Source organism: Lycium ferocissimum, chromosome 12, assembly GCF_029784015.1.
Source record: "Lycium ferocissimum isolate CSIRO_LF1 chromosome 12, AGI_CSIRO_Lferr_CH_V1, whole genome shotgun sequence".
Taxonomy (NCBI): domain Eukaryota; kingdom Viridiplantae; phylum Streptophyta; class Magnoliopsida; order Solanales; family Solanaceae; genus Lycium; species Lycium ferocissimum.
In genome coordinates, this window is record NC_081353.1 from 61,322,070 (window position 1) to 61,391,333 (window position 69,264).

At 34.6% G+C, this 69,264-nt stretch overlaps 3 protein-coding genes across 3 annotated transcripts; 1 reads left to right on the forward strand and 2 right to left on the reverse strand.

Moving 5' to 3' along the window:
- Positions 1-27,363: 27,363 nt before the first annotated feature.
- On the reverse strand, positions 27,364-30,130 carry LOC132040763 (uncharacterized). The gene is made up of 3 exons (XM_059431434.1): positions 30,014-30,130; positions 29,807-29,908; positions 27,364-27,874 (listed from the first exon to the last, which is right to left on the reverse strand). Exons 1-3 carry the CDS (start codon positions 30,014-30,016, stop codon positions 27,443-27,445), a joined length of 537 nt encoding a protein of 178 aa, XP_059287417.1. The 5' UTR covers positions 30,017-30,130; the 3' UTR covers positions 27,364-27,442.
- Positions 30,131-48,820: 18,690 nt separating this feature from the next.
- LOC132040555 (uncharacterized) lies at positions 48,821-51,130 on the forward strand. The gene is made up of 4 exons (XM_059431205.1): positions 48,821-48,860; positions 48,954-49,105; positions 49,448-49,514; positions 50,302-51,130. The coding sequence occupies exons 2-4, from the start codon at positions 48,975-48,977 to the stop codon at positions 50,587-50,589; spliced, it is 486 nt and encodes a 161-aa protein (XP_059287188.1). The 5' UTR covers positions 48,821-48,860; positions 48,954-48,974; the 3' UTR covers positions 50,590-51,130.
- Positions 51,131-58,047: 6,917 nt separating this feature from the next.
- Positions 58,048-66,304, reverse strand: LOC132040874 (kinesin-like protein KIN-14M). The gene is made up of 20 exons (XM_059431563.1): positions 66,163-66,304; positions 65,928-66,085; positions 65,734-65,844; positions 65,375-65,519; positions 64,901-65,028; positions 64,729-64,812; positions 64,558-64,635; positions 64,388-64,480; positions 63,005-63,880; positions 62,835-62,916; positions 62,612-62,707; positions 62,346-62,525; positions 62,121-62,227; positions 61,860-62,038; positions 61,489-61,653; positions 60,533-60,786; positions 59,976-60,139; positions 59,407-59,527; positions 58,848-58,910; positions 58,048-58,399 (listed from the first exon to the last, which is right to left on the reverse strand). Exons 1-18 carry the CDS (start codon positions 66,263-66,265, stop codon positions 59,408-59,410), a joined length of 3,123 nt encoding a protein of 1,040 aa, XP_059287546.1. The 5' UTR covers positions 66,266-66,304; the 3' UTR covers positions 58,048-58,399; positions 58,848-58,910; position 59,407.
- Between the last annotated feature and the right edge of the window lie 2,960 nt (positions 66,305-69,264).

The following is a 69,264-nucleotide window of genomic DNA, read 5'->3' on the forward strand; positions in this document are numbered from 1 at the left end:
GACGTTGTTCAAAGATGCTCATGAATTCGTGAGAGCATGTGATAGCTGCCAAAGAACTGGAAACATTTCAAAGCGACATGAAATGCCATTGAATGGCATATTGGAGATCGAAGTATTTGATTGTTGGGGTATAGATTTCATGGGGCCCTTCATACCATCCAAGGGGAACAAATAAATTCTTGTGGCAGTTAATTACGTGTCGAAGTGGGTGGAAGCCATTGCACTCCCCACCAATGATGCTAGTATGGTAGCAAGATTTCTGAAGAAGAATATTTTCACGAGGTTTGGGACCCCGAGCGCTATCATCATCAATCAAGGTACACATTTTGTAACCAGCTCTTTGATAATTTGTTGTTTAAGTATGGGGTGAAACATAAGGTAGCGACTGCTTACCATCCTCAGACGAGTGGGCAAGTAGAGGTGTCCAATCGAGAAATCAAAAGGATCCTGGTGAAGACGATGAGCGTGAGTAGGAAAGATTGGTCGCTGAAGCTTGATGATGCTTTGTGGGCATATAGAACAGCCTACAAGACTCCCATTAGCACATCTCCATATAAACTGATTTTTGGAAAGGTGTGCCATCTACCGGTTGAACTTAATCATAGAGCTTATTGGGAAATAAAGAAGTTGAACTTAGAACATGATACAAGCTGGTGAAAAGCGGTTGTTGCAGTTGCATGAGGTTGATGAGTTTCGCCATCATGCTTATGAGAATGCGAAAATGTACAAGGAACGAACTAAGAGAGTACACGATAAGTGAATCCAACCTCGTGAGTTTGAGCCTGGCCAGTTAGCGTTGCTGTATAATTCTCGTCTGAAGATCTTTAGGGGAAAGTTAAAGAGTAAGTGGTCTGGGCCATTTGAGATAGTGCGTGTGACAGCACATGGAGCGGTTGAGTTGAAGCCGCTAGATTCTGTCGAGTCGTTTTTGGTGAATGGGCAACGAGTGAAGCACTACTTTGGAGAGGTCATTGATCGCGAGAGGACCTCGGTGGAACTGGAAGAGGCTTAAGAGAGCCAGCGTTGTGCCGCAATGTTAAATCAAGCATTTCTCGGGAGGCAACCCGAGTTTGTAATAGTAGCGTAGTAAAATAAAACGAAAAGAACAAAAAAAAAATTAGAAAAATACAAAAGGTGTCGTGCCATGTCCTTAACTAAGGCGCTTGTTGGGAAGCAACCCAATGTAACATTTGTTCATGTTGTAGGAATTAGGAAGGAACGAAAAATCAGGACGAAGAGCAGTGATTCACGCAGTGGGCCCACGATGCGGACCCATCGCGCGAATGGTAAAGATCAGAGAGGTGAAAATTAGGCTTTCCTTCTGCGATGCGGATGGATCGCCTGGTTTTATTGGGTGACAGATAATGGGTTCACGCGCAATGGACCCGCGATGCGGATCCATCATGCGGGTCGACCCGGTTTGAAATTATTTTTAAGTTTTAATCACGGACAGAGGTTGCCTTTTCTCATAAAAACTCTTAACACTCACAAACAACATCCATTAGGCGAAAATCCCTATCCTACTCCCTCTCTAACAAAATCAAACTCTCAAGTAACTCTAATCCACCCTCCATTAACTTAACAAGGTAAGTAATTTTTTCTTCAACACATGATTCCCCTTTCCCTTTCTCCATTGTTCTTAAGTTGTGAAAAGTTGTAAAGTTAGGGTTGATGGGGTTGGGTGAATTTAGGGCGGGGATTGGTTTTGCTATGATTGTTTGTGTTGTTTATGGCTAGAACATGACTCCCATTGCACAAGAGAGGGTTTCACAACCCACCATTGTTGTCAAAACTAAGGGAAGATTCTATGCCCACAAGGTGTTCGATAAAAGTCCTAGACCAAGTTTTTTTGTGAAATTGTGAAGTCTTGAGTAGCAATGGAACATTAAACAAACATAGGAACCCTTGTGCATCACCTTTCACCATAAAAATCAAAATTTTGATGGAGACTAGGAATTTGTGATCCTCCGACCCAAATCCTACAATATGAATTTGTTTTTTTTTTATTTTGTTTTTTAGGTTTGTTTGCTTTATAGTATAAGAGTAGTTAGCTTCTTTTATTTTTATTTTTGTAATTTAGTTTGAAGTAAGTATGGGGTCGGTTTACCCCAAGTGTGCATAAAATAAGGAATAACCAAGATTGGGGCCCGAGAATTGAAAGGGGCCACGCATTCTAGCCTTGAGTACATGTAATAGAATTAAGTGTGGGGTCGTTCCATAACCCCCTTTAGTTATTGAATTATACTTATGGTTTGATAATGTGTTGTTTTGCAGGACAAATGGTTAACCTAAAAAGTAAGGGAAAATTTTTTGCCTGCTCCTCCCAAGGCATAAAATAGGACGAGCACGAAACCTATCCAAGGTAAAGAAGGGACCACAATCTGGAAAGGGAAAGCATCCAGCAGTTGCCATTCCTCGAGCTCCAACCAAGAGGCCTCATCCCGAGTTTTTCAGTGACAGAGAGGAGTGGTACATGGGATTCAACACCTCAACCGGATACAATTATGAGCGAGCTATCAGTCGAGTCCCTCTAAAAAAGAAATTTTCTAGACATATACAACCGCATAGTGGCCATGGGATGGAGTTCAGTGTTTGAGCAACCGGGACCGGTAAATATTGATTTGGTTATGAAGATGTACGTCGGTATAAATATTTCAGTGACTAAACCTCTATGCTCATTCGGAGAAATTGGGTGCCATTGACGGCTGCTACTTTGTGCGGGGCAATCGGAGTCCCGGACGTGCCAACTGAGCCCTTGCTAAACTTTATTAAACGCCCCAATTACAAGGCTATACGGGAAACTCTTTGTGGGGCTAACTCTAAAGCTTAATGGGCTAGATATGCGGGACCTCGCAAGGCACACAGGAGCATGAGTATGAGCAATTTTAGTAGAGAAGCCCAGGTTTGGTTGCGCCTTCTGAATGCAAGAATCATTCCACTTGATCATTTCTCGGAGGTACAAAAGGAAAGGTTGTGCATAGTCTATTTCTTGATGACAGGGCAGCCAGAGAACATCGGCTATTGGATGATGAAGGAGATTCTCAGACTGCGAGAGGGTAAGTCTAAAAGGCTGAGCTTCGGCAACACATTTACCGCCTACTTGATGAGGCTTGACAAAGAATTGGCGGACTCTCATGATAGAGTGCTTGAGGCACCCACTGACATGCTCGACATCTCGAACGTCATAGCCCCAAAGAACTCTTCCGGAAACAACTTGACTCCAGCAGAGGAGAGGTCAACCTAATCCACAGTGTTGTCCCAGCTTTACAAAGGAATGATGGTGCCGGGTAATCATTTGAACATAGGTCTTTTCAGGGTATTTATTCAGACCCCACACACACCACACTATCGAGCACTTGTGGGTGAGGAATCTCAGTTACCTGATGATGAAGATAAAAATCCGGTTGATCGTACATTGGCTGCACCTGAAGAAGGGGAGAAGGCAGAGTTGCAAATGCTACACGACGATGATGAAGGAGAAGAGAACGCTGAGCCGGATGATGGCGAGGCTAATGATGAGGACTATATTGAGGAAGACGACTAGGCCCTAAAGGGCCTCGGGGAGTATCTCTCACCTTACTCTGTTCTTAGTTTCTTTTTTTATACATTGAGGGCATTGTACGAAATTAAGTGTGGGGTGGGAGGTGCGTCTCGAGATAGAGGATGCTTATGCCTTAGGATTTTTATTTTTTTAGGACTTAACTTTAGATTATTATTTCTTTTTAACTTTAGATTATTCTTTTATTCTTCCTTTTAGTTTAGGAGTATTGCTAGAAAAAAAAATGGAAAATACAGAAAAAGTCAAAAGATTTTGTTTTCTAGTTTATCAGGCCCTCGGTAGTGGTATAAGTCATCCGTTCGGATTTGTTTCTTTTTCTTAGTCATAGAAAGGGCTTTTCCTGATGAAGGGTGGATGACAACCTGCTTGAGGTAAAATTAGTCCATAAGAAAGACCATTCAAATGCTAGGTACTCGAGTTAGGTGAAATACTATCATATGAGCGATTTTTGTGGTTTCTTTTGAAGCATGCCGTGAAAATACATAACCTTTCTCGAAACACTTAAATTGAATGTTGTTTGACTCATGTATGACCCACTTGGCATTGTTGATACGTTGTTGCTTGATCCGAGGGACACCATGGACCCTTTCTTGCGTTAAGTATGTGACGTGTGTGTAAGGAGTTGTTATGTGATCCATGCTTTGTATTGATGTCTAGAACTTGCCCCGTGTGTTCATGAAACGAAATGAAGTATGTTGTAACTTAGGAAGTGATAGAGGCATTTCTTTGTTAGCCTAAATCTAACCTTTCCTACCAACTTGTGCATGAGTATACCCTAGTTAGCCCCGTTGAGCCTTTTATCCTGTTCTTTGATAGCAGTCATGATGGTTGTACCCTTTCGTTCTAAATAGCTTATTTTTTATCCAATATATTCCTTGAGCACTTTAATGATGAAATATGGTAATTTGAGTTAGGATGTGAAAAAAGGGAGGGGTTGTTGGTTGCATTTTGAGGAGGTCTATAAGGGCACCAAAGGAAAGTAAGTTTAGCTTGTTAGTTGGGGATCGACAAAAAAAAAAAGGAAAATCTGAGAGAAAAAAATATATGTATATATGTAGTTGGTTTTGTTGAATAAAAAGTTCCCTTCTAACTTGTGTCTCTAAAAGAGTGGTGCTTCAATGAAAAGAAATAAATGGGTGTAACTTGTGCAAATTTTGGTGTTGGTTGGTATTGTTAGTGGGTGGTGAAGAAATTGAATTGAAGAGTGTTGTTATGTATTAAAGTGCCTACGGAGGTTAGTCACTATTATCCAAATAATTCATACCTGTCCCCTAGCCTACATTACAACCCTTTTAAGTCCTACTTGATCCTAGGTTCGATATGCTTATATTAGTGAAGCGGTTACACTACGGGCAAGTCTATGGTATGTCGTGTTGAGCATGTGATATTCCTTGTGAGAGTGAGCGTACTTGTTGAATTCATGTCCATTGAAAGCAGAATATATATATATATATATATATATATATATATATATATATATATATATATATATATATATAGATAAAATAAATGATTCTTGTGAGATATATGGACACCTCTCTTCCGGTGAGGGTACTTAGTTGGCGATAGATTGGTGAAATGTTGGATTCCTGGGTAAGTAGCATGATTGCTTTGTTTAAGTGGTGTCGTTGAGTCATGTTGTTTTTGAAAGAAAATTTTTCTTGAGAAGGTTTCTTGTTGATGTTTTAAAATAAAAAATTTTGATATTTGGCATGGCTTGATGTTTGGTTTTTGAAATACTCGTATTAGCCGAAGCCTGAGCAGACCTGTTTGAATGGCAATGTAGTGAAATTGTGGTAGGTTGGTATTGGTAAGTGGTTGCTCGAGGGAGAGCAAGGTCTAAGTGCGGGGTGGTGATATTTGGCACAAATATCTAGGTTTCGTGTCGCTTTCCCTCTGAATCTTAGTACTTTACTTGCTTTCTTGATGATGAAATCGTTATATCTAGACTTATGTTGTTATATTTGGGTGATTAGGTGCGACGAGGCCATTTGGAGGAAAATGGAGCAGCTTTGATAGACTTTGGGAAGCTGTTGCATCTAAACGTGGCGACGTGAGAAGTGCGAAAAAGTAGAGAAAGAAATGAATAACTGAAGACCCCACTTTTCATCCGCATCGGGGGACGAAAGTGTGAGGAATTAATCTCTGACTAATGTGTGCAATCAGGCTTTTCAGCGGCATCGTGTAGAAAAAGCGAGCAAAACAAGTTTCTAGCCAAGTTGCACAATCAAGCTATCCTTCCGTATCGCGGAAAAAAAGGGCAAGGTTGATCAGGCGATCCTTCCGCATCGCGGAAGGAAAGCGGAGTTACGAGCAGTTTTTCCGTTTCGATCAGGATTAGGTCAACTTATTTTGGCTTTTAACCTAGACTATAAATAGACGCTTTTATTAATTGTAAACGGTGTGCTGGGATATTTCTAAGACTTGTAAGCCGCCGTTCTACTTTCTCTTTCTAGGTTTATTTTATTTTCTTCTTTTCAACCCTAGATTATTCATGAATTCTTGTTTTTCATCTAGAATCATGAGTAGCCAAACTTCTTAATTCTAGGGTTGTGGCAAATGACATGATAGTTGGTTTGACAACAATTTCTATCAATTAAATTTTCATATTTTGGGTTGCTTATTTATTCTTGTACTTAATTGTTTAATTACTTGACCACTAATTAGACACTATCTGTGGTGCATGAGTTGGACTTGAAAGAGGGAATTCACGTACGTAATAAGAATAAATAGAGTTTGTTCGATTTAATTGTTTCGCTACTGAGGATAGAGATATACCCTTTAGCCCTACTTAGTTGGTTACAAAGAACTAAATGCGTTCTTGTTACTTTTGGCGAACATAGAGAAATAGGTGTTATAGTAGAATCTACAGGCTTGTGAGTAGTTCGAAAGAATATCATAAAGTTACAATTAACCCGTCAACTAGTAACCCAGTAAAGAAGATAGGTCCAATTGTCAAAAGATCAACTGGATTGTCGAAAGCCATGACCCTGGAACTTTCTCTCATCTGATAAACCTTACAGTCTTCGTCACAAGTTTCTTAGTCACAAAAACACTCATACTTAATTGTTTACTTTCAGTTTTAATTTAGTCACAACAAACACTTTGAGTGTCACCTTCTTGAATAGTTACAACGAAATTTGAATTAGTTGAACAATATAAAATCTAAGTCTCTGTGGGTACGATATCTAAACTTAAAAATCCTATATTACTTGTACGACCGTGTATTCTTGCCTGTGCGTTTGGGAGCAACAGTCCTACTAAAAAATATCTCCTCAGAAAATGAAATCAAGGAAAATGTAAATGACACTTGGCTCTGAATACTTCTCAACAGAAAGAGATCTGAAAGAGCATCCTGCAACTCCGGAGCAGCATCATAAGCCTCTAGAGGAGTATCCCACTCCTCTAGGCAACAATGATACATGCGAAGACAACAACAAAGATAGAAAAAACATTATAACTACACCGAGAAGTTTCATGGAAACCTTTTTGGCGCTGATCAGAATATATGGTCGTTTGGTGCATGGCCAAAATTATCCCGGGATTATAATCCCGGGACTAATTTATCCCATATCCTGGGACTATTTTATACCATCTCCTAGATGGTATAAAATAGTCCCAGGATAAGTGGGATATGCTGGGATATCCATGGGATGCATCTTATACTTTGTTTGGTACAAGGTATAAATTTATCCTGGGATAAATTTATACCTTCTACCAAAACATGATACAAAAAATTAGTGCTGGGATATCCCAGCTTATGCCATGCACCAAACGACTAAGTGTATAACAACTCTACCTCAACGTCATATGCAAAAATCAGAGTATGTCATACCTAAATATAATAAAAATCATACCATTGAAGTATATGAATTTTATTGGTTCAGGTAAAATGAAATTATGAGTCATCATGTAATTTGCATTTGAATAGTATTTTTTAAAATGCAATTTTACATGCAGTTTATTCCAGATTGCTATTTTTTCCTCACTTGATTTAATCTTTTTCACAATAAGGCATCTGCATATCATTTGCATTTTTTCTATTGGTTCATGTATTATGACGGAAAGGTTAAACGTGTAATTTGTATTTGAATAGTAGTTTTTAAAAAATAATCCCGCACCCAATTTCTTCCTAATTATTGTTTTTTTTTTTTTAACATTTTCCTTGATTTCATTTTATGAGGATAGATAGATGTGCAAACTTTGACAAGTTTGTTATATATGTACGACCTAGCCTGACGGAGGATAACTCCTACCCGTTCTTCTTTTTGCTGTCACATATATCAACATAGTTGCATCCCTAGTTGAAGCTTGCGATAATATCATAGTAGAATCTACAGGTGTGCATGAATCGGGTTGGTTCGATTTTTTTAAACACCAAACCAAATTAATTGCAACGGGTTTTTTAATTTATACACCAAATCAAACCAATAAAATTAGGGTTTTTCAACCTTGGATTTTTTCGGGTTATTCGGTTTTCTCGGATTTTTCGGTTTTTTTTTTTAATAGTCTTGATACAAATTATATAACTTTTACTTCAAATATTTCTTTAGTTCTAGTAAGATACAACAATATAATTAAGGTGTTTCATAAGAAAATAACACAAAATGCGAGAAGAGTGATGACACTGTAATAAAATATTCAACAAAAGATAATAAAATCGGTTAAAATAAATATTGCTAATTAATAAGCCATAAAGAAAATGACCATAATCTAAAAATACTAAGTCATGCTAAAATAAGTACGCTAATAAGTATTAATTACATGACAAGAAAAAAAAACTTAAGTTATGTATTTTCACTCTCTAAACTAATTATACAAAACTAAAGAATAGATATCCAACATTATTTTCATTCCTAGTGGTAAATTCAATTTCTTTTGTTAGTATTAGTGTTGAGTTGGTTTTGGTGGACTTTATATGAGTTACTAACATCCATAAGATATAAAACTTATTGACATTCAAAATTCTAAGTTAAAGCTTGAATAATATGATAATAGATAAAAAACTACGAAAAAATTAAGAAATATTTATAAATTACATTACAAATAAATATTTTTATGTATAAAATATTTTAAAAATTGAATACATGTAATGACGGGTTGGTTTGGTTATGTTTGACTTTTTTTAGCTAAAACCAAACCAAATCAATTATGATCGGGTTTTTTTTTTCAACACCAAATCAAATCAAACCAAACCACTAATTGGGTTTTTTTTTCGGTTTGACTCAGTTTATCGGTTTGGTGCGATTTATCGGTTTACTTTGTACACCCCTAGTAAAATCTTCTTCTGTCTCTTAACCTTTTCCCATATGAGTCGTCCCGATATAGGCAAACAAAAAATGTTATCGAAAATATTCAATAATGCTCAAAGGATTTAAGCAGCCAATCCTATGCAGATCAAACAACATGGTCAGAATTACTTCAAAAATAGAAAAATAATGGAGAATCAAATTGAAGAAAATAACCCGAACAGTTTTCGTGTATGAGAAAAATACTCGAATTCTAATCTGAACCGTCTCCACGTATGAGAAAAGACTCGAATTCGTCCTTACTGTTGTTCATAAAATCAGCAATAATTATAATAGAAAAGAGCAATGAAAGAGCCAAGAGATAAATTACTTGAGCTAGAAGGAAATAAATTAAAAAGTCCATTGTGCCCTCAGTCTGAATTTTTAAAGACCAAAACTGGCATGCTACTCGCTCTTCTATATGTATTACTCTCTCTCAATTTATGTGAACTCTTTACTATTTGGGGAGTCTACGAGGTGGTTCTTTGACCACACTTTCCTTGCATTTTTTCTAAATTATTATCATAACTTATAGTACTTTTAATGTAGTTTCTAAATATATAAATTTTATTTTTACAAACTTAAAAATCTATGTTAAAATTTAAGGTCAAAGTTATAAAGTTTGACCCTCGTATTCCGAAAAGGTTCACATAAATTGAAACGGAGGGAGTATTGGGAGGAGAGGTGAGTCTAATTAATCCCTCCAAGCGAAAAGTACTTTTTCATTTGCTTTTAATGTTCACTTTTCTGAAGGCATAATACATAAACTGGCCCTCAAATGTGGTCTCCCCTGGCAAGAATGCCTTTTAATTTTGGGTGTGCATAAATAGGCACCTCAACTTGTCTCTACGTTATCAGTTGGACACACCAATTTACAAAATGATCATCTAGATACCTCCAAAATTTATGTGTCACGTCAGCATTTGTGTTTACGTGTTCAACTTTATACAAGTTAAGGTGTCTATTTGTGCACACCCAAAGTTGAAGGGCGTACTTGTCAGCTGAGGCTAGGTTTGAAGGCCTGTTTATGTACTATGCCTTTTTCTGAACTAATTCAAACTTGTTCAAATGGACGAATTAAACATTTATAGGTTAAAATTGACACTAATACTATATATAGACACTCAAATGGGTCATTTGCACGATTGCCCTTCAAAGGCTCTGGTCTTTAATTTTTGTCCCTCAAAATTGAGTTCTTTAATTTGTGCCCTTCGCCTAATACCCCGAGATTCTGGGTTCAAACCCTGGCTCAATAAAAAAATAAAAAAAAGAATTTTGCAAGGCAGAGTTTCATAGCAAAATTAGGCCTAGTCGGGCAAAAGTTAGGCCTTAAAGCAGAGTTTTGCAAAATTTCAAAGAATAAAAAAAAAAAAAATTGCCTTAATGCAAAACTAGGTAGAGTTTTGCCTTGAGGTATAAGGCATGGTAGAGTTTAGCCATGCCCGAAGGCAAAACTCTACCTAAGCAGTAGTTGCCTCAAACTCTACACTCCGATCGGCGGAGTTGCAACTCGTGCCTTAAGGCAGAGTTTGCCTCAAACTCTGCCTGAAGGTAGCAAAACTCTGTCTGATCAGGTAGAGTTTGAGGCAAAACTCTACCTTGCGAGTTTTTTTTTAATTTTGGACTAAGCGGGGTTCGAACCCGAATTCAATAAATTTTTAGCGAAGAACAAAAATTAAAGACCACAAATTTGAGGGCCAAAAATTAAAGACCAGTGCCTTTGAAGGGACTCCGCACAAAAAAATGCACTGAAAACCTACTAATAGGTGACATTTGTTTCAAACGCTGGTGAAATTTCAGCTTTTGCAAAAACTAAATTGTTTTAGACCACTCCATAACAGAAAAGTTTTTAAAATCTGAAAAACTTCTCCAAATGTTTTTTTCAATTTTCAGTTTTTGCAAACAACTAAAAGAACTAATTTGTTTGGTTAATAAAATAATTGGAATTTTAAAAGTTTTTTCGACCTTCTTTTTTAACAATTTTCAAAACTAGACACCAACTTAAAGGGGTCGTTTGGTTGCTGGTTAGAGTTATCCGGATATTGTTAATATGGGGATTAGTTATGCAGGGTTTAGTTATTCATGTATTAGTTTCTTCTATCCTGCATAAAATAATACATAAATTTGTTCATAACTTATTCATGTATCAGTTATGTGGGATTTTAAGTTGCTAACCAAACACCATTTTTGGTGTATTGAATTACATTGCAAAAAGATGCTATTAAACATGGTACAAGTTATGCAAGATTTAATACATGAGCAAATCACCTTCTAACCAGCAACCAAACGATCCTTAATGTTTTCCCCCAAAAAGAAAAGGGAAAATTACTGCTAAATACCATCGGGTCATCTTGTTTACATATTATGTACACAGTGTATAGGTAGCGTATAGTTTATACTAATGTATATACGCTATGCATATCTATACATATAATATACATACCTATAAATATATTATACATACTTATACAAATAATATACATACATATGCACTACCTATACATTCGAAGTGTATAGGAAGTATATGCTTCCGCCCAGTAAACTAGATGGCCGAAGGTACATTTATGTTAGTTTTCCGAAATAAAAATTGTGAAACTTACATAAATAGCTACCTTTTATTGGCTTCTAACTAGATATAACTATAAAATGCAAAATTACCAAGCGTAGCTACTTTTCTTTAAAACGCGTGTATTTCTGTTTTTTTGAAATATAGAGAAATATAGTGAACAGTAAACACGCTCCAGTGAAATCAGGAGCTATTATGAAACAGATTTTTTGAAATACAGTGAAATACACGGAAATACAAAATTGGGTTGAGTAAAAATAGGCTATATTTTTGGAACATATTCTTCTTTTTCTTTTTAAATGGTAAGTTAAATTAAATCAACCATATTTCACGCATTCCATAACAACTCATGAATCTCTCTCAACTTTTATCACAATCAAAACTTTTTGAATTAAAAAACCACTAAAGATCTGAAAACTTCAAAATATAAAAAAATATACGCTGGAATACAGTGAAATATGGTTGATTGTTTAATAAATATAAAGTTGTAGTATGTGTATATACAATGGAATACAATGAAATATATCAGAAACTATTTCATAAATTAGAAATACATTGAAATACAAAAATCGTGAAAACAAAGTGGAGTAAAAATAGACTCTACACCAAAAAAAAAAAGATAAATACATTTAAATACAGCGAAATAATACACTGAAATATATCAGAAACTACTTCATAAATTAGAAATACAAAATGTAGAAATACATTGAAATACAGCGAAATACAAAAATCGTGAAAATAAAGTGGAGTAAAAATAGGCTCTACACCAAAAAAAAAAAAAAAAAAAAAAAAAAAGATAAATACATTTAAATACAGCGAAAAAATACACTGAAATATACTGAAAAATTAGATATATTGTTTGTTGATACACTGAAATACACTGAAATATACTGAAATATACTGAAACATTTTATCAAACACTTGGTGGGCATGAAGCTCCACAACTCTCATCAATGGTGTTTCTACAACAACAACCTATTCTCTTGCTCCTAGATGATGCTACAAGATCATATTGCTATAATCAATACTATTCTTCATCACTCATAAGATAAACAACACCACATGATTAGCAAATATAAGAAGGATTTTCCTCGTATTTCGGCCTATCCATGGATATTTAGCAAACGAATTGTTATGGCTGAGCTTCGGCCATTGGCTGGAGATCCTCCACTGCTTTTCTTGTTGCCACTGGTGTATTTTTGCTTGGAGTATCAATATCCGCCATTAAAATGGAGAGTTAGAACTTGTTGAAGATACTCTAACAATAGCTGAAAATATTTTTTTTTAAAAATGAATGAAAAGTGAAGGTAAAGACGATGAAATTTATGAACAATTGAAGAGAAATACAACAAATAACATAACGAAAATTAGTTACCTGTAGAGATTGAGTAACTAATAAGGAAGAAGAAGAAATCGTGCTAATTATGGTGAAGAATAATGGGAGTAAAATACGGTTGTGAATTGAAGATGTGAGAGAAAAATATTTGGAAAAAAAAAAATTGTGGGTAAGTGGGAGAGAGGTACCTTATTTTTAGGGAAATACACTGCAGTTACAAAAACAAGTTATAGATGGTAATTTGATAAATAATTAAGCTACCAAAAATAATTTTTAAAAAAAGGTAGCTATTACTAATAAATAAGTCTTAGAGATAGTTATGGGCCGTAAATTTTCCATAAAAATTACCTTTTGTCTCAACTCTCAAAGGGGTTGGGTTAGGAATCCTTAGTTGGGCTTCTTCAGTTAGAGAGCTAATATGTCTTGGGTTTCTCTCTCTGTCCTTGGATGACCAAGCAATCCAGTGAAGCACTAGTCAGGAAATGGACTTCCCAGTGGCCATTAGCCAGTATTTAGCTTTGCTTTTAAGTTGTGTACAGGGCTCAATTTTTTTTTTTTTTTTTTTTTAGATACTGACATTTATATTACCAGTCATAACAATTACTAACACTGAATTAGCCAAGTACTAAACTTAGAAATTGAAGACCAAAATAAATGGTCAGCACATGAGTCAAATCTTCCAAAATTTGAATATTCTCACCCTGAATTCACTTAATAACCCGTAAAATTTTGAAGGTAGTCATCTATAGGCGAAAGAAAAAAAGGCAGGTTGATGAAAAGTCCTTTTCCGACACATTTTTTGTTAAAAATTGATTCTATTTTTCCATTTAAATATACTTTTCCCTATTTTTTAGGGGGTGTGATTGAAATTGGTTGGAACACCTAGACAAGGCTACACACAAACTTCAAGGAAGATTAGAGGTGATTTGGACTGAAACGCCAAGTTTGTATTCCGTGTATATCAATATATATCACACATAATTTTTCATAAATACACACTGATATACAGGACATACAAAGATATGCAGGTGAGATATGGATATATACAAAGAGATATACGAATATACATGGTATACACATAGATATACACTGCCACAACAACTCTTTTCGCCTCATGTTCACACCGCTAGCAAAAACTACCATCGCGATCAGTCATTTCACCATAACAATACATAATACGGTATCAATCAGAAAAGAACGATAAGGTCGTCATCAACCTCGAGTTATTTATATGAAAATCAGCTCAAATCCGCCTGAAATCATCTTCAGACACCTTCAAGGTCGATCAAAAATTCCTTAAGATGTTTCCAACAAAATTCATAATCATCCAATCAAAATAAATCATAATTATATAAACCAAAATTTTGAACAAACTTCAATGGTGTTCAATATTGTTTAATAGTCCTTCAAGTTTCTTCCACCCAAATCAATAGAGAGTTTTCCTTAGAAGCACCAAATAGTAGTTTTTAGATGATCTTAATAACAATAAAAGTGGTGATTGAAGCAGTTGTTGAGTGAATTTGTCATGACCTGAATTTTATTCAGGATTTAGTTATAATAATTGCCGCGTGGAGAGTCGAGATTGATCACGAGTTATTGAGCTTCAAGGACTAGGATTAGTCAGCTTTGCCAGCTCAGCCAATTTGATTACACAGTATTTGTAACGGACTAACAAAGAAGAGAAGGCATCGAATTTGCACTGATATTCTTCTTCTCCAAGATTCTTCTCCTTCTTCTCAATTTCTCTCTTTCTTCTTCTAATCCTCTTCTTCTCAAATTAAAGATCACCTCGGCTATGGCGGATTAACTCTATCCATTAGTTTAGTTTAATTCAGCATTTTCAGATCTATTGTTTAAGTTTCATTTTTCTAGTTTTATATATAAGAGAAAATTGTCCCAAAAAACATTGTTGTTCTTCATTTTCGTGATTAATCGAGTAATTTGAGTCGAGATCATTACAGAATTTGAGATTGAAGAAGAAGTGTCAATTGGAGAACGAGCCACCGTTGCTAGATTTTGCTCTGAATAGTGAATCTTTTTATTTTGTTTTCTTTTGGAGATGGATGCGTATAATTTGCCATATGTTTAACTAAACCCGTAACCAATAAGAGTATGGGTTTGTTCGATATTGAGGAAAACAATTTCTGGAAAATACTTTTCAAATTTCTCATGTTTCGTTGTCAAAAATTTTGAAAATTATTATCTATAGAAAACAAATATCTTAAAAATGAGAAAAATGACTTCCTTAATGGAATTAGTGAAAACAAGTCTCATAAGTGACATTTTATATTAATGGTCTCCTCCCACGAGGCGCAGATCTAGGTTGAAAGTGTTCACCCGAACCCCCTTCGCCAAAAAATTACACTGTATAAATAGGATTAATTTTTATTTTATATATATATATATATATATATATATATATATATATATATATATATATATATATATATATATATATTAATGAATGAACCCCTTGAGAGCAATTGAAACCCCCTTCAAATCGTTCCTCTCTTTTTGTTTCGTTTCTTTTCAGAAAATGTTACAGATTGAGATTTGGGCTAAGTCTCTAATTATTTAAATCAAATTTTTGCAAAAACAGAGCCTGCTTCACCATAGGCCCCAATTTGCAGAGCTTTGAAATAGCTCTCACTGTCTCATAACTCAAAATTTGCAAAACTCTAAGTGGGCGTTTGGCCATAAAAATTATTCACTTTTTTCTGAAATTTTTTTTCACTTTTTTTACTTTTAGCGTTTGGCCATAAAAATTATTCACTTTTTTTCGGAGTTGTATTCCGGAATACTAAAAACTTATTTTTCAAAAAATTTCAACTTTTTTCATTTTTTTACACTACATTTCACCAAAAACTACAATTTCAAAAATTATGGCCAAACACAACTCCAACTCCAACTCCAACTTCAAAAATTCCAAAAAAAGTGAATTTTTTTTTGGTATTTATGGCCAAACGGACCCTGAAACAACAGATGACTTTTTAAAGAAATGGGTTAATCACAGAGCATCTCAAGAATTAGTAGAGTATCATTATTTAAGAAGATTTTGGTTCATATCTGATCCGACCCACTCATATTTGATTCGATCCGCTCATATTTGCTTTGACCCGCTCATTTCATCGGCACTATTTAGCGTGCTTACATTTTTTTTTTTAACCCCCTCGATGGAAATCCTGTCTCGACCACTGCCTCCCACCCTCAAACGCACCTCATTTTCGCCCCAACCCTATCCCCACCACTATATATATAGTATAGAATAGGGGCATCTTGAGCATTAGGCCAATAAGGCCATTGCCTTGGCCCCATAATTTGGGGGGCCCACTTTGTCCTGTGTATATATTTATTATGTATTAATTATTTTCAATTTTGATTTTTTTTTTAAAAAGGTACTACTACTTGTTGGGTTCATTTTTCACTATACAGTTAAACCTCTCTATAAGAGTATCGTTGGGTCCGAACTTTTTGGCTGCTATAGCAAATAGTTGTTATACACCTATAACAACTATGAGGTTTTAATAATATTTTGTTGTTATAGGCAAAAAAGATGCATAAAATTTATTTTTTCATGTTTAATTGTCAAATCCTACATTTAATCACACTTACTAACAATTACTAACACTGAATTAGCCAAGGACTAAACTTAGAAATTGAAGACCAAAATAAATGGTCAGCACATGAGTCAAATCTTCCAAAATTTGAATATTCTCACCCTGAATTCACTTAATAACCCGTAAAATTTTGAAGGTAGTCATCTATAGGCGAAAGAAAAAAAAGGCAAAAGTTGATGAAAAGTCCTTTTCCGACACATTTTCTGTTAAAAATTGATTCTATTTTTCCATTTAAATATACTTTTCCCTATTTTTTAGGGGGGTGTGATTGAAATTGGTTGGAACACCTAGACAAGGCTACACACAAACTTCAAGGAAGATTAGAGGTGATTTGGACTGAAACATCAAGTTTGTATTTCGTGTATATCAATATATATCACACATAATTTTTCATAAATACACACTGATATACAGGACATACAAAGATATGCAGGTGAGATATGGATATATACAAAGAGATATACGGATATACATGGTATACACATAGATATACACTGCCACAACAACTCTTTTCGCCTCATGTTCACACCGCTAGCAAAAACTACCATCACGATCAGTCATTTCACCATAACAATACATAATACGGTATCAATCAGAAAAGAACGATAAGATCGTCGTCAACCTCGAGTTATTTATATGAAAATCAGCTCAAATCCGCCTGAAATCATCTTCAAACACCTTCAAGGTTGATAAAAAATTCCTTAAGATGTTTCCAACAAAATTCATAATCATCCAATCAAAATAAATCATAATTATACAAACCAAAATTTTGAACAAACTTCAATGGTGTTCAATATTGTTTAATAGTCCTTCAAGTTTCTTCCACCCAAATCAATAGAGAGTTTTCCTTATAAGCACCAAATAGTAGTTTTTAGATGATATTAATAACAATAAAAGTGGTGATTGAAGCAGTTGTTGAGTGAATTTGTCATGCCTGGATTTTATTCAAGATTTAGTTATAATAATTGCCGCGTGGAGGGTCGAGATTGATCACGAGTTATTGAGCTTCAAGGACTAGGATTAGTCAGCTTTGCCAAATTTTGAAATTTGATTACACAGTATATGTAACGGACTAACAAAAAAGAGAAGGCATCGAATTTGCACTGATATTCTTCTTCTCCAAGATTCTTCTCCTTCTTCTCAATTTCTCTCTTTCTTCTTCTAATCCTCTTCTTCTCAAATTCTGAAGATCACCTCGGCTATGGCGGATTAACTCTATCCATTAGTTTAGTTTAATTCAGCATTTTTAGATCTATTGTTTAAGTTTCATTTTTCCAGTTTTATATATAAGAGAAATTGTCCCAAAAAACATTGTTGTTCTTCATTTTCGTGATTAATCGAGTAATTTGAGTCGAGATCATTACAGAATTTGAAGTTGAAGAAGAAGTGTCAATTGGAGAACGAGCCACCGTTGCTAGATTTTGCTCTGAATAGTGAATCTTTTTATTTTGTTTTCTTTTGGAGATGGATGCGTATAATTTGCCATATGTTTAACTAAACCCGTAACCAATAAGAGTATGGGTTTGTTCGATATTGAGGAAAACAATTTTACGGAAAATACTTTTCAAATTTCTCATGTTTCGTTGTCAAAAATTTTGAAAATTATTATCTATAGAAAACAAATATCTTTAAAATGAGAAAAAATGACTTCCTTAATGGAATTAGTGAAAACAAACATTTCATATTAATGGTCTCCTCCCACGAGGCGCAGATCTAGGTTGAGAGTGTTCACCCGAACCCCCTTCGCCAAAAAATTACACTGTATAAATAGGATTAATTTTTTATTTTATATATATATATATATATTAATGAATGAACCCCTTGAGAGAAATTGAAACCCCCTTCAAATCGTTCTTCTCTTTTTGTTTCGTTTCTTTTCAGAAAATGTTACAGATTGAGATTTGGGCTAAGTCTCTAATTATTTAAATCAATTTTTTGCAAAAACAGAGGCTTTTTGCTTCCCTGCTTCACCATAGGCCCCAATTTGCAGAGCTTTGAAGTAGCTCTGACTGTCTCATAACTCAAAATTTGCAAAACTCTAAGTGGGCGGTTGGCCATAAAAATTATTTACTTTTTTCTGGAAATTTTTTTCACTTTTTTTACTTTTAGTGTTTGGCCATAAAAATTATTCACTTTTTTCTGGAGTTGTATTCCGGAATACTAAAAACAAGAAAAACTTGTTTTTCAAAAATTTTCAACTTTTTTCATTTTTTTACACTATATTTCACTAAAAACTACAATTTCAAAAACTATTGCCAAACACAACTCCAACTTCAACTTCAAAAATTCCAAAAAAAGTGAAAAAGTTTTTGGTATTTATGGCCAAACGAGCCCTAAAACAACAGATGACTTTTTAAAGAAATGGGTTAATCACAGAGCATCTCAAGAATTAGTAGAGTATCATTATTTAAGAAGATTTTGGTTCATATCTGATCTGACCCACTCATATTTGATTCGATCCGCTCATATTTGCTTTGACCCGCTCATTTACTGGCACTATTTAGCGTGCTTACATTTTTTTTTTAACCCCCTCGATGGAAATCCTGTCTCGACCACTACCTCCCACCCTCAAACGCACCTCATTTTCGCCCCAACCCTATCCCCACCACTATATATACAGTATAGAATAGGGGCATCTTAAGCATTAGGCCAATAAGTCCATTGACTTAGGCCCCGTAATTTGGGGACCCCACTTTTTCCTATGTATATATTTGATATGTATTAATTATTTTTTATTTTTGAATATTTTTTTTAAAAAAGTACTACTACTTGTTGGGTTCATTTTTCACTATACAGTTAAACCTCTCTATAAGAGTATCGTTGGATCCGAACTTTTTGGCTGCTATAGCAAATAGTTGTTATACACCTATAACAACAGTGAGGTTTTAATAATATTTTGTTGTTATAGGCAAAAAAGATGCATAAAATTTATTTTTTCATGTTTAATTGTCAAATCCTACATTTAATCACACTTTGTATAACGATGAAAAATCATTTAATGAGTATGTGTGTGTGTCTATATATATATATCTATATATAATATAAAGCTAGACATAGAGAAGGTGATGTGGCACCTCTCAATGGCCTCCATTCCTATTTATCTATTTTCTCCCTTTTTGCAATTTTTTCTCCTATATCCTATTAGTTTAGCTTATATAAAAAAGCCTGAAAGTCTTGTCTCATTATATAAAACTAGGCATAGACAAGATAATGTGGCACCTCTATATGGCCTCCATTCTTATTTATCTATTTCTCCTTTTTTGCAATTTTTTCTCCTCTATCCTATTAGTTTAGCTTCTACAAAAAAAGATTGAAAGTCTTATCTCTAGTTAAACTGAACAATTAATACGTAGTCATGATTATGCTTTTTCATCTTCTTCATCGGCTTTGCTCTCATCTCTTCCGATCATGGGTCAACAATTAGTTAGTCTCCCATTAAACTTAACAATTAATTCATCTTAATGTTTATGCGTTTTAGTCTTCTTCCATATTTGTTGGTTCAGCTGAAATTTTTCATTCTTATGTCCTGCCATGCTTCAGTTTTGTAGTTTCAGCTTATGCCTTCTAATTTTCACAATTTTTTTGTTTGCTCTCTCTTTCCCTCTCTGTATACTTATGGATGATAAAGTATATGTAGTTGCTTTAATCGGTTGTTTGATTTGTTTTCAATTATTGTATTTAAATTGATATATTATGTATTTTGTACAGGAAGACATAAAACCAAAGGATCTCTCTGTATACTTATGTATGGTAAAGTATATGTAGTTTATCTGTTGTTTGATTTGTTTTCAATTATTTTAGGTTAAATTGATATATTATGTATTTTGTACCGGAAGACATATAAGCTAAATGATTTTTTTATTTTATTTTTACTTTGCATATTCATTGTATTTCGTTTTTACTTTGTATAGTCACAATTTGTGTCTTGTGAGATTCATGTATTATTGAATATTTTATTTTGATTGTACTTATTTGTTTGTGCTATCTTCTCAGCATATTCAAATGGACTCATTTCTTTACGGGCAAAGGTATGTCAACTTTTTGGTTGAACACTTTACCCTTTTGAGTACCATAATTATTTTTATTCAACATTTGCTACAAAATATTATTTTGTGCAATGTCATCTACATCGAAGAGTTTGGCAGATTCGGTAATAGCTACCTCAATATTTGATGCATTTCTCCTAGGGTAATTATATACTCTCTAAATTCTAACTTCTTAATTATTTTTACTATCAGCTTACTTATTTTTCATTAATGTATTGATGTCTTTAATTTTAGTTTACTAATTTCTTCGTAAATATATTGATGTCTTTCCAATATATTGAGCGTTATTCTGAAATTGATAGTGTTATAACAATTCTTTTGTAAATCTGAATCAGCTAATGAAATTGAAATTGATGCAGTATAAGTGATTCACTCTTTGTTTTGTGATTTTGTATTCGTAGGATTGAGAATTAAAGATTTTATTTTCATTCTAGGCTCAGTGATATGTTATATAGTTTAAAATTAATCATTAGATAGGGTGGACCAGTATGATGCTTGATCTCAGCACTAAGTGCATCGTTTATTGCAATTTCCACATAAACTTTTTCTTTATTATTTGATTTTGTGCGAATTGTGAAATTTATGCTCTATGTTAAAGTAAGTTGGTTGGTTCAAGCTTTGAATGGCATTTTCTAGCCAAATATATTTCGACATGTTACTTTAACCAGACTTATCATGTGACTTTAAACTTAATTTTTTGAGTTAAAATTTTGCTTAGCTTATATTGCAAAGTAGAGATCAGAAAAGTGATAGCTATTGACATTTCTAAGACAGCAAAGGAATTCCCATTTCAAACAACGGGTAAACGTGAGAATAGCATGTTTAATTGATTTAATTAAGTTTTAAGTTTGTTTCCTTTTTTCTTTTTCCTTTTTTCTTTTTTTTTTGCGCTTTTTATTTTTTCAAACTTTATTTTAGAAATCTCAAAAAACCTCCACATACTATTACTAAAAGTAGTACTTGTAATAATTAGTAGGAATAATACTTATGAACAACATGAAAATTACAATACCAAAAATTTTATGATCAATATTTACTTCTAAAATTTTTATGATCAATATTTACTTCTAATTACTGTTATTAGTATAATAAATTCTGTTTATCAACAACATTAACTCGGAAAGGAAGCAAAGAATGTGTTACCTAATTTTTTTCTCAGTGTAAGGGCGGATTAGAACTTTGCCTCATAAACGATAAAAATTATTTTACCCGCGCTTTGATTAACTAGTGTGTGTGTAAATATATATATAGGCTTTAGTTAACTTAAGGCCTCGCATTACAGTTTCGCCTTAGGCCTCCAATATTGTTGAGACGCCCCTAGTGTAGAATAATTTTATACTATCAATATATATAATTTTTATCTTTTAATCTTATCCTTTAGGGAAGAAAAAAAAAACTCCGGACTCATGTTTACATCGAACTAATTTTTGAAAGCCACATAAATCCTGATCCTAGAAAACGCAATGAGCCCTGGACAGTACTTGCAACTCCAGTATACCTGGCTAAGTCCCTTGTCAAAGTTTTTTACTTTCTCCTCCTGAAAATACTATCGTTGTTAAAATCAGATTATTTGTTCTTTTAAAATAATGTTAGCGTGAAAATTCTTGATTTACAACATTTTATATAGTTTATAAATATTTTAAATTTGTGTTTAAGAAAATAGAAATTAGGATCTCAACTTATACAGAAAATTAGGTATTTCAACTCAGATGTTTCGAATGATTTCATTATTTTTGAAATAAAAGAATAGTCTATTTGTACCAGCAAAAGCGGACTTCTTATCATCCCTTCTGTTGCTTTTTCATTTACTGGTTAAATGTTAATATTTCAATCCTGAAAAAATACCAATTTGGTTGGGCAAGCATAAATCCCTCAACATATTAGTCAAATTGAATTTTAATTACCTGATCGAACTAACTCTAAAGCATTATGCGATTGTGGATACAAGGCTAGCTTCTTCTTTTAAGGACCTTTTTGCTTTTTACTTTTTTTTTTTTTTTGTCATTTTTCTTATTTGTCTTAAGGAGAGTAGGATAGGAAGAGTGTGGCAAAAAGAAAACGAGATGGATGGAAATTAAATCATGAATACTTATTTGTACTCGATTCGTGCACTAAATTAATGTTTATGATCTATCACTTATTACCACTAATTATATATATTTGTACCTCAATTCATTATTTAACCATGGTAAATTGGTGCATGTACTGAATGGAGGTAAGTCTTTTTTCCCACATGCATCATACTAATAACATTTCTTTCCTTAGTGTGCTAGTACTCTTTTAAAACTTATAGGAGTATTAGATTTTACGAAACTTACGGGAATGTGTCCTTCAGCCATGTAGTTTATCAAACATGGCCGAAGTATGCACTGCCTATACATTTCGGTTGTATAGATATGTATAGATATGTATATTATAAGTCTATTTAGTATAAACTATACGTTGCCTATACTATGTGTACATATTTTATGAACCAGATAGTCAAATGGTATTTGCTGTAATTTTCCCTGGATTTTAACCCATGAAATTATATTTCCGAAAAGAGAGGAATATTGAGTTCATTGGTAGAAAGTGGAAATGGTCGTGCCGTATATTTCTGGTATGCATAAATGTTGGAAATTAAAGCCAAAATCGGTGGTTGGTGCTAAAAAGCGTATTGGTAAAACCAAAAAACAGCTGGTAGTAGCTTTGGAAACTCACCAAACATGGAATCATCTTTATGGAACATTACTTAGTTGTTCCTTGCTATAATTTCATCCACACATTAAATTTCCCATTTTAATCTATCGTCAGTTAGAAATTTCCCATCTTCCCGTTGAGCCAGTTGCAATAGCATAATAATGCAACATCATAAACACTTTTTTTCTATAATACACAAGAGTACTGAAAAGTGAACGTGTGCTTCCATTTCATTTTATTTACACGTATGAGTTATTGAATAAAACATAATTAATTAAAAAAAAATGCGTTCAAATAGTATAAACTATTAACAGAGAAAAAGTCTTTTATATTATCGCTTTATTTAAATTACAGGAAATACTACCCATGCATGACTAATAACCTGAAAATAAGTTAAATAATTCTCTATAGTAGGTTAAATATGTTGGGATATATACTATTAACCATGTGTTTAGATATAGTATTTATTATAGAACAATTATTTATTCATTGTTTAATAAAGAATTAAATAGATCATGTACTAGTATGTGTGTCATTTACTTATATAGTAGATGATTTAGTGTATAGATTAGCTTATACACGGAAGATTAAATCGTCGATTCTTATAAGTATAAAATTTATGTTCACAATCTAAGATGGAAATTGGACAAAGCCATCGGTATGATTGTAGCCCAAGATTAATATAATGTATCTTCATTATGGGAACGGTATAGTTAAATTCGTCTTCTTGTGCTAGTACATTTTGTATGTATTGAACGGACAAGTAGAGATAAGTGTTTTTATGTACAATATATAAAACAAATTCTCTAGTTCATTAAATGTAATTATACTCTTAATATTGATATAATTATTATGATCAATGTGATTTGTTCATTATTTTGATTTATTAAAAGGTACGACTCAATTGCAGGTCTATGTATTCCTGGTAAATTGGATAATGGCAAATTACATTTGTGAAATAATAATTAGTTGATAGAATCCATGTCTCGACTTTGAGTTTGATGATACCCCTTTATGGATGCTTATAAGTCTCATGTGAAAACCCTGCAGGTGGATTTTATATCCGTCACATGATGTAAGTTAAGCGAAAATATAAAGGATTCAATTAGTCAATGAATTAAATTGTCAGTAATTTAATTTAATTGATTGGTATCTGTAATCTTAACATGGGGAGTTAAATAAGATTTAATGAAAGATTTCGAAATTGAACTGAGGAGTGCGATTCGATTTTTTAGTGGAATAATTCAGTAATTTATTATGGTAGGATTAATTCAGATATTTCAATTAATTCCATAATAGGAAGCCTTGTGCAATAATAAAGAATTAATTAAATTCGGTGGTCCCTATTGTGCCCGAATAATAAAGAATTAAATGAAATATTATTTATTGGTGGAAAATAAAGACCCAACAGGTTTTGGAAAAGAACCTACTTGCATCTAAATGGATAACCTAGATGATATATAAATTTGTGATTATATATATAGTTCTGTCAATTTTGGAGGATGAACCGGCGTTATTCCTTCACCGAAATTGGTTCATCATTGTTGTTTCACTGTGTTGATTACTTGGGAAAATTTGCTTGTTGGGTTTAAGTCATGGTTGCGGCGGCAATCATTATAAGATATGACGTTAACCTAGTGTGCTTGCAAATTGAGTTGTTCATCTGTTAACAAACTTTATGACGGCAGGTTTTTAGGATTAGGTTAAAACCTAATATTTTTGTGAAAACCTAAAACCTTTTTTTTTTTTTGTGGCAAAGTAAAAGATAATTTCTTTGTCTTTCAAATTAGCTGCACATGGCGGTTGCAACAAATTAACAAACGGTAATTTGTAAAGTGGGTGCCTTGTTTTGTTTATATTGTTGCTCGATTTTTGAAGCACAGGTGCCTTAGTTTAATTGCTTGGCCAACAATTAATATCAATAATGATGGTGTGCTATGTAGAATTGAGTGGTCGTATGCTATCCACTGTTTGATCATGCATACTCTCCCACTTTCCGTGTTTTTTTCTTGGCAGAAAAGAGTTTTAATTATATGAGCATTTTTCGTTACACATGGGTGTATAAAACTGTAAAAATTGATAATTTATGATTAATAAATAGTTATTAATCCAAAGTTGTCTATTTATTTGAAATCATTGAAAACTCTTAAAGTTTTATACATGTGAAATTATACCAATACATGAATTGAGAATTATGATAATAAATAGGATCTACGAAAGTAGTTTATTTATTTGAGTCATTAGAATATTTTCAAGGTATCGTGTATAAATTGTCTTGAATAAGTGTGTATTGGTGGTGGTGTTTTATCTACTGATAGAAAATTTATCTTTTGTTACTAGTAGCACTTAATTAATTCATGAGAGGAGATATCGAGCTTTTCACCTGAAAGGCAGAAGCATAATATCTTGGATTCTCAGGTGTATTAATTGAGAGGATAATTTGTTGTAAGTAGAAGTTGTGTGTCTTACCCATAAGAAGGGACACAATATAAACCTTTTGCTCATGAAATAAATATAAAAGGAGAATAGAAGCTTGAACCAAATTATTTAATTCTTAACTATGCCTAAAACAATTACATTTCAAATTTGGTCATAGTTTGGCAGTCATGAACTTCATGATCTCCAATTGACCTGAAATTTGGTGGGCCCGTCGGAAACAACCTAGTGAGCAATAATCACTGCTTTGCAATGAGTGATGTTGTTTTTTTTTCAGCATTTCGAGGTTGTTCAGATGAGTTTTAGATAGTTTGTCGGATTAAAACTTGATTTCAGTATGATAATGTTATCTTTATTTCAATTTTATTTATGTTAAGTCTGGAACATAATTACACATGTTGATTTAACATGAATTGATATGTGATAAGGATATAGGTTAGATTATTTTTTCTTGAATCTCCTGAACAAGTTATTTTCCGAATGTGGTCATAGATTTAGAGACCTGGATTTTACGGACTCTAATTGATCTGAAATTCGGTATGTTCATCGAAAACGACCCAGTAAGCAATACTCATTGCTTTGCAGTGAATCATGTTGATTTTCGGTGATTCGGGGTTGTTTAGTTGGTGTTTTGTGCAATTTTCGTTTTCTGAAAAATTAATATTTAAGGAAAAATAACTCGGCTATGATCTAGTGGTGATAGAAATTATTTTCTATGGTTTTCATAACTAAATACTAGTGAAATAATAAATCTATGTGTTGACTCTAGGTCTTCCTCCCCATCGGATGGATTTATTATGGGTTGTCACTAAGTATAATCACTAGTTATTGATAACTTGTATTAACTCTCCATCTGAGTTACATGTTTGGTCAATGGAACTAGAGATAATGATAATGATATTCACTTGGCTTAAATTAGCAGCATACTCTTCATTTGAGTTAGCTCTGGTTTTAAATTTATGGAGTGAATATCTTGCATCACATGCATATGTTGCATGAATTGTTCTCATATATTGAAATTTGTTATTCAAGATGCATGGATATCTTGTGGTGTGTTTTGAATTTTATATTCAACGATTACCTAAACATGCTAATTTTGAGAAAGCAACATGAAGATTATGTAAACATATTTTAAAATTTGTTCGTTGTCCTTGATTCATGTATATTAGTATGCTAATGATGATATGTGATAAGAACTACTGAACAAATGTATATGTTCTTAAATTCTATTTTGGCGGAAAAAAAAAATCCGAATTGGTCATGGTTTCGGAATTCTGATTTTGACGAACTCTCACTACAAAAAACGCGGCATTTAGCCACGCGAAAAATTGTGGCTAAAGGGCACCTAAACCGTGGCTACCAATATCTCGCCACGGTAAGTTAGCCACGGTTACAAGCGTGCCCATCAGGGGCGTCGCTCGCGCATTAGCCACGGTTTTTGCGTCCGTGGTAACCTTTATTTGGCCACGGTTTATGTTATCTTTAGCCACGGTCTAACCATGGCTAAATTTTGCAACGAGAAAAATGAAAATATATTTGGAATTTTTAATTACCCACACGAGAACCGTGGCTAATTTAAGGGATAACGTAATTAGTTTACAAATTCAGTTATACTTTTTAGCCACGGTTAACCCGTGGCAAATGTGCTCAGTTTTTTTTTTTTTAAAATAGAATTATTTCCCTACATTTTCCTAGTATCAATACATAATGATAAGCATTCACTAATACATTGGGCATAATACACAAGATCAAAGTTTCAATGTTCTACTTATCATATATCTCAAAACATAAGTTTCAAGCGTTGAATAGACAAAAAATACACCATAATTACTAGTGTAATGGAAATACAAAAAGTTAGGTACACTACATATTTAGTGGTTCAAAAATATACTATGCACAAAAGGCTAAGAAGAATCTAAGTTGAAACTAGGCAACTCACTACCAAATTTAGCTTGTAAAAACCTATGAAGAGTTGCCAAGTGATTCTCAATTTGCGCAAGCCGTTCCTTGGTCTCCACAAGTTGTTCCTTGGTATCCTCGAGTTTTCTTTGGTCTCTTCATATCCAATGAGCTTCTCTTTCAAGGTTCCTACATGCTTCTCTAGGTCTTCAACACGTAGATGAGACATATTACTAGAACCATCAAGATTCGCATGACTAATTGAATGTTTAGGCATTCCAAAAGCAGTCGAGGGGCAAATATTACCACCTAAACCACGCACACGACCAGAATGTTCAGCTCCATATACTTTTCCAATATCATCATTAGGATGAGCCAATATCTTCAACGGAACACCTAAAGTGGCAGCATGTTCTTGATCTTGAGATAGATGCTCCGATATTTTATCCTACAAGTAAAAGAAAAGAAATGAGATATTTCATACCAACGCTGCTAACATCCCAGGGGAAAAGAAAGCATTATCACTAAACTAGAAGTCCAACTACAAACTAGGAGAAAGCAAAACAAATAATCATTTTGGTAATGGTTAACAAATAGATCAACATGTTAGGAGAATGGCCTAAAGACATGTACAAGCGAAAAAAAAGACACACTAAAAAAGATAACGACATCATAGTTGATTACTACAAGACCTTATTTAATATTAATGTCTTTATAATCATATTTGCAGATTGGGGATGTGGCTTGAATGTGACATCTTCAAGCTCAAATTGAAGACGTCGGAAATTAGCTCCAGCTCTACTCAGTTTTCCATGAATAACTAGCATATGCATGTCCAGCTAGAGTACGAGGCTGGGCATCAAAGGTGAAACAGGATAGAAGTGTGGGGTAGTAGCCTTCAAGTACTTGTTTACTAATTAAATCAATTCCTACTTCTTAAAGAAGAAGCAACATGCAAGGGGTAATTAGTAAAACAGACAAGACTATTGACCAAGGTGTTATCGTCACAAAAGATAACACTAACCAATAGTACATAAGTATTCAATATGCATAACAATATTTTAACAACATCACTATTTGCTGAAATAAAAGAAAACTACGTAACATTCTACTAAATACAAGGAAGCATGGAGGCAAGATATACATAGGGAAAAGTATTCGATACTTTCTGCTTTTTAGTATCCATTCTCCAACTGAGATGCACATATTATGCTCTTAGGATATCCAAAGGGTATTTTCTCTTTCATTAATTTTCATTTTTTGAATAGGAGCATCCTAAATATGGGTATGCAAGGGAGAGACTAGAGTTGAAAAGTAAAAGAAGAAAGCATATGACTTACAGCAAACAAATAGAAGGTCTAAACTCGACCAAGATGGATTTTGTACAAACAAAATTCGGCAAATATGTATCTCGTAGTGTTGTTCAAAAATTCAAGAGAGGAAAAAAAAACAAGAAATATTTTGCTATTGTTAACAACTGCAGACTTTTGTGATTTTTATGGATAATTCGTCAAGCAATATTATGCAAAGGAAGGTCGATAATAATAATAATAAAATGTAGCTGAGACAGTTGCTTCCAAACTGATGGAAAGTAGGAGATGGAGAAAAGATTATACCATTATTGGCAGATGGCTAATAATGGAGCACTGGAGGAAAATTTCCCTGATCTATTCAACTCGGTGACCAACAACAAATGCAACAATGCTTGTGATGATTAGACAATAGAATATAGAGGAATCTCTAATGAATGGGAGATCATAGGGTCAATATGTGGCTATAGAGAAAGGGCATTTTAGATAGAAACACTTGAAAATATAAGATGATTAACCAGTTCCATTTTTAACTTAAACTTAGTGTACACATAGCCGTAATGAAGCAAACAAATGTAAATCTTCAACATGTTCAGATAGATGGAAAAGTTTGTATTGAATCCTATCGATAGAGGCAAGGGTGTGGCTAAAACACGGGACTGTACTTAACATATTTTAACATCCTAGAGCCTAAAAACACAGCTCATGCCTTAAGGACAACAAAAAATAGGACAAACACACACTCCCTATACATTTAGCATGTCAAAATGCATAACTGGTGAGACAAAATAGTAGTTGCACCCAAAATCCTACTCCTCCTATTTTTCAAGTTCGCACTCCACACTCACTTACTTAGTCGGCCTATTGAGTTCAAGGAGAGGGAAACCGAGAGGTGATGCGGTTTTACACCATTAAGGACTTATAGTTGAGCATTAAAAGGTTCACAAACTCATTGTTCTCATCAGATACACATAATAAAGGGAAACAAATAAAGTCCATTTTTTAGAAAATTATCACCAGAAAACAACATTAAACTGAAATTTGAAAATGGATAAGTGTTTGGAACTTACAGCTATAATCTTCCCTTCTTCATTCACATAATTGCCATTCTTTTTCAGTAAAGTTGACAAAATAACCTCACTTCGGCACACAGGCCTTCCATGTTTTTTCTCCTATCATTAATCAAGTATAGATTAAAAAACAAAGTAGCATGCAACACATTTTATTTGGTATAATAAAGTGATTTTCAAAACAAAATTCAAGGTAAAGAAACTTACCATTTGACGACCTCTCCTTGCATTGCTTTTGCTACCACCGGCATGCGGGACTTTAAGTTTACTTCGATTTCTTGTATTTTGTTCACTTTGTTTCGATTCTCAAAGATCAATTTAATTAATTATATATATTGATTTTATTGGACATGAATTAAGTGAGATAACTAGACTTTTATGAAAGAACAATTACCTTCATCTTCTCTTCTTGATAGTGATGCACAAAAGCGACCACTCAATAGAATCCACGTATTCCGGAGGATTAGCAAGTATCTCTTCCTTATTTTTGTTAAGGTAGAAGGTTTTATTTCTTAATGTATATTTATAGGCCCTCCATCTATCGCGTAAAGTATGCATCACCCATTTAATTCCAACAGCATAATCAAACTCAAAATTCTCCTTCAAATGAATTTACATTCATGAATCAATATTTAATGAAAAAAGATATACTAATTGAACCTGAAAAAATTAAGATAGTTACCTCAATAAGCTGCCACTGTAGGCGATTTTTCGCGTCTAGCATTCTATCCCATCTCTCAACTGATATTAGACAAATTATTGACTTTTGAGAAAGTTTGCCAAGAAATCTAACAAGCAAGTTTGAACGATTATCACTTCCTTGTCCATCCCCGTTGAGTTCCACCATAATTTTTTTATTTTTTTCCAAGTTCCAAACTCGATGCGCATGCATCTTTTGAGTTGTAATTTCTCCAAAGAGGAAGTATCTATCGCTTAACAAGCAATCATCAACATTAATGAGAAAGCGGAATTGCATTCTTATGTTTCCGGAAAGTGGAATTCAATTCTTTTGTTAACAACAACATAAGATGAAGATTTAGAGTCTTCATTTCACACACAAACACACATTCCATACCTAAACAAGAACAAGCAAACAGAAAAACTTCCAAGATATAACAGTTTTAAATAACCAATCAAAACTCCATTATTTCAATTCAGCAGTTGCATTAAGTTTATCTCTAACCTCTGATATTGATAAGTAAGGGCTCCTCTTTTCTCTTTTACTGCTTGTAAGTTAGCTTTTAGATTCTTGAAGAAGAATTTAAGTTGTCATCACCGAGTGTAGGGGTTTCTATGTTCTCATTCTCATGTTGGGCATCAAGTTGATCACGACTAATTTGTTGCGCTAGCAGATTTTGAGAAGTTGGGCTATTATTATCGGCTGCTTTGTCCTCTTAGACTTTCCAACGATTAAGTCCGAATTCTTGCGTTTTCTTTTCATGGTCTCCTAGAATATGATAGTTTTCATGCAGAGGTTACTTTAAAGGATACAAAACTTTAAGTTACTTAAATCTATTGAAAAGAGGGAGAAGACAACACTACAAGGACAACTAGAATAAACTGAAACAAGCCAAGTAGATTAACAGGTCCTAGTTCTATTTCCATGACACAATTTTGTGTGAAGATAATTTCACCAATTAAAACCAATTTCCTTAGAATGCAACTTGATGAGCTAAGAGAAATTTCAAACTAAATGAGTCAAATCCTTGCGCAAATACAGAGCATAAATGGGTGTGACTACCACTGTATTAAACCAATATCAGTACTAACTAGGGAGTGACCAGCAAAGGAAGCTACTGGCACTTGAGAAGACTCACCAGATGTTTTAACCAAAGAAGAAAAGCTAGCTTTTTAACAGTGGCTCACCCCTGATGAGCCTTTATAAGCACCTCTTCCCTGCACAACAAGGAAAAGAAAAAAACTTCATCAAACTTTACAACACCTATTTCTATTACCACAAATTAAAATCTAGAAAGCACTAATCTGCATCCCTCAACAACCAAAAAAAGAACAAAAAGAGAGAAGGAAAAACAATTCATTCATGGTAATGTTTGCCTTCTTCTATAAAATACAAAATAGTTGAGTTTAAGTGAACAACTAACATCAATAGCTCAATTTTCACCTCCAACCTAAACTTCTTGCACACAAAAATATTACATAAGCATTCTTACACATCACACAAGACCTGATACCCAACTCAGTACACACCGAGATGACCACTACATGACATTACTTCGAAGAGAATTCCATTCATCAATCAAGCACAGATTGGACGAACCAAATGAGTTTAGTTTATTTTTCATATAGGCAGGATTTCTAATTCTTAAAGATTTGATGAGAAACTAAAGAAATTTAGGGAGCATTCAAATGATATCAAATGCGTAAACTAAGGCTGAAAACTACAACAAAGGAACTGATATTACATCGGTGCGATACTAACCGATTGAGAAGAAGCGCATTAAGAATAAGAAATCCGGAACCAATATCCAATAGCAGTTCAAACCGTAACTTCTCGAACCACTATCCAAAACTCGACGAATGTACGACAAACAATAAAAGTAAGTAAACAAAGTGGTTTGCTCTGTGAAATATGAATAAATATCTTGCATTCATACTAGGTATACAGATCAACAGTAGAATTAATTAATAACAATAGCTAGACAACAGTAGAATCGCATATTATAACACATAGCGCTAGGAATTCTCTCCGGCATTTCATTTAACTGCAGGGTTGCAATTCAAATAACCCATTTAACACAAAATTTCTTCATTCATGACTTGTATGAACATATAAGACATGATACTTTTAATAAGCAAATCTCTGATGCTAAATACACTGCTAAGTGAGGAAAATAAGAAAAAATCAATTTTTATTCCATTTTGACAATTTGAACTCCTTATAATAATGTTCATAATTAAGGTTTATGGTCTATCACTAGTTCTATTGTGTCACCACCGCATAGCACTTACTCAAAGTTTGGCAAAGACTCAGTAGCTAATATAAATCTGTGATCGAATAGTCGAATAGCTTCTTCTAATTATCTAATACCATAATAAAGTCACACTTTCTCAATTCACTTCTCGAACAGTTTCAACATAGGCTACACTTGCCTATAGTTTAAATCCATTGAAATTGAGTTATGAAAACGAGTTACACTTAATCCATAGTTGGTGTTACATATAGATGCTTCGCTCCCGATAGTGGCGAGTTTTATTAATCAAAAATCACAAAAGCAATTCCACACACAAAAGTACCTCAAAGTAAAACTCACGAACACAAGTGACCAAAGCCAAATTTCTTTCATGCATAGGGAATTTTCTTTCCAAAATTGTTCCTTTCCCTAAATACTTTCAGATTTTGCGCAAAAAGAGACCCTAAAAGGAACCCATTGAAGATTGAACAAAAAAATTTACCACTTTCAGAGATTTGTTACCTGGAAGAAGTGATTCTACAATTTTCCGCTACAATTCGAAGCTATGCACGGTGAATCAGTTGAATTTTGGTGAAGCAATCGAACGAATTTTTGGTGGAGTACGAATTTTGGGTGAAGTTCTTGGGTGGAAAGAGTTTTTGTTGAAAGAGAAAACTAATAAACGCCAAAAGAAAAATAAATGGGGGGAAATGAAAATAAAGGGTGGGAGTGAAATTTAGTACCCGCCTAATTTGCCCACGAAATTTTGCCATCGGTTCTAACACCGTAGAAAATTTATCATTTTTTGGTTAGTTTTGCCACGGTTTTTGGAACCGTGGCTAAAAGGCGCTTTTTTGGTAGTGTGATCTGATTGACTCGAAATTTGGTAGGTTCATCGAAAACAACTCACTGAGCAATACTCACAGCGACCAAGGGGCTTTTTTGGCCATTTGGGGTCGTTTAGATGGGTTTTTGGGTATTTTTCTGTTTTTACGGAAAAATTTTGTTAACTAATTTTTTTTTATTTTAACAGATAATGGTGTTAGGGTTCATTCTCTATGGTCTCCATCGTATATAGCAGTGATATAATGAGTTTATGTGTTGACATAGGTCTTTCTCCCCATCGGATAGATTCATTATGGTTGATTACTGTGTTCTAGTCCCTAGTTAATTGATAGCTTGTCTTGACTCTCCAACTGAGTTACACGTTAGTTCAATGGAACTAGGGATAATTAAATGGGATATTTACCTAATATAAATTAGCAGCTTTTACTCTCCATCTGAGTTGGTTCTGTTTCTTTATGGGGTGATATATCTGGCATGACTCATATATTTTGCATGAATTGTTAAGTTTCCCTATCGAATCTAACTGTTCGGTAAGCATGGTTATATGTGTGATGTGTGGTTTGAATTTTATTATTCATTCAAAGATAACTAATGATCTATTTAATGATTATATCTCAAATTCTCAATAGACTTTATCCGGCCCACTTACTACTAGTCAGGAATTTCTTCTGATAGAAATAAGACATTAATTTAAAGGATGCATTATATGTAACTTCTGTTAGAAAGAATTTATTTTCAGTTTCTAAAGAATTTATTTTCGCTTTCTAACCAAACAAGAGATGGATAGTTAGTTTATTTTTCTTGTAACTCTTGTGTTATTGAGTTTGATAAACATTTTATCTCTTGTGGTACATTGATGCGTGACACTTTAAATTAATAACTCTTCTGAACTGAATAATGTTAATCTGTCCCATAAGAGAATTTATTTTTCCTTTCGTGAATCGATGAACTTATTTGTGGCACTTGTGTCTAGGTCATTTTAATCTGAATAGAATTTCGAAGTTGGTCAAATGATGAACTTTTCAGGTTTATTGAAAGTGGAGGCACTACCAACTTCTGAGTCTTATTTAGAAGGAAAAATGACTAACAGACCTTTCATATTAAAAGGAAATAAAGTTAATGATAAGTTAAGCTAATCCATTCTGATTTGTGTGGTATAATGAACTTCAAGGCAAGAGGTGATTTTGAGTATTCTGTGACATTTATAGAAGATTACTCATGATATGAATATATTTATTTGATGCTCTATAGGCCCGAATGTTTTGAAAATTTCAAGGCATTTAAGCAAAAATGAAAAGCGTCAAGGAAAATATATTAAGTCACTGCGATTTGATCGTAGTGGCAAGTACCTCTTCGTAGAATTCATTAGTTACTTATTAGATAGGAGATTGCATTTTCAATTGTCTACACCAAGTATTCTACAATAGATTGGTGTGGAAAAGAAAAGAAATATGACTCTTTTGAAGGTGGTAAGATTAATGATTGACTTATTTATATTTGCTTTTTCGTTTTGGGATATGTCTTAGAAACTGCGAGTTACATTCTTAATTTAATTCCTTCTATGTTAGTACCTTTGATACCCATAGAACAGTGGATTGGATGTAAGCCAAATCTGCAACATGTTCGGATATGAGGTTGTCTAGCACATGTGTTCAAGGGGAAAACAGATAAGTGGGAATCAAGAACGGATGTACGCATGTTTATTAGATATCCAAAGGGAACGAAAGGAGGTTTATTTACTGTCCTAAAATAAAATAAGGTAATTGTTAATACAATTGCTAGATTTTTAGAAAAGGACTATTTAATAAACCAAGTTCCTAGAAGTAACCTAGTTTTATAGGAACTGAGCAAAGAAATAGCAAATGAGTCATTTAAAAATTCAGAAGTTCAAGAACATCTAACCGATAAGTCAGGGTTGACGTTCCGTTGCATTTAAGTAGTGGGAGAAACATTACTAGGCGTAAGGAGATTCACTACTTTTAAGTGGTGGGAGTGATGTTGAGCAAATGGTAGTGTGACTCTATATTATAATATTAGTAGTACTTAGTCGTAGTGGGAGAATAATTACCAAGATTGGTTCAGTGTATACTCTTGGGAGAATTTCATGATAGGATTCCTGAAAAGAAACACACTTTTAGGAGAGTTTCATGATAGGATCCCTGAAGATCTTAGTACAGAACTGATTAGTTACGACGAAGCACCACTAGATGAGTTGCATCAGGAAACAACTTGACAAGTTTTTTTCGCAGATAGCTAATTGGCTAAAACTTTTGGTAGTTGTGCAAAAGGAATACTTGTGAAAGTTGTAGATGCATGGCTAAAAGTCTAAGTGGGAGATTGTTGGGGTATATACCATTAACCATATGTTTAGACATGAAATATTCTAACAATTGTCATGGTTAAAAGTCTAAGTGGGAGATTGTTGGGATATATACTATTAACCATGTGTTTGGATATAATATTTATTATAGAACAATGATTTATTCATTGTTTAATAAAGAATTAAATAGATCATGTACTAGTATGTGTGTCCTTTACTTATATAGTAGATGATTTAGTGTATAGAGTTTAGCTTATACACGGAAGATTAAATCATCGATTCTTATAAGTATAAAATTTCTGTTCACAATCTAAGATGGAAATTGGACAAAGCCATCGGTATGATTGTAGCCCAAGATTAATATAATGTATCTTCATTATGGGAACGGTATAGTTCCGTCTTCTTGTGCTAGTACATTTTGTATGTATTGAACGGACCAAGTAGAGATAAGTGTTTTTGTACTGAATATATAAAACAAATTCTCTAGTTCATTAGATGTACTTATACTCTTAATATTGATATAATTATTATGATCAATGTGATTTGTTCATTATTTTGATTTATTAAAAGGTACGACTCAATTGCAGATCTATGTATTCCTGGTAAATTGGATAATGGCAAATTACATTTGTGAAATAATAATTAGTTGATAGAATCTATGTCTCAACTTTGAGTTTGATGATACCCCTTTATGGATGCTTATAAGTCTCATGTGAAAACCCTGCAGGTGGATTTTATATCCGTCACATGATGTAAGTTAAGCAGAAATATAAAGGATTCAATTAGTCAATGAATTAAATTGTCGATAATTTAATTTAATTGATTAGTATCTCGTAGTCTTAACATGGGGAGTTAAATAAGATTTAATGAAAGATTTCGAAATTGAACCGAGGAGTGCGATTCGATTTTTTAGTGGAATAATTCGTAATTTATTATGGTAGGATTAATTCAGATATTTCGAATTAATTCCATAATAGGAAGCCTCGTTAATTAAATTCTGTGGTCCCTGTTGTGCCCAAATAATAAAGAATTAAATGGAATATTATCTCTTGGTGGAAAATAAAGACCCAATAGGTTTTGGAAAAGGGTAAAAAACCCTAAAACCTGTAGTTATAAAATAGGGGTCTTATTCCATAAGGAGGTGAAGGGGGTTTTACAAGCTTTACACTTTTCCATAGAAATTCGCTCACACGAATTTCGCAAGTTCTGATATTATTCGGGTTACACAACAGAAGACTGTGGAACTGAAGGATGAACACGTGGACAACTTTTGTTCGTGCTTGAAGGTTCGATTTGCAGCCGCAGTCACGCTCCAAGAGATAAGTATCGATTTTATGTTTGATTAAAATCTTTGATTATGTGTTGTCTATATTACATGCAAGTTCGATCCTGGCTATCTGCTTCCGCTGCGTATGCCTGTATCCCATCAAAATAGCACTAACGATGTTTAAAATAATTATACTATATTTATATAGTATACGCAGATATACATATAATATACATATTATATACATAAAGAGTGTATATGTTTTGTATTTATTTCTCAAATACATAAATTTAGATAGCTCCCCTCCTTCCTCTTCCTTTTTTTTTTCAATTGTCAAATGAGCACTCCAAAGCTAGCTCAAATGGAGGAAGATTGCTCAAATCATATAAGGAGTCCAGAGATCCTAACCCTTGCCGGTGCGAGATATTCTCTTCATCAGATATGCACCCAAATGATATTAACCTTAGTGATAACGCACTAAATGAAATTTTCATTCCAAACAACAAACGAAAAAGGGATAGAAGACCAACTAACTTAGATAAAATCAGTAAGAAACTAGTTGGAGATAACTTTGGTCCAATAATCTACAAAGAACACGATGTTGGGTTAATAAAGCCGGTGAGGACCTAACTAGTAGGTATGAAAGTATCATGACAAGGAACACCATATCGGTAAGCTATGATTTTGACCTAACAATCGGTTTAACATGATTCCATTAGATCGGTTCTGTCCTTTTTTAAGGAATCGGCACCTCTATTGCTAAGGGTCCGTCAGGCCATGATTTCAATTCTTCATTGAATCATTGATTTGAAAGCAGGTCGATTAAAAGTTGAAATTTTATTTTTACATGTAATTTAGATCTTAAAAACTATATTTTTCTTTATAAATATGAAAACCTCTTAATATGTGAAACCTATCAAAATTTCTCCAACTCGCACACAATCTTAACAAATGAGCAAATCAAAATTCATAAATAAAAAATTAAAATATTCTAAGGCCGCCCATAAGAAAATCGCATATTCTTTGTTCCTTTTATAAACAAATGCTTGCTATTACAAATTTTCAAATACACATAAATTTACAAAGACTACTGGTCTAATAAATCAACAATAGTAGTAACAATCTATTCTCTAATATAATCATCCTACATGGTATGGATAACCTCTTCACGTCAAGCATTAGACTTTTTTAGCAATATTTAAAATTATGAATCTTTGTTTTACAAAAAATAAATTTGGTTCATGTTTTAAAGTTTAAAAAAGTTAAAATCACAAACTTGGAATTGAAATCCTACTTTTTAGAGAATACTTGAAATTAGATTTGATATTGAAGTTGAAGTGTTTGTTCAAATATCATAAACAAACGCTAATTTTAAATCGAAGCTTCAAATTTGAGCTCGAAATTGTTTGGCCGAACGCTAGTTTCAGTCATATTAATGCCTGGAGAGCTCAAACCTCATCTCACTCGCAACAAAATAGTAGACGATGGGCAGCGTTTTTACCAAATCCAACCTCCTACATTAACATAAATTTAGGGATGTAACTATTTGTATGTTTCCTACTTTGCCCTCCTCAAATATTTAAAAAATGAATAGTGTTTTTGTCTTCAAAGAAATAAATAGATTAGGGTGAATCATTAAAAATAATAAAATAGGATGTAAATTATAAAAGGGAATACACGTTAGGGATGCAAAACGCGAAGAACCCACTAAGTACTATTTTCTTTTCTTTTCTTTTTTCAATTTATGTGACATAGTTTAATTGAACACAAAGTTTAAGGAAAAATTTATGGTGCAAAACATGTCATGAGATTATGTGATTATTATAAAATTAAACAATAAATTAAAGGGATAATTTCAATAATATACAATTCAATATAAAATATGATACGAATCGATTTGGGGATGAAGCCAAATCAATTCAAACGCGGAAAATTAAAGGATACGAACAAAAGGGATGAGAAATAGAGATAAATACTTGACCCGAATGGTAGAATTCTATAAACAAACCTAGGTATATTAAACCTAAATCCTTCTAATATGAACTCGAATCCACAAGAACCAAAGCAATATGAATCAAGGCAAGAAGTTCAAGAAGTTCACTTGAAATCCACAAATGAACAATCTTCATGAATTCATTAGAAATAAAAGGTTCACCAACCAACAATGGATTCCACCATCATATAGACTAAAATTGCCCTAGAATCTACCTAACAATCTATCACTCAAAATATGAGTATCTCTCAAATATTCATCATCAAAATCTAAGTGATGAAAATGGCTAAGTCTAGTATTTATACTCCTAGACTAAAGAAGACTAAGTTATTACAAAAATGTCATTAATGAGGCAAGGGTCTTGTTTGGCTAGTTGGGAATGTTGACTTGGAATTTGAAATGTTTCTTCCTTGCACAAATAGCCAACTCCCGATCTTCTCCAAGTTTGCAAGTGTAGCCAATTTGCAGAAATGCCCCTGTTTGCACGTTTGGCCACTTAGCGTTTATACCCTTCTTGCACTTCTAGCCATTTGCGCATTTGGTCCCCTTTCCAGTAGCTTCTTCTTCAATCAACTCCCAAGCCACCTTCCACACATCATAAACCATCTTGTGTGGCATGTAGGAGCCTCCAAAGGCCTTCAATGCCATTCTTATCATTCATGCCGCTTGTAGAGCTTGAAGTTCCATAACTTGACTTTGGATGTAAGTCTTTAAATGAAGTGTGCCATGTAGGATCATATCATCCTCCCCTTCTTCAAAAGGATTCGTCCTCGAATCCGTACCTTAAAAAATATGGAAGAGAATGAGTACAAACTCTTTCACAAAACAAGCAAGGTAGTCATCATAAGGCCAATGATAATACCTAAAGTAAGCAAAGCATGCAACCAACACACTAAATGGCTCACTTTTTTGATATAACCAAGCATCAAATGGATCTAGAAAGAACATGTATCCAAATAATGCCAAAGACACTTGGCTATTCAATTCATTTTGACAAAAGGGTAAATCAAAGAACCTAATGCAAATACGAATCTCAGCATTCAAATCTACATTGGTCTTAACAATTAAGAAGCATACATCTCCCCTTAAGTCTAGAAACAAGTGAAATCCTTTATGACTAAGTGTAATATTACAAAGAATCCCAACCCAAGACAAGGGTCCAACCATCACACTAGCCCACCTGAAGTAAGGGATCACTCCTAAGTCATCACCAGGGTCAAATACAAAAGGTATCACCCACACTAATTTGATCACATTCTCTATGCAAGCCCAACATGCCATCAAGTAATAACACTAGCAAATAATCACATGAATGGATAGAAGTGTTACTACTAGACTCAACACAACAAGAAGTTACCTTCATGGCTTTAGAAACCCCAAGAATAAGCATGAGTCACGAATATATACCATCCGTGAAGGAAGTATGAGATGTGACTACATACCAAAGTGTAGTCCAATGAGTTCTTCTCCAATGGGTATCCTCTTCAAGTTTCCTCCTTTGATGAAACTTTACAAATAAGTTAATCACATAATCAAGTTCATCATAAGAAGGATTTTTACCTTTAGGCTCTTCGAACCTATGCCAAGCTAAGAGTAGCATCTCCTCACCCCTTGGGATAGAAGATCTAGGATAGTCCTTCCAAGAAGCGTGCTCTTTCCCTTTCAAATTGCTCCCCTTCTTTAAAGAGCACTCATCACTTTCGGAAAACTTTTCCAAGTTCGACGTTGGTCTATCAAGTGGGTCACAAACCCTCAAGAAGGACTTTTCGTTTTCGGGGATGGTGTCAAGAGCTTCAACCACCCCATGCTTGTTATCAAGATCAAGCCCATCATCATCCTATAGTGGGTTACTGAATACATTATAGCCTCCAAAAGTGGCTACATGCTCAACGTTGCAATACAATCCACTATGCATGGCATACTCACTAGTTAAGATGTCATCAAATAGGACATTATCTTTTACAAGAGAATAATCTATGAACAATGAAGAGTCAAAGCACGCAATTCCACTCTCATAAAGACAAAGGTCACTTTTCACAACACTCTCATGCACACGACTAGGTAAATGATCAATTATACCAACATCATCACTACATTGGGGGTCACAAGGTTCCTCAATTAGTGGGCTATCATTGCAATCAAATTGATCAACACAATTATCCACACTAGTTGGACGCAAATCGATCTTGCAAGAAGAATCAACTCGGTCATCGCTAGGATCAACTAGTGGGTGAGCTATCATTTCACATGACAATGTACTAACATGCAAATCATAAGGATCAACACTAGGTGGACACAAATTGATTTTACAAGAAGAATCAAGGCGGTCATCAATAGGATCAACTAGTGTTAGATCACCCATATCAACTATGTTGTCAACAATCAATGAAGCACTGAGCTCAACATGAGGTAAGGACTCATTAAGCTCAATTAAAGACAAGCTATCATTTACACTCACTTCAACAACATGATCATTCACATCGTTTGTGGTGTTAAGATTAGCTATTTTACCTTGAAGTTTGCACACAACATCTTCTTTACCTCGGATTTCAACTTGGGAGCCCATTTGCCCTTCGGGAAGCTCTCAACTACCTCATGATTTTTCAAAGTCTGAGGTTCATCATTTGGTTTGCTTCCTAGAATACCTGCACCATCATTAGAACAAATAGGGAAGAAAGAAAAGTTACAAGGGTTAGAATGGGGTTATGACAACTCCCTCACATCACTCCTCACAACCTCACCTTTTTCCACTCTAGAGTTGTCACTTTTCACTCCCTTACTCCTCTCAACCTTTTCTCTCTCAATTTCATGGGAGTTAGGGCAAGTGTCAAGTACATCTTTGGAAGGGTTAAGGGAACCCTCCGCTTCACTCTCTTCTTTCGCTTCACAAGGCTTAGACTTCTCCATCTTCATTCTTTGTACCTTGCGTAAGCGTTCCACCCGTTCATCCATAATATCTATCTTAGCTTCTAATTTGGATTCCATCGCCGCCATTCTTTGGAGAATCAATTCTATTCCCTCCATGTTAGGGAAATCTTGCGTATTTTGAACCAACATTTAAACCTACAAAACTAGCACACAGCGTTAGTAATAAAAGCCTCACTTCACTCGTATTCAACTCTCAAACCTTACCTCTCACCCTAAGCTTCTTCCAAGGTTGGTCAAGAACCCTTTTAATCCAAATCAATTCACAAAATTGCTAACCTTTGTGGAGGAATAGATTCTTGTTAATCGAAAGACGGATGACTCGATAAAACAAAAGGACTTGAGCCAAGAAGATTCAACGAGGTTTAAATGAGAAAAGCTTGAAAGAATTGGTACAAAATGAATCGGACTCAAGAACTAGTTAGCAACTAATAAGATCGATTACTAGTCATTAAATAGTTGTAAGAATCAAAGAAAAAAAGTTAGGAAAGAAACAAACCAAGTTGAAAACTTAGAAAAAATTTCAAAAAAAAAAAAATTCGAGTTGTGCTTCCTTCTTGCATCGGGTAATCTGAAGCGAACAATACTCGAATCGTCCGAGTACCGCCGACATGGCACCTTTTTTTTTTTGTTGCAAAAATCAGAAAATAGGACTAAGTATTTATGAATTTTTTTTCTTTGGGATACTTACTTGGGCCCACAAACACTTTTTCACAACTTTGTTCGACAACTTTTGGATCAAATGGCCTTTTGGAGAGTCTTCTTCCTTATGAAGATTTGAATACCCTCAAGAACACCCAAATTCAAAACCTTTTCAAATCTTCTTGTTCTTCCTCCAACTTTTAGATCTAGGATCCCCTTCACCTAGAGAACAAGATTCAACACTCAATCCGCTTCAATTTCAACTCAATCATCAAGACTCACTTTCAAGTTCTTCAAGTCCTTCAAACCTTCAAAACCCAAAAATGGTAGATCCTTCAAATTAGCTCCAAATTAACTCAAATTTCGGATCTAAGTTCTCTATGATGTGGAGAACAAGGCCCAATAGGTTTCAACCTCCGATTTTACCTCTTCAACTAAACTCAAACTTGTTCTTCAAGCTTGAAGCTCCAAAATGGTGAAATTCTCAAAACACCTTCAAACTCCACCAAACTTCGGATTTAGATGTATTCCACCTCAACAAACTCAAATCCAACTTCAAAAACACTCAAATCAAACCACAATTGCAATTTTTGATTTTTTTTGGAATTTTCAATTTATTTTTATTTTTTTATTTTTTTTTGAGATTTTTCAATTTGAACCTAGGATTAGAAATTGTAGGAACAATCTCTTTTGATTAGAAATTATAGGAACAATCTCTTAGCCTAAGCTCTGATACCAAATGATACGAATCGATTTGGGGATGAAGCCAAATCAATTCAAATGCGGAAAATTAAAGGATACGAACAAAAGGGATGAGAAATAGAGATAAATACTTGACCCGAACGGTAGAATTCTATAGACAACCCTAGGTATATTAAACCTAAATCCTTCTAATATGAACTCGAATCCACAAGAACCAAAGCAATATGAATCAAGGCAAGAAGTTCACTTGAAATCCACAAATAAACAATCTTCATGAATTCATTAGAAGTAAAAGGTTCACCAACCAACAATGGATTCCACCATCATATTGAATAAAATAGCCCTAGAATCTACCTAACAATCTATCACTCAAAATATAAGTATCTCTCAAATATTCATCATCAAAATCTAAGTGATGAAAATGGCTAAGTCTAGTACTTATACTCCTAGACTAAAGAAGACTAAGTTATTACAAAAATGTCATTAATGAGGCAAGAGTCTTGTTTGGCTAGTTGGGAATGTTGACTTGGAATTTGAAATGTTTCTTCCTTGCACAAATAGCCAACTCCCGATCTTGTCCAAGTTTGCAAGTGTAGCCAATTTGCAGAATGCCCCTGTTTGCACGTTTGGCCACTTTGCGTTTATACCCTTCTTGCACTTTTAGCCACTTGTGCATTTGGTCCCCTTTCTAGTAGCTTCTTCTTCAATCAACTCCCAAGCCACCTTCCACACATCATAAGCCATCGTGTGTGGCTTGTAGGAGCCTCCAAAGGCCTTCAATGTCATCCTTATCATCCATGCCGCTTGTAGAGCTTGAAGTTCCATAACTTGGCTTTGGATGTAAGTCTTTAAATGAAGTGTGCCATGTAGGATCATATCAAAATATTACATCCTTGTAGCCATATTTATAATTTACACCCGCATAGTTAATTTTTCATGGTATATAACATTATATAACAATATACAACTTTATACACCTATTGTAGACAATGTATCAACTTTCTATAAAAGTGTATAATAGTGTATAAGAGACGTTTATACACACTTTTACACTGTTATACAAAATTATACAAACCTATACAAAAATTGATTTTGATAACTTCAACTAATGTTCCCCTCCTCCACCGCCGTACCGACGACCACATAGGGCATCACCTACTTTCCCGCTGCCAACTCCACACCGCCAGAGCATGTCATCATCACCCTTTAATCCCCCAAAATCTCCGATGTCCGCCTCCTTAATTCAAACCCAACTTAAATCCAGGGGTTTTCCTACTCCAACATCTCCCTCCTCCTCATTGTATCCAATTACCTTATCGGTTCCTTCGCCTCCAATCGCCGACGATGATGATGGCTAAGCAGGAAAAAATGGGCTAAAACGGGTAATTAGTTTTCCCTTATTATCATAGAGTGTAAAAATTCTTAAAATAAATAATTAAAAATTAAATTATTTTTAACTATAACGACGGAAATTGCTACTTCCCCTTTTAAAAAAGGAAACGCGGAATAGCTTGGGAGACCCCTATACTTGTTTATTATTATCATGTCGGTGTTTGTACTTATGAGTTTGCCACTAGACTCCTCTACCCTTAAAAAATGAGCATTTTAAACCCTCTGCTCAGTTTTTAAGGGTAGAGGAATTTAGTTTTCAAACCTGTAAGTGCGAACACCGGCACGAAAAAAATGAATATAGGGGCATACCATCAGGGGCAGAGCTACAGTGTAATCGGGGGGTTTGGCCGAACCCAGTAGCTTTTGCGTAGATCCAGTATTTGCACTAAAACATCCCGCAAGTATATATAAATATTTACATCCGAACCCACATACAAAATCCAGCTGACGGTTCAGTGGTTGGGCGCGGCTAGCAAAGCCCTTTGTTTCCTAGAGATGTGGGTTCGAAAAACCCACCTGTGTGATTTTTTATAGTTTTTTTTTTTTTTGTTGCTATATATATGCTATTTTAAAATAGCTCACTCCTGCATTAGTTTTCCCTTGGCTTAACTCGTAAGCTTATTTTCTTTTTCATTTTCCTATATGTAGGTTTTTATTTAAAAAAAACAAAACATAAAATTAATAATTTGAAAGTGTACCTAATGATGCGATCATTGATCGTTTTCAGAAGATGACAACTTGCCAAGTGCAATTGTAATGATAATGCTTATATTTATGTAGTGTTTAAGTAGTTTGTCACTTTTTTAAATATATAATACCGGTACTTGTTCGTTAGTTTGGCGGTTGTTAGACCGTTTCCAACTCAACACCATTTCTTACACCAAATGCTATTTTGGTGTTTTGGTGCTCCAATCCAACACCATTTCTTACACTAGTTTGGCGTGTGAATAGTGTTACACCAAATTTGGTGTAACACTATTCATGATCACCATTACTATTCATTAATATTTTATTATGATTTTTTATTATATAACACTTTTAATTTAACATATTAGAAATTTTAATTTTTTCATTTAGGTCCCTAATATACCTAATTATTTTTTATGTAATATCTTTATAATATTAATTTTACATCATAATTTTGGAGTATAATTTTTATAAATTAATTTTCATATATATTATTTTTATATAAAATTATAAGTTAATTTTATTATAATTTATAAATGTATAAAAAAAATATAACCATCACAAAAATGAAAAGTGTCAATTTAAAATATAATACGTTGTTAATAAATAACACAATGTTCAATAACATAATAATTTAGAATTGAAAATACATTAAAATTATAACACAATGTTCAATAACATAATACATTAAAATATAACACAATGTTCAATAACATAATAATGTTCAATAGATTAAAATTGAAAATACATTAAATAACATAATAATGTAGAAATTAAAATAAATTTTAGCACAATGTAATATTTATTTAATTAAATTTTATCAATGATTTCACTTTTATTTGAATTATTTATTAATATGTATAATATAAAATATTTGCTTACAATTTATATTATTTAAAAATTTATGGTATGAAATAATTATATATTAAATGGTTATATAAGAAAGGAATATGAATTATATGGGATGAATATGTAAAAGAAAAAAAGAAAGGATTTGTTTTATGAAATAAAAAAATAAAATTTAGATAAAAGAAAATAATATAATATAGAAGAGAGAGAAGAATATAAAAGAGATATTTTTTTTTAGTGTAAAAAATAGTGTAATGGGTTAGAGTAATTTCCACCATTTTAGTGATATTTTTTAGCCCTCAAACCTCAAATTCTGGCTCCGTCTCCGCCTACCATGCTATTTCGGCAAAAGAAAAACATTACTCCCTCGTGACTTTTTATGCTTATGTACACCCTTTAAGAAAGTGCTCACTTCTAGAAAATTAAGAGTGCTTTTAGTAACTTATCCTTAATTAAATGCTTAGAAAAAAGAAAGTTTAATAATTTTTTATTATGTAAATAAGAGTCATTTTGGAAGAAGAGAATTTTTTTTTTTTAAATTTTAAAGCATCATTTATTTTAAAATAAAATGAATAGCCTAAAAAATTACTTATTATGGAGTGAAGGGGAGTATTTCATCAAGTAGGGGTAGATGTGCATCCAAGTGCACGTGCATTACACATAAATAAAATCATGGCAATATACATCAAAACCCCCCCGAACTATACCCGAAAAGTCGATATCACACCTAAACTATACGAACGACCTATTACACACCTAATATATGAAAAAGTGATATTTTTTACTCCCTGAGAGCTGATGTGGCACAATATTTAAAAAAAAAAAAAAAAAAGGCGCGTTTTAATTATATATTATTTATTTTTCCTATTTTTTAATTGTGAAATTCAATTTTTTTTAAACCCCCACCACACCCCTCATTTTCCCCCCCCCCCCCTCCTCCACCTTCCCACCAACCCCAAAGGGCGCTCATGCAATTCTTCATTGTTGCCCATTGGAAGCGGCCGTCCGTGCAATTTCTTATCCGCCCGCCGGGCGGCCGTCCGTGCAATTTCTTCATCCCCACCCCTCACAACCCCCTATCATCATCTTAAACCCACCCCTACCACCAGCCCACCGGAAAAATCCCCACACCCACCACCACCCATTTGCAATTCACATTCACTCATTCCATGTAAATTTACTTGAATTAAATCTCCGTCCTACCAAATATGTGCTCTCTTCAACGACAAAAGCAACTAAATTCCAAGCTAGTTGCGATAATGATATGAAATCTCAAACACCATTTGCACAGCTTTCTATTTAGATCCATTTTATGCCAATTTGTGAGGGTTTTCCAAAGGGTAGTGATGGTTTTAGTGTGGTTTTTTGTGGTGAATTTTCCAAAGTGGTTGACAAATGGAAACGGGTGATGGGATGAACAATAGTGTTGGGGTTTGGTGGTTAAGGTGGAGATGGTGGGGTATGTTCCGAATATCGAAGAAGATGGGTGGTGACGGGATGGCTTAAAGGTGGTTTGGGTGGAGATGGGTCAGTTTTGGGGTGGGAGATGGTGGTTTGTTGGTGGGGGTTAATTGGCGATGATAGCGGTGAACATTTGGGGGTCAGCAGTGGTGGTTGTAGTTGCACCGTAAAGAACAATGCATACAAACAAGATCACTCTCAACATTTGAAACACAAAAAAAGAACTCGCTTTTATTCAAGATAAGTTCCACTCAACAAGATCTAAGGTGTTTTAAGAAATATTCTCACCGTATAACCCCGCAGTTGATTGGAGTTGAACCACAAAGAAGGAAAACTAAAAATAATGCCACTCAACATTTGATACATAAAATAAGAACAGCTTTTATTCAGAAGATTACTGCCACTCAACATTATCTGAATTGTTGTGGTTATGCAATAAGAAAGGGAGTAGGGATGAAGAAGAAAGGGAGGGTGGGGGAGGAGGGGGAAGGAAAAAAATATAAAATTAAAATTAAAATTAAAATTAAAAATTGACGTGGCACCGACGCGGACCGACGTGGTACCGACGTGGGTGATGTGGCATTGATGTGGGGAGAGAGTGTGTACACTCTCCCTAGTGCAACCGGTCATACAACTCTCGGGTAAAAAATATCACTTTTTCATATATTAGGTGTGTAATAGGTCGTTCGTATAGTTTAGGTGTGATATCGACTTTTCGGGTATAGTTCGGGGGGTTTTGATGTATATTGCCTAAAATCATAGTAAATGACAACCTAAACCCCATCCCCATCCAACAGACAAATCATTAATTTTCACGCGTTGCTTCTTTCCTCTCTCTCTCTCTCTCTCTCTCTCCTGTTTCCCATAAATGCATAAAATCTTTCTCCCCATCACATCATCTACATATCTCTCTCTCTAAACTCTACAGAAATCTCCTTTTTTGCCTCTTTCTCTCTCATCCATTCAACCACAAGGTAATATTCCAGCCTTTCGCCGCATAACCAATTATTTTTGCGAAAATCTCTTTCCACCATACAATTCTTCTATGTTTAGATTTAGTAATATTCATTTATATATATTAAGTACTTTTTGTGGGTATGAAGAGATAAAAATCTTTTGTGTTGATAGTATTCTTGTTTCTTGTTTTCCAGGCTTTGTACAGTAAAACAAGAATGAATAAATTTGCATGTAGTCAAAATGCCTTGGTGGGTTTTGGAGAGATTTCTGAGTCTAATGGTGTTGTTTGCCCTAAACCTCATAAGGGTGGGCCCTTCATCACAAATCCTCCATTGCTGCAAATCAAGTACGTCTTCTTTTTCTTCTAGATTGATTTTTGTATCCAAATATCATTTGGCCATCTTGTTTATACTTTATAGTAAATATACATGTGTTATACATATAATATACATACAATATACATATAGGAAGCATATATTTACACAACACAATATACATATAATATACATACAATATACATATAGGAAGCATATATTTACACAACACATACTCTGATAATGTATAGGGAGTATATACTTAGGTTAAACTAGTTGGCCGAAGGGTACATTTAATTTAAGTTTCCCTGGATTTTTTCTCCTTCTTTTGTTGCGTTTATTGATTTGGGTATTTCTACGTTTGGGTGTTTTAGCAGTCAAGAAGTGGAGGATTGTGATTTGAAAGCTGGAACTGAGCTTCTGGATATGATACTCACCAAGGTAATTACTCACTTATGAGATAGTTTTTCTAATCTCTTGATTGGGATTTGGGACCAGAGCTTAGGAACAGAGTTTAAGAATTTAATTTGATTTATATATTATATTATGACTGAAAAATTATTTAAGTAATACTAGTTGGTAAATTATTTTGAAACTTGTGGAAGTGCACAAAATGAAGTGATTTTAGATATAAGATGTGCATAATAAAATGAAAAGAGATAATAGTCAAAAACACACCTCAGCTATCACTTTTTCGCGAGTTTCACATCCCAACTATCAGTTGTTCCCTTTTCCTACCTGAACTATCACCAACTATGTATTCACCATCTATATGTTAAAAGGTGATAGTTCAAGTAGGAAAAGAGAACAACTGGAACAACTGATAGTTGACCTAGTCAGCTTTGAGACGTGTTTTATTACATAGATAGTGATAATTCAAGTAGGACAAGGGAACAGTTGATAGTTGAGGTGTTAAACTCGCAAAAAAATGATAGATCGTGTGTGTCTTTGACCATTAACTCAAATGAAAAAGAGTATCATATATAAATTAAGACGGAGGAAGTACATTTTATTTTACTCTAATAACCGACATTTTATTTTACTCTAATAACCACTGATATATTCTTCTTTCTCCCTTAAGATTCATGTTCAGTTGAATTTTGTTGATTCACTAAACCTGTTTAATTTCTTTATCTACTAATGATGTAATTTCACCTAGCAGATTTAGTCTGTTAGCTAGTTAATTCAATTGGTCAAGCTGAAAATTTCTGATTTGTTTTGTGTACAGGGGAGGTATGATGTTGAGGATTCCAATTTTCAGTTGGGTTCATCTCCACCATTTTTTTGTGGGTCCCCACCTAGTAGGGCCTCAAATCCCCTGATTCAAGATTCGCACTTTGGTAACAACAACTTTTTACCTATACCACCAGTTCCAGAATCACCTTCACCACCGCCACCTTTCTCCTCCTCGGATCGTGTGACCAGAGGTGGCTGCATTCGTGGGAAGTTCGGTAACAATTCAACTCCTGTGAGGATCGAAGGTTTCAATTGCCGCGGCATCTCTGCTGTCGCTTAGGTATATAATGACAAAAAAGGACGAGGAAAGAAGAGAGAATTTTGGAGAGAGTGTGCAAGAAACCAAGTCCGATTCGGTTAGCTTTGTGTATATATTATTGAGTGAAAAAAGAGGGTGGTCAGAGTCTTTTTTTGCTGATTTGCTGATGAATTTTGTTCTGCAACCATTCAAATACCTGAAAAAAGTGTATATTGTAATGAGGTGATGAATGAGTGTCAAATTGAGAATAGGAAGCGATAACTTGTAAACTTGAGGGAGCTCCAGAGGCTAAAAGATTGTAATCTTTACTCTGGGAGTATTAGGATTCTTTCCAGAATTAGGCTAATCTATGAGCTGGGAATATTTATAGTACAGTGTGAAGACTCATAAACACTTCTTTGATGCAACATTTTCACAAGAGAAAAGATGGGTCTTAGAAATTCTTTTTATTCCTTTCCAGTAAGCTACTGTATTGTTAATACTTCAGCTGTTTTGATGGAAGCAGCATGCCATAATGGGTCATGTAACTATTAAAGGGTTTGCTAATAGATACAGTTATCAACAATGTAGTAGCATCCTATGTCTTCTCTTTTCTTTTTTTAGTTATCAATTCACTTAGACTTAGCTATTGGTACTTTGACTTTATTCACTGTTTACAAAGAGCTTTAGTAAAAGTCCATCTAATGACGTTATTATCCTCACTTGGGGATTTTGAACTGATCGATAAGGTGTCTGTCATTTGTTTGATGTATGGAATAAGTAAAGATACCAAATTGTGCAAGACAAGTTGGGAGGGAAATAATTATTTCTGATGGTGAAACATTGGAAACTACGTGAAAGGATTTGTTTTCTTAGGTTATCTGATTTTAGTATTGGTGGTATCCTAGTCAATGTGTCACTAGTTCGACTCATCAGGTATATATCTCCCACCAACACGTGCATTTTATTAATTTCCAGTCGGTGTCCTTTTTGAGGACTGGAATTTAACTTTCTTCTCTGTTTTTGGTAGTTTTGCAAACTCGTCTTCTCCTTCCTCCTGCTCCTCGTTGCAAGTAATTAACTAATTTTATCGTTGCAAGCAATTAAACATTGAAGTTGTCATTTGAGGATAGTGAGATGAATCACAAGACTAAAGAAGAAAAGAATTTAGAGATATGAACAATTGAACAATACAGACAAATTTTGCCAATTCGACAAGATTTATGAACAATTGAACAAGATAGTAATAGTATAAAATATTGCTAGTCCGGCAAAACTAATAGACAATTGAACAACATAGGCTAGTCTTGCCATCCGGTAAGATTTGTGAATAATTTAACAAAATTGGTTAAATGAAGGTAGTACCAAGTCTTTTCAATTTGGAAAAACTTGTGAACAATTGAACAAAACAACCAAGTTTTCCTATTCCGACAAAATTTGTGAACAATTTAAAGATAGCTAAATAAAAATTGTACCAAAGTCATGTCACCTCACCATAACTTGCGAATTAGGCAAGTCTTGGAAATGGGTAGAATGAAGATTGTACTAAAACGTCCACCCAGCATAACTTGCAAAAGTGTAACTTTTCATTCTTCCGAGTCTGTGCTTGGTTACTTTTGCACAAATTTCTTAAAAGGGGATAAAAGTTAAATAGCAATCGTAAATGATCCTATTTGTGCAATCACCCCAAATATTAGATAACTATGCCCACCAAAACCTTGGCAAATGGTGAATTTCACTTTAACATTTTTTGTATTAAGATTTGAATTTTATTTTTTCATAGTTTTTAGTTTTACTCAACTGATCATATCTGGGTGCAACTTGCTTTTAGAATTTTGTTGATTTGATTTGGTTGACTACTCAAAGATGGACCTTCCCTGGGATTAAGGGGAAAGAAGGGTAGGGCATGGGGCACAATGTTTAGCAATATAATACACCTATAAGTTAAGGATGCAGAGTCATTGAAAGGGAGTGCTAATTGCTGACAGCTTTGTCCAAAAAATAGGCTGGCTTTTTGCTCATGGTTGGAGACAACAGATAAAAGAATAGCAAATTGGTGGGGGCTTCTCTTGGCCCTTTGTATTTTCCAAGAAGGGTACATATACCAGAACAAACTTTTGAGAATGCTGTGTGCCGACTATGTTGTCGTATAATCTGCTTAGCATGTGTGTTTGCATGTGGAGTATTTATGAGAAGATGCTAATACTAGACGCCGATGATCTCTTCAAAATAAAACTATACCCAATGGCATTGATCGACTTGGGAACAAAAGTTAGATCTATAACAAATTGGCTTAATACATTGATATCCCCTTAAATTTAGCAAATTCCGTTTAGACACTCAAACTACGGCTTGTTCCAATTGAGCACCTAAACACATTACAAAGTGTTTCTATTGAGCCAAAGACTTTTGTAACCCAAAAATAAATTTTTGGAACCAAAATAACCCATTAAAAAAAAAAAAAGAACCTAAATAGGCTTCACGCACAGATTATGTGTGTAAAAGGACCAAAGTGTAGTTTTTACACTAAAGTTCTTTTACGCACATAATCTGTGCGTAAAAGGGGTCGGGTCCCCCACCCCAGCCTTTATTCTTTGGAAATCAAACTGAAAATTAAGCTTTTTTCCATACTTTGACTGAAAATTAGTCACGTTTCAAAACACCGGAATATAAATATTTTATATAGAACTTAATATCTTTTTTAGCGTACAATAATATCTCATTACATCGTATACATATATGTTTGGATCTTCGTTTTAGGGGTTGTAAAGTGCTCCGAAGTAAGTTTGGAAACTTGTTATCTTTAAGTTTTTTTGGTACTTTGACCGAATATTAGTTACGTTTCAAAACGTCGGAATATAAATATTTTATATAGAACTTAATATTATTTTTTTTAGCGTACAATAATGTCGTCTCATTACATCAAGTATACATATATGTTTGGATTGTCATTTTAAGGGTTGTAAAGTGCTCCGAAGTAAGTTTGGAAACTTGTTATCTTTAAGTTTAATTGTCATATTTTATAGGGTTTTAATTAATCTAGGACGTCGCATGAGTTATTAATAATCGACAATAAATACTAAAATAACTAATTATCATTAAAAAAAAATACCCAAAAATATATATAATATTAACATAAAATGTACATTTTATTTACAAATATACAATGTCTCCTAACGCCTAAGGCCAACCCCACCACCCTCACTATCATCAGGACCTTCTCTCCTCCTCTTAATGACAGGATGATCTATGCCATGATCATCCTTTCTTCCCTTCTTCAGGCCCTTGGTGAAAATATGCTTCCTGTGAGAGACAACGGCGGTCTCCACCGAGTAGCCTCTCGCAGATGCCTCGGAGATGACTCAATCGAGGAGACCGGACCACAGTGAGCAAGAATGAACCCGAAATAACATATAAACAATTTAATTTTTCATAAACTAAACATGAAATAACATATAAACAATTATTTAATAAATTATTTCTTTGTAAAAAAAAAACAAACCGTGTGTCGACGGCCTCCCGAGATGGCTAGTCGAGGCTCCTTAGCCGGCTCCTCAACCGTCTCTGAGCGCTACCCAGAGCTGTAGCTGGAGGTGGAGACGGGTCAATCTGGACAGGCGGAGACGGGTCCACAGGCGCAGAAGAATGAACCTATAATACATGTAAATAATTTAGTTTAGATTAATTATTAATTAATACATTATTTTATTGTAAAAAAATAAACCTGTGTGTCGACGGGCTCCTGAGATGGCATGTGAGAGGGCTCCTGAGCGGCCTGCGGAGTCGGAGATGCAGATGGTGCCGAAGGCCCGGCTGTAGAACGGAGAAAGTAGTCATCGAAAATAATATTCAAGTCCTCATCTCCGCCTCCCATATGTAGATCACCAACTAGCACCTGCGGAAATGATGACCAAGGATCATAATGTGGGAACATCTGCTCGGCGTATATCCGTGTCTCTGTGAAGTCGACGTCCTGGAAGAAGAAGGGTATTCGTCAGAGCCGACGGAGCCTGACGGGACATATCGTCAGGCTCATCTACTAGACCTCTGCCAGCCCGACCACCTCCGCCACCCCCGACCACCGCCACCCGGATCACCCTCACTCGCCCCGACCACCTCTCGCCCGGCCCCGCCCACCTCTATCGGCCCTACCACCCTCGGAACACCCTCCGGGTACATCCTCATCGACACGATGCCACTCCTGTGCCTGTGTCATACCAGTGTCGGTAAGATGAACTATCCGTGCCGCATATGCCGCTATCCTGGTCGCGGACTCTCGTGGGGTGCGGGGAATGCTCTCATGGCGTATCATCATATAGTCATCCGTAGCCGCATATATTTGCAAATTTTAAGAATTGAATAAATTCATAAAGTAATACATAATAAGACGACGATTGAATAAACTTACCGCCTAGTACGCTCTCGAGAGTGATGCATATCCTCGCCATCGGACGCGCGGCGTCCCGTGGGTTGGCAACCAAGGAGCGAGTGATATGCATGTACCAAGTCATGTACTCATAGACCGGGTGTCATGTCCGACCGCCGCTAGAGTCGTCATCCTCTGCCCATGTATCGACTTCCGGTGCATACGCCCGCCATGCCGCACCGTCGATCGAACGCTCGTCCCCGGTGTGTGGTAGTGCTCCCAATGTGTAGCCGCGAGTATGTTCCCGACAGCCCAAACCGCCGTAATACATGATCGGGTGCGTGATGCTCAACGATGTCCATATGGATCAATGGACACCGCGCGGTCCACATGCTCACCGCCCTACAAAACGCCCCATACCGACCCAAAATCTGATCATACGGCGTCCATATGAAAGCCTATAAGAGGAATTCAACTAGTTAACAATAAAAGACTAACAAAAATAACAAACTAATGTTAAATCAAAAAAACTTTCCTCGGGGGCCGTCATGCGGTCTAACTGATCCCTAAACGGGAGAATGACATGGTGCATCTCCACACCTCTGGTATGGCATATCCTCAGCAACATAGTCATCGGGAGGGCAACCTAGTCCACACCCATATCTGTCATAGTCATCAAAAAAATTATTTATCAGTCGTCGTTTCGAAAAAAAAATATTTAGTGTTTTATCTACACACACTTAAGTACATTACCTGAAGAAGAGGGCTAAATGCAACGACCTCAACCCTCTCGCCCATAGAGGCTCGATCAAATCCTTCATGTACGTTCGGGATAAGCGGCGCCCACTATATCCCAAATTTCCAGGTCCTCGAATAAAGACGATACCTAATGTCATATCCGCACCCGATATGTTCGGGAACATGATGCACCCGAATATGATGAGAAGATATAAGCGAGCACGTCGGTCAACATCATCCTGTGTCGTCGCCTCACCAATCGGATGCTGCAGATGTACGAGGCGCAAGTGAGCATAGAGGGAGGACCGCAACAACCGACTCCGTCCACGCATATCCCCCTGCAGAGGCTCGAAACCAGTGAGCCTAGCCATCTCCTAGCATACGGCAAAGATCTCCGAGGCTCCACTCTATACTGAACTGCCCGTCCATCAATCAGAGACCATAAATCACCTCGACATCCTGCAGGGTGATGGTAGCCTCGCCAATGCGGAGATAAAATGTATGGGTCTCCGGTCGCCAGCGCTCAATCATAGCTGTCACTACAGCCCTATCGTGAACTAGCCGACCAACCTCGATGCACCGGTAGATACCGCCCCGACGTAGTATATCTATGACACGGGGATGTGGGGGAACAACCTCTAGAATATCCCATGCTGACTCCCCCAAACGGGTACGGACCACTCTACTAGAGGATACCGGTGCATCCCATACATACTGGGACCTATGCTCATGCTGTAGATAAAGTACCTCTCTGTTGTCGAAGGGTCCCGGCTCCATGGTGGTGTCCTATCTATTTTAGGCATTTTAAATTAATCATTAATAAATGAAGTAAGGATTAAAGTGGTATATTTTTTACGCATTTTAAATTAATAATTATTTTTTTTAATTAATCTCTAATACGTAGTATTAGTTATGTAATGTTTTACCGAGAAATTATACAAAGGATTGAATCCTAAACTAAGGATTTTCAATTTCTAATTAGCAAATAAATAAATAAACAATTAACTAACTAATCAAATAATAAAAAATTAATTAGCATATAATTATTAAATAAAGCGAGAAACTAACTAATCAAATAATTAACAAATTATTAACAAATAAATAATTGGCTTAACAAAAACTAAATAAATAATTAGCTAGTCTAACAATTGAAATAACTAATCTAACAATTACCAAATACTAAATAAGCAACTAATAAACAATTAACAAATTAACAACAACTAAACAAATAAAAATAAAAAAAAAAACGGTTGAAAAGCGGCCATTTTAAGCAAAAAAAGTGCGTAAAATTTATTTTTTTGTCCATATTCACACAATGGTAATGCTTAGGTTAATAAATTAACAATTAACAACAAATGAAGAAAAAAAATTTAAAAAAAAATTAAAAAGGGGCTGAAAACAGCCCTTTTACGCACAAAAAAAGTGCGTAAAAGTATTTTTTTGTCCACATAATAGTGCTTAGGTTAATAATGTAATAGAAAAATCGTAGTGAAATACCTAGATTGAAGCTTTGATTTTGAGTTTTTGAATCAATTATACGCTTTATCATGTAAAACTTCTTCCCGTACTTCAATATACCACTTTTGGGTTGGAAATCAAGAAAACGATGTTTTTGATCGCGTGGGACCCGAGGCGGACCTCTAATGGTTGATTTTCGTTTTTTTTTTTTCGAATTTGGGGGGACCAGTGGGAAGACGAATTTTCGATATATTTGCCTCTTTTACGCACATTATGTCCGTAAAGAACTTTAGTGTAAAAACTACTTTTTGTCCTTTTTACGCACATAATCTAGGCGTGAAAGCCTATTTAGGTTTCTTTTTTTTTTTTTTTATTTTTTGCCCAAAAATTTATTTTGGGGTTACAAAAGTCTTGGGCTCATTTCTATTAGACACTTTCGGTTCAAAATTTTGTGCGTATTATCAAATGCTCATTACGTAGATAAGTTAATCATTTAAATATATTACATCTTTTAATCATATGAATTAGTCTCAATAAATCGTAAAACCCCAGACATGTTCCAATTGAGGATGATGTGTATAATTAAAGGACATGATATATTTTATGCAGTTAACTTATCGACGTAATTGGCACGTGAGATCATTTGCAAAAGATTTTTCAAAATTTGAACCGAAAGTGTCTAATAGGGACACATGTCTTCAGGTGCTCAACTGGAACAAGCTATAGTTCGAGTGTCTAAACGACAAATTTGAGGGGACGTCGATGTATTACTAACAAATTCAGTGGACAAATAAACTTATTACCTTCAGCTTGAATTACATATCCATAGTACCAAAATTGTCCTTTCAAAAACGTAAACTATATTCAAAATCTTAACCAGAAGATAAATGGCTAATAAAACAGCAGTTGTATGTTACAAACTTCATACAAGCTTTACTCAATAGTAGAAAAACAAGAAACCTATCAATAATAATTTTACTACAAGATCCTCTACTCCCCCAAACCCATCTCCCCACCACCCTACCCCCACCCCACCAACCAAAAAAAGGATGAATTAAAAAAAAAAAAAAAAAAAGTACTATCTTACAACCCTTTACACTAAATGAGACTCTTTAATTTAATCAAGAAAGAATGAAATATGACAAGTACTACAACTACATGTTATTTGCAAGTTTTGGGAGGTTTGGCCAGCCAAATGGTCACTTTTGATCCAATTTCAAGAGAAATACCAATCACACAACACCAATTTTTAAGACCAGCAGGTCTACAAATTTTAGATTGTTCAATGATCTGCAAAAAAGGATCATATAATATGCTAGTCAAGCAGTCAGTTCAATTTAAACGGTTCAAAAGTGCAAGTTCAACAAACACTAAATACGCATCTATGTCCAGATAAAGTGGAATTCCTCTTGTTCAAAAAGGTGATGATAAATTGAAAAGTTTATCTCATTAACATGGAATTTCCAGGTTTTTTTCTCTAGGCAGTTTGTATTATCCGAACGTTTGAAGAACTTGATTTATTCTTTCTAGATTCTTTCTAGTTAGACACTTTTCAGATGACAATCATGTTTATATAAAGTGTAGGTACGTATAATGTATGGCCAATGAAGGTATTTTGATGTACTTGAATAGGAAAAGAGGAATCCCTGTGGTTTTTATAGTATCAATTGCAAACACGATGGAATTTTACGGAAAGCATAGGCATGTTGAGATGATATAAACATATAAACTTACTTACCTGTGTCCTCTGTATTTTTGGCTCCTTCAGAGAAAAGATTGTTTTCAGCACAGCAATCAGTTCCTGTGTCCATAAAAAGACAACCATCAGCTATTATATCTCTCAGTTTTTCTACAATATCTGCATTACAAAATCCAAAGATCTCAGTATCTGCAGACTTAGTTTCGCGCAGTTTCAGAGGGATCCTTTAGGTGTCTAAATTGATCACTATAGTGCAAGGAACTAGCTACATAATGCTCATCAGTCTCCTTTACGTAGTTCAACTTATAGAAGCTGCTTTCTCAGTAATTCCAATTTGTTCTTACCAGAAAATTTTCAGCGTTATCAGGAATCTTCACAAAAACAAAATTGAGGTAATTACATTTTTGTGCCACTGTAGAAAATAATAGAGGGCAAATGTTGTTTTGTATATTAAGTATAAATAGACATATTGTATACATAAATATACATATCAGTGTGTATGTTTTGTATATTTTTGCTAGCGCCGGTAATTAATTTTGGCCGATGGGCCAAAAATAAAAAAAACCTCAAATAAAATCTAGGAGATGACGGGACAAACCTCAATCAGTACTATGTGTCTCGCTGTCGGCTCCAGTGTAAACATTTTTTTTATCTTTGGTCAGCTGAAGTTTCTCAATCTCGTCATCTTTCTGAGATATCGTATCCTTGAGAGACACAACCTGGAAGATTAAAAATTACAAGAGACTCCAATTCACACCCTACAAAGTAAAGTCAGGCTGCATATCATATCTCTCAGTTTTCTTGCAAACGCAAACCAAAACGATTGCCACAACATTATACTAGAATGGAGCTGCATAGCCCAAAAAACACTGTATCTATCTCCAAATTATTAAAACTCTAGTGTTTCTTTTTTCTTTTCTTTTTTTTTAAATAAAAAGAATTGCGTGTATGAAGATGAAGATGACACGCTTAGTAAGAGCACGTGCTCCCAAAAATAAAAATAATTGTGCATCTAATGCTTCTGATCCTCATACATACAACTGATTGGCAACTGACATCATAGATTTATGCAGAGTAAGGGACCTAAATGAGGAAGCATAAAATAGTGTTTCAGTTCTAGCACAGAAATTGGAAGTTTGTAATATGCATTTAAAGTTAAAAGAACACCTGCTCCATTAAATCTCTTACATCCCTGCCCTCTTTACCACTTCGAGCAGCGCCTAGCTCTACTCCAGATGCTCTTTCAGCAAATTTTAATGTGCTCGTGGTTTCTGAATATGAACCAACTTCAGGATTAAGCTGCACAAACATAAGTGTCTTTGCTTGACCACCTGTACAACAAAATAGAATAATGAGTGAGTATGCAACAATTGAGCACATTAACGAGGAAAGAGAGTCATTCAAACTTATTACGGAATTGCAAATGCTGGAGTAATTTACATCCTAGCTGGTACTCAAATATCATAAATACACAGTTCAATACCAAAAAAGCAAGATTAGTTATCAGAAAAAGTACCCGAGATGTAGAAGATAATATTGCACGGAAATAGCAAGTACCTAGTGTGGTCAAAATCTTTTAAGATTAAAACTATGGAGGTTCTTAACCATGTCAAGCATATTCTATTTCGCATTGAAATATCTCCAACACTACTTGCTTATGATTCATGCTCAAATGTTGCTGAAAGAATCAAAAGACTAACTTGAATAAATAAAAAAAGAAGTACCTAATGAAGTCTGAAGGAGTTGAGTGAGCTTGCTGTTTCTGAATGGGACATGAGCATTCTTTTGTGCCAAAGCAGAAATGACATCTCCTAAGGCAGATAATGACTTATTTATATGTTGCGCCTCTTTCAGTCTATCTCCTGTCACCTCAGAGCGGTCGACTCTTTCACTTCCAGCGAGATCCACCAAATTAAGACTACTATGCAGGGATGAACCGCTCTTTATATCCATCCCGTGAACATGAATAGTGACAATACTGGGCACATATTGCAGCTAGTTTCAGTATGCTATAGGAAAGCACCCATCATAAAAAAGAGAAGATATGTACTTTAAATGTAAGTTGCTCGGACTCGGGTGCAGGTGTCTGATACGGTTCGGATCCTTCATGATCTTAAATTTTAAGATCCGAGGGTATGGGTACGGGTGCGGGGTTGTGGCTAAAAATAATTCAAATATCTAAAACATAGAGCTATAAATATATGCCTGAATTATGGTGGACTATTTGGAAAGAAAGGAATGCACGAATTTTTGAGAGCAAGTTTTACAGATGCATCTCCTTATGTTTTTCTGGTGTAACATGGCTATTGCAAAGGATATAGAAGCTATGACAGACTTCTTGAGTTCATTGCACATTCAGCAGTGATGTTGACCTTTAAATATCTTTAACTCACCTTCTGGTTGCTGACTTTTAATACAAATATCTTTTAATGATAAAAAAACAAACGCCTAAATTATGATTTCATCCTAGCTTTTGTTTTGCTTCTAGAAATCATTGTATCTGTCCCGAATTTCTCTATCGATTTTGGTCAAAGTACCCAAAATCAATTGACCAGATCCGGTACGGATCCCACACCCATGCCGTGTCGACACGGGTGCGGCATCGAAAGTGAAGAGTCCGAGCAACTTGCTATAAACTTCAAAGTATAGAGATGAATTCTTTAAAGTTGTTAAAGGGAACCTGTGTGATCGACTACTTCTTTCATTCATTGCAGTGGAACCTTTTGCTCGATTTCTTAATCCAATATCCATCAAATCTAAGACATCAGAGGTCTTGTTTACTGGATGCATGCTTGCTTCTGGAACAGCTAATCCATTAGGTTGGGAGGTTGATAATATCCCAAGTGTGTGCAAATCAAGGAAAACAGTTAACCGGATGCATGTTATATGCAAGTCTGAGATTGTCTTTCTGGTAATTAATTGTAAACGTAAGACAAAATAGTATCAACAAAGAGGAAGGAAGAAAGCACAACTGAAGAAAATTTCAGTGCGGTCAATCATTTAATGTTTGAAAATAACAAAGCAGATACCATGCAGAAAATAAAAGGATATTTCTTTTGTGAACTATCACTTGAGAGTAAGTCACGAACTTGTTCGTTATATATTTCCATCATTTGAACTGTAATTTCATATGTGAAGGTGCTCTCTCTCACTTGAGAAATTCTGAAAAGATCATTTAAAGCTCGATAATTGACGCCCCAATTCACCTCAGTCGCTTTATCTGGGCCAGTCTGGAGGTCAATTGTATTTGACTTCAGGAAAGTGAAAAAATATATAAAAATATTTAATAAATTTATATACAGAAGTTCTTACCATGGTGTATGTTTTCCCTGATCCAGTCTGACCATAGGCGAATATACATACACTATATCCATCAAGTACGGATTTTATCAAGGGCTGAATATCTGAATATACCTCAGCTGTAAAAGAATTGGAACGGTGAATTCATTTTAGAGTTCATTATGCATAATGCAGCTTTGCAGATCAGAGATATAAGAATTAATTAAGATCCGCAATCATATGGAGGAATCTGAAAACCTTGTGTTGCAGCTGGACTATAGACCTTATTAAACTTGAACGACCTGCGGCCTTCCTTTCCTTGTTTGGAAGGATTTACAACAATAAGTTCCCCATTTTCTCCAATGTATTCAACAACTGATTGTTTTTCCTTTTGTCCACGAAGGAATGGCCTAATTCGACAATATACTCTGATATTTCCTAATTGAAAAATAACCATAAGTAAATGAACAAGAAAGACAATTAATTCAGTCCTCGAAATTACAAAAATTCGTTATATATCACACCTTTTAGCTCCTGCACCTCATTGTGCAGTTTGCGATTCTCAGCAAGGATTGTAGAATAGTTTGCAGCTGCATGTCCTAATGCTCCAACTTTTTCACCTGTAATCGAAATTTGATTTCATAAGTGAAATCTATTTAAGTTACTGTTAAAACTTCTTTTGATATCTTACACTTATACTTCCATCATAAACGACGTTACTATAACACTTCAAGTAGCTGAACTGACCTAGTTGATTGAATTCCTCCACATAGCTCTTTTGTGTTTTCACCACTTCTTGCCTTATTGACTGAGAAGAAAACCTCAGTTCCTGAACATTCATGGAGGTCTAATTTATACATTCCACATTAATGGCATGTTAGGAAAATTTTAAAAAGAAGAAAAGAGACCAAGCATACACGCAGTGCGCCCAACTGGAAATCTGTAAATATTTGGTAAATATGCTCCTTCTTCTTCCAATTGTGCAATTTTGATTGAGAAAATGTATCAAGTTCCTTTATCCTATTTCTTGATTCCGTCAGAAGGCCCGTGGCCTCCTTCAACTTCTCCTCAAGTTCTTGTTGAGCTTCTGTTGCCTTTTCTTCCATTTCTAGGGTGTGTTGTTCATATAATTTTTTAGCTATTTCCATTTCTTGCTTCAAAGCTGCGATTTCTTGCCTATGATCTTCCTTCTCTTTCAATTCATACGAGTTCTTAGCTATTTCCATTTCTTGCTTCAAAGCTGCGATTTCTTGGCTATGTTCTTCTTTCTCTTTCAATTCATACGACTTCTTAACTATTTCCAGTTCTTGCTTTAAAGCTGCGATTTCTTGGCTATGATCTTCTTTCTCTTTCAATTCATACGACTTCTTAACTATTTCCAGTTCTTGCTTTAAAGCTGCGATTTCTTGCCTATGATCTTCCTTCTCTTTCGATTCATACGATTTCTTAACCATTTCTAGTTCTTGCTTCAAAGCTGTGATTTCTTGCCAATGACCTTCCTTCTCTTTAGATTCATACGATTTCTTAACTATTTCCAGTTCTTGCTTCAAAGACGTGATTTCTTGCCTATTATCTTCCTTCTCTTTCAATTCATATGATTTCTTAACTATTTCCAGCTCTTTCTTCAAAGCTGTGATTTCTTGACCATGATCTTCCTTCTCTTTCGATTCATAGGAGTTCTTAGTTATTTCCAGTTCTTGCTTCAATGCCGCAATTTGATTATCCTTCTCTTCCAATTTAGGCACATCCTGCTCCTCATTTTTCTTTTTCCCCTCCATTTTGTTTTTCTCATTCTGCATGTGATTTCAAAACCAAGGAATAGTAAAATTAAAGATTGTTGAAAGGAATGATGCAGCTGAATTTTTTTGGAAGTACCTAGTCTCTGACATCATATCATTTGCAATCAATAACAGACTTGACACGATTAACGAACAAATTCTAGGGGACACTTCTAATCAGAAGCACAAGCGACTATCAATCTGAGCAAGTAATGATAAATGTCCGCGATCTCTGCACTACTTGCGATAAGCAACAAATGGGATGAAGCATAGGTGGTTTAATGAGTGTCAAAGCACACAAAAGAAGAGGAAATGGAAGGGAGAGAAAGCAAATATAAACCTCAACTGAAAATCGAGCTAGCAATGCGCAGAGAAAAAAACTAGAAAATTACCTTAATCTGCTGAAGCTGGTTCATGACAATCAGAAATGCAGAAGAATTGAATGTGTAAAGGTAAAAACTGCGGAAGAGTAAAACGTGGCAGACTTTGCAACTTTTCCTAGAATTTGAGGTCCATAACTACCTGTGTCTCTTCACTAGTCCCAGTTGCAAGGGCTTCCAGGACTCTGATCCTTGACTGGTATTTCTGTTCACGAGTCTTGAATAGATTGTTTTGCTGCAGGCATAGAAAGAAAAATAAAATGAACCATATTCACTGAAAAGAGAAATTGAGAATACAGCTACATATTATACCGTTCTAAGATGTTCAGCTAGAGTAGTTATCCGCCGCTCAATTTCTTGCACCACTTTTCTCAATAAGCACGCTACACGCTGACAGATTTAGACACCCAACTAATCTTAAACCATATATTCTGTAATGTATTCATATAGAACAGTAATTCTATATGTAATTTAAGTGCGTACTTGAGGTATCTCCCCATTCTTCCGCTCAATGCTTTCATCAAGAATCCCATTTACAACACTTAGAAGTGACTGCGTTGGGGCAATCTGAAAGCAATAAAAAATGAAATGAGTGGAACAACTATAAACTCAAAGAATTTGTTGACAAAAGGGGTGGGGGTGACTTGTTACTAACATCCAAACTATTAGATCTCATCATTTCTGAAATCTTTGCAGCAGGAATTTCAGTGTGGCTCCCTTGTTTAAGCTGAAATACTTCATGGAACTTATGTCCGACGTGATGTATTAACGCGGCCGATGGCTCTACAAAGTTCACAAAGAAGAACTTAACAGTCTGAGGAAGGAAAATGGCCTGCGGAGTTTGAAGAAGTAGCGAGAGCAAACAGTTATATACCTAATTTAACAATTGATTAACTTCTTAATACCAAGGAGAGAAAAAGACGATTGATGTTTGCAAAGCAAATATCAAACAGCTATGCCATGTTTATACGTGCTTTTATGTTGCATATTACATGGTCCCTAATTGAATCTACACAGAAACTCAACTGAAGCAGTTCAATACAGCAACTACAATCTCCACTGGTCCTATGATGAAAGAATTCATGGTCCTTTCTTAATTGTATTTGGGAGTTGAAACAAACATCAATACCTGTCATTATAGGACTTCTCAATGCACGCTGGAATTTTGAATCTGATCCTGTCTTCTGCCGTTCTCCTGGGGATGGGGAAGACTGAGTTCTTGAAAATTCTTCCTGAAGTGTTAAAAGGCACTCCAGTACTATTTTCATAGAACCCTGGACAATTTATCATTATTAAAATATTTTAAATAAAAAGATGGCAGTTCAATATATAAAGGTAAAGAAGGATAAAACATTTCGGCATATGGAAAAAGTTACACAACTCAAATGGCCTACAAAGTTAAGGGATACAAGAACTTTCTGTGATCATAAGTAGACATGAAACTCCATAAGTTGGTTATGACATGAGCAGAAGTTTGTAGTCATTAACCTGTTCCAAGTCTGATGCCTGAAACCTGGGCAAGCCCATTTCATCCATAGCAGACAAAAACCTTTTAATATTTTCTGAGTGTAGCTCGGGAGAGTGTACTGTACCACCACACTAGAACAAAGGATACAGTTAAATCAACAAACAAAACCATACTTACTCCTGCATACTGTAAAATCAAAAATGTTATAAACTACCTCAGGTACAGAACCTGGTTTCAGCTTATTCAATAATTGGCATAAGACAGAACCATCAACCAAGAATGCTTGTAAATCCTCATCAGAAGCATTTATAGGCAAACTCAAGTGAGGAAGAACGCTGTTTAACCACTCTACCAATTTTGCCCGTTGCTTAGCTGCAGAAACAACAAAGCGCAGTGAGGGGAATTAGCCAGCACTATAGGGAATAAATGTTTTTTCCCTTCAGCCTCACCATTAATACTTGATAAAGGCTCGAAGATGTCCCCGCTACTGTACACACTTGAGCTGTTCCGTCTACCATAATCTTTGGAAACACGATCCAGGATGGAGTTCATGATAGTAAACTACTGCACAGCATTCAATTTAGAAGATATCTGCATTATAAAGCAGAATTGCTCAAATCAAAAATGTCTCAACAAGGGAATTGCATCATCTATATGCAACGTGTCATCATGTTTATGTTGTGAAAAAAATGAGTTTTAATATCTCAAAAAGAAGTATTATCTATGTGCATTTTTGGAGTCATGTTAATGGGTATTAATATCTTTTTAATGCAAATACTAAACATTAACTATGGCTATTATATCAAATTATTACTCTTTACTAATCATAATTAATAGTCATTATTTTATATATTTTCTAACGTTTGCTGATTTGTATACAATGAGTATTTACTAATTTATTAATTTGATACATTAATAGCTATTATCACTAAGTGACCGTTTGGGGCATTATTTGGCTGCAACCATTTTTGAGTTCTTCTACTATATATACTAGTAGTAGTTTTTTCCTTATGATGATATATACAAAGAAATATTATTTCTTCTATATTATGTTGTGCTGGGTTTTTACTTTATGTTAATCTTTGTTAGATTCTAGCTCCTAGTTTTGTACTAGAAGAGCTTGTTGAATCCTGGGAGATACACTCATACCGGTGAAATATCCTTAAGGACAGTGTCTTAATTGACATGCCTCAAGCTTTGAAGAATTTCCGACAAGGTTCGTGATCAAGTATTAAGAGTTTGCTACAAGTGTTCATGATCAAGTATTTTCCGTAAGATTTCCAACAGTTTAAACCATCATGGGTGGCATCACAAGAATCCAAAAGGAGTTACCATCACTGTCCATATCCACTTCAAACATAATGCAATAGGAGTAGCTAGGAAGGGACAAGAAAGAGTTGCATCTTGTTCTGATACTAAGTGAGGCAGCCCACTTCATTCCTAAAATTACTATCTTAGTCTACAAGTGAATAAATGGATCAAGACATATAATGTGTAAATGTACTCAGGAAGGGAGAAATGACCGGAAGCAGTGTTTTTGAAGGGAAAAAAAGCAACAAGGTCCATGGGGCTTGAAGCGAAAAGCAAGAGGTGAAGCGTACAATCTATGGCAAACTAATAAATGTCAAATACAATTGAATAATGAATTTAGTACTATAATAATCAAATTGTAGTTAAAATAACTGATTTCAGCATCCAATATCCAATAATATAAAATATTAATCCTCTCAAAGTTGAGATTCAAAGAACCTCCACTTTACTTTTGGATCACTTCGTGTCATGGATTGACACGCATGACTTCCCCCGAGAAGCAATAACCCCTCGCTTTGCATCACTCCAAGAAGAGTCTACAAAATTTATGAGGAACAAGCGCCTTCTACAACAGCTACATCGCTTTCTAAAAGCTAATATGACTGTTTAAACAATTAAAACTCTTGATAGCTGCCTTCTAGCACATAATCAATTAAAAAAGTAATTAGCAGAACAAAAACCAAATAGCGTTTATTTTACTTTAACCAATGCAAGTAGGATGAAAACCTGATTAGCTAGTTAAATCTTGCAGAATTTAAAAAGGCCCCCATTTCGAATAGTTCAAGGACAAAATTGGCCCAATTTCCTTTGTTTTGGAGAAACCGTTAGTAGGAAGCGTTTTGTTTGGCTAGTTGGAGGGTATCTTTGAGCTAGTTGATTAATAGTAAGGGCATTTTTTTAGCCACAAAACATAGGGTAAAGTCTATATATTTTGAATAGTTCAAGGGTATTTTTGGCCCTTTTCACATCTTTAAATGTGGTGGTCACAAGATTACATGGAAAGAGAGTAGGGGTCATGAGTTTGAGTTTCACCGTCATTCATAAACAAAACAAAAATATCACCAATTTGGCCAAGAAAAATAACTTAGGCGAAACACAGAGAGTATGTTAGTAGGCTTAAAGTAAATAAAAGTGGTATTTTTCTAACAGTTTAACCTTTTAAATGAGGTGGTACAAAATTTAATGGTAGTAGCAATTGCATAAGCAATCAAGAATTCTACTTCAGTTTATTCAACCAATTGGACGCAGTCAGAGAGGTCTTTAATTTGCCCATAGTTCATGACAAAAAGAAGGTTAACTCAAAGTGCAAGTTTAGATATACTACCCATTAATAAAATCTTCAAACGATATTCCATACCAAGACTCAACTGCTGGAGGTTGACATGCAAATGTGGAAATCAAGAACACAAAAATCCATGAACAGAATAGCTAAAAAAAATCGACTTAAGAAATATACTTTCAAACAAAGAAACGACTGAAATTGCGAAAGAATTATGAAGAAACAGAGTAAGAACCTGTGAAAGGCATAAATTGTGCACGTTCTTATTTAGAGAAGATCAATGACAATGAGTATCATCTTTTTATTCATTTGGTATTAGCAAACGTGATGAATTTTTCATAGTGAGATGTAAGTATTAGAGCTTTCAGTTAGTATTGCATGTTGTGTACCGTTGGTTGAAAACCTGACCGCTTTCCGTTTACGTAGGACATCTCAGGTCCATCTTTTTCCTATACTTTTTATTTGCGCTGATAGCGTTCGTTATATGATCAGTGATCTTTTATTTAGGTAAATGACCTTATCTGTTTTCCCCAAATTATATAGTATTAGTGATACAACTAGTGACGTCATAAAATGATCTTTTACTCATTTATGAAATAATCTTCTACTTATTTATGAAATGGTCTTTTTCTAATTTTTAGAGGGTGTTTGGATTAACTTTTTAAAAATAACTTATAAGCTAAGTTGGTAATACCCAACTTTTAGCTTTTGACTTATTTTTGTATTTTTTAGCCTAAAAGTAATGCTTAAAAGCAATTTTTATTTTTTTCAAACACCACAAAAAATATAAAAGAGCTTAAAAGCCAATAAGCACTTAAAATAAGTCAATCCAAACACCCTCTTAATCTTAAATATACAAAGGATTGATTTTTACGGAAGTTACAAATGTGTTCAGGTTTCTGTTTGAGAAGATGGTCTAAGCACTTCATAATTTATAAAATTCATGTCAAAGATATTTTGC

What these genes read in the sequence shown, in the direction of transcription:
- LOC132040874 (XM_059431563.1), bottom strand. Translation starts at nt 66,265, where the DNA reads ATGAACTCCATCCTGGATCGTGTTTCCAAAGATTATGGTAGACGGAAC. An exon ending in GGAGGAATTCAATCAACTAG is followed by an intron (nt 62,708 to 62,834) that starts GTCAGTTCAGCT and finishes TTTCGATTACAG; the next exon opens with GTGAAAAAGTTGGAGCATTA. An exon ending in TAAGAGATTTAATGGAGCAG is followed by an intron (nt 59,528 to 59,975) that starts GTGTTCTTTTAA and finishes TTAATCTTCCAG; the next exon opens with GTTGTGTCTCTCAAGGATAC.
- LOC132040555 (XM_059431205.1), top strand. Translation starts at nt 48,975, where the DNA reads ATGAATAAATTTGCATGTAGTCAAAATGCCTTGGTGGGTTTTGGAGAG. An exon ending in CCTCCATTGCTGCAAATCAA is followed by an intron (nt 49,106 to 49,447) that starts GTACGTCTTCTT and finishes TGGGTGTTTTAG; the next exon opens with CAGTCAAGAAGTGGAGGATT. An exon ending in TGGATATGATACTCACCAAG is followed by an intron (nt 49,515 to 50,301) that starts GTAATTACTCAC and finishes TTTTGTGTACAG; the next exon opens with GGGAGGTATGATGTTGAGGA.
- LOC132040763 (XM_059431434.1), bottom strand. An exon ending in AAGAAGGGAAGATTATAGCT is followed by an intron (nt 27,875 to 29,806) that starts GTAAGTTCCAAA and finishes TTTTACTTGTAG; the next exon opens with GATAAAATATCGGAGCATCT.